At 39.0% G+C, this 72,089-nt stretch overlaps 1 protein-coding gene across 6 annotated transcripts; it reads right to left on the bottom strand.

Annotated features, from left to right (window-relative positions):
• Positions 1 to 46,283: 46,283 nt before the first annotated feature.
• On the bottom strand, positions 46,284 to 55,545 carry LOC149218385 (cyclin-dependent kinase G-1-like). Of its 6 annotated transcripts, none has more exons than XR_016249158.1 (11): positions 53,864 to 55,545; positions 52,586 to 52,714; positions 52,168 to 52,303; positions 51,955 to 52,043; positions 51,565 to 51,676; positions 51,330 to 51,433; positions 51,065 to 51,132; positions 50,468 to 50,957; positions 47,710 to 47,819; positions 46,438 to 46,502; positions 46,284 to 46,352 (listed from the first exon to the last, which is right to left on the bottom strand). XR_016249158.1 is itself a non-coding variant. In XM_089383932.1 (7 exons), the coding sequence occupies exons 1-6, from the start codon at positions 55,390 to 55,392 to the stop codon at positions 51,335 to 51,337; spliced, it is 2,094 nt and encodes a 697-aa protein (XP_089240058.1). In that variant the 5' UTR covers positions 55,393 to 55,545; the 3' UTR covers positions 50,885 to 51,132; positions 51,330 to 51,334. The 6 variants fall into 6 exon arrangements, 1 of the variants encoding a protein (XP_089240058.1); XR_016249156.1 differs by having other exon boundaries at positions 46,284 to 46,502; positions 50,468 to 50,609; positions 50,812 to 50,957; XR_016249157.1 differs by having other exon boundaries at positions 46,284 to 46,502; positions 50,468 to 50,546; positions 50,812 to 50,957.
• Positions 55,546 to 72,089: the final 16,544 nt, after the last annotated feature.

Raw genomic sequence — 72,089 nt, 5'->3', positions numbered from 1 at the left:
TTGTCAGGCCAAGAGGTAACTTCAAAATGTGAATTGTATTTTGCATTAAGATTGCTCATGGATATATACATTTAGGGAGAGACTCTTGGGGTTCACCTCCTAATGTTTCTTCATATTCCTATTCTCCTTATTTATTATTTACACTATTTTACATATATTCACCCAATCCCAATGATTAGGTGTCAACATTCCCCCCAATAATCTAAAGCGATGTTGGTGAGTCCAAGCATTGTTCTGAATCTTCCGAACTTTTCTCTTCCAAGCGCTTGAGTGAAGATGTCTGCAATCTGCTCATTAGTGGAACAATGGTGTAGATGGATTTTCTTGGCCTCAACATGATGTCGAATCAGATTATATTTTGTATTGATGAGCTTCGTTTGATCATGGAACTTTGGGTTCTTGGCCAACTTTATTGCAGAGGTGTTGTCAATCATGACTGGAGTTGAATGCACTTGTTTCACCTACAAATCTTCCAGAATTTTCTTGAGCCACATAATTTCCTTTGTTGCTTCAGCTACTGCCACATATTCTACCTTTGTTGTGGAATCTGTTGGAACTGATTGTTTGTGTGATCTCCAGGAGACAGCTCCTGATCCAAGACTAACAACATAACTTAGACTAAATACCCCAGTTTCTTTGTCTCCATCGAAGTCTAAATCAGAGTATCCAGTCAAGCTGAAGTCAGCCACCTATGTATACTTGATTCCAAAGTCTTGAGTTCCCTTCAAGTACTTTAGAACCCTTTTTGCAGTAGACCAATGTCCCTAACAGGGCTTTTGCATAAACCTAGAGAAGATTTCAACAACAAATGAAATGTCTGGTCTACTAGTAGTGAAGTAGTTGAGACTTCCTACAAGTTGTCTAACTTTGTTGCATCCTCAAATTCTTTTCCTTCAATGGATGTGAGCTTCAAGTTTTGTTCCATTGGAGTAGTCAAAGGATTGCACTCAACCATGCCAAACCTGTTCAACAGATCTCCAATGTACTTCTTCTGAGAAAGGAGTATAAACTTCGGATGTTGAGTTACTTCAATACCAAGATAGTAGTGAACATAGCCCAAGTCAGTCATTTCAAAACCTTTCCTCAATTCCTTCTTTATGGATGTAATGCAGCTCTCATTAATCCCCGTCATCAAAAGATCATCTACATACACCACAAGATATTCAATTGTTTTTCCAACTTTCTTGACAAACAAAGTTGCATCATCAAGATCATAATGTTTGAAGTTGAGTTTCAAAAGATGCTCAATTAACTTCTCATACCAGGATTGCGGTACTTGGTTGAGGCCATACAAAAATTTCACAAGCTTGCATACTTTGTGTTCTTGGCCCTTCACAACAAATTCTTCTCGCTGGGACATAAAAACATTCTCTTTCAGATCTCCATTCAAGAAAGCAGTTTTTACATCCATTTGATGGACTTTCCAACCATTATGAGCTACCAAGACAAAGAGTGTCTGGATGGTAGCCTAGTTTGCTATGGGGGCAAAAGTCTCCTCATAATCGACCCCTTCCTTTTGTGCAAAACCTTTTGCCACAAGCCTGGCTTTGTGCTTGTCAAGCGAGACATGAGCTTTAAACTTGTTCTTGTAAACCCACTTGCAGCCAATTGGTTTGGTTCCCAATGGAGGATCAACCAGCTTCCAAGTGCCATTCTTTATCAAGGCATCATACTCCTTTTGCGTTGCTTCTTTCCATTCATCATGAGAAGCGACTTCTTTGAAGGAAGTTGGTTCAAAATCTGTAGACAAATTCAGTTCACAATCATAAGAAACATCCATATCAACAAGTAAATCATAACCATCTAGATCGCCTCCATTTTGCATGGTTGTACTTCGTGTTCCTGTCTTTCCAACCTCATCAGGACGAACACTTTCAAGTGTCTTTGTCAACCATTTTGGAGGACCTTTTTGAGATGGCCCAAGCTACTCAGTTGACGGAGTTGGGGCTAAGTCAAGATTTAGTCTCCCAATTCTGTCAATCACATCACTCAAAGTATCATTAGTGGTTGGAGTTTCATGTGGAGGAGAGAGTGTTTCAAAGAAGATTCCACAGATTGATCCAGTATAGGAATCCCCCCCTCAAGATGTGGAATCTGATATTAAAAATTCTTGAAATGATTTTGCATGTCTGAATCTATCCAAGCAATCAAGTTGTCGATCAACAACATTGTCATCTTTAGAAGTTTCAAAAAAGATTACATCTCTAGATACAACAAACTTCTTACATCATCATAGAGACGGTATGCTTTGGAGGTATTTGAATACCCCAAAAAGATACACTTACGACTCCTTGCACCAAGTTTGTTTCTTTGTTCCTTTGGTATCAAGGCATAACAGGTTGAACCAAAGACCCTGAGATGCTTACCAAAGGAACGTGGCCATAACACATTTCATAAGGATTCTTGCCTCTAGTAGCATTAGATGGACATCTATTCTTTACATACACAGCACATAGAACTACATTAGTGCAAAACATCATGGAACGTACCATATTTAAGATTGTCCAATTCATTCTTTCATCTACTCCGTTATGTTGGGGATTATAAGGCACAATTGTTTGATGTTTGATCCCATGATGGCGAAGATAGTTTTCAAATTCATTTGAAGTGTATTTTTTTCCATTATCAGGGCGAATAAAGCCAATATGAGATTATGCATTATTTTCAATCCATGCATGAAAGTTCTTGAATGTTTGAAAAGCATCAAATTTGTTCTTCAATAAATAAACCCAACACATTCTGGTGTAGTCATCAATAAATGTCATCATATATTTATTTCCATTTGCAGAAGGAACAGGTATTGGACCGCATAAATCTAAATGAATGAGTTCAAGTTTTCTATGTGCTCTAGAATGTGAATCATGAAAACATTGTTTGCTAGAATTTCCTAGAATACAAACATCACGTTGCTTAAGTTTCCTAGGAACCATTTTTCTCAATAAGCGAATGTTGTCATAGTTCAAGTGTCCAAATCTAGCATGCCATACAAGAATTGATGGAAATATACCTTCATCATAATGAGAACTGTATGAGAAGGTTTTTGCACGAGCAAAAGTATCTTGCAGCTTCAGAAGTCTTTCTTCTTCTACCCCCATCATGACAAGTGATTGATTGATGCTTTTCTAACCTCAACTTTGCCATTAAACATATGAATGGAGTGTCCTTGCTGGAGGATGTGGACCAAGGACAACAAGTTTCTCGTCAGCTCCGGGAGATATAAACATCTTGTAGAAGAAAGTCCGGAAGACCAAGCAGTTTGAGCCTAATTGTGCCAAGCCCTAATGGCTTGAGTTTTGATTTGTCTGCAAAGTATAATGCTCCATCAACATTGTCAGTAAATTCTTTAAAAAATCTCTTCTAAAAGTCATGTGGCAAGTTGCCCCTGAATCAAGCAACCAATCATATTTGCAAGAAGCAAGTGAAGCATACAAGTCACTCCAATATTACAATGTGCCACAACATAAAAAGTGGATTCAGGTGCTTTACCTTTCTCTTTTTCATTGGTTTTACCTTTGGCTTGATTTCTTTCCTGCTCAATTTTGCCCCAAGGCAACTTACATGTAGATGCATCATGTCCATCTCTATTGCAACATATGCAATGAAGATCAGACTTTCCTCCTTGAGAGTGTCTGCCCCCTTGCCTCTGAAATTTCTTCTTCCTCTTCCTCTTCGACCACCTCTTCCTCTGGAAGAATCTTGAGCATGATTCTTCTCTCAATGTGCAAAACACAGCTTTTTCAGGAGATTGAGGAGTAGTCTTCTTTCCAAAAGCCTTCTCTCTCTCAGCAAACTTCTTCTCAAGGGATTCAAAGGTAATTTCCTTGAGGTTTCCACTTGCTTGCAATGACTCAAGATAATTTGAGTAAGTGGGATATAGTGCCTTGACAAAAGCTATGAGAGGAATGTCTAGTTGAACACCAGTGGTTTTGATATCATGCATAATAGATCTTACTTCTGATGCTAAAGCAAGAGGATCATCATTTTTCAATTCAAGACTGAACAATTTAATCATCAATTGGACAACTTCAAGTTCAGAGTGTGAGTCATAGAGTTCCTTCAACTTCTGTAAGGCTTCAAAAGCATTTGAAAATGGTGAAATATGGTGACTCACCTCTTCATTTACAGATGTTGCAATCAAGGCATAGGCCTTGCTGTTCTTGTTTTCCCAAATGGCGATCTCCTTATCTGAGGTGGGCTTTGTCGGTTCATTATCTCCTTCTCCTACACAAACTCCTTTCCACAACTCATTGAAAATGAGAGTGTGTTTTATCTTCTGTGACCATTCTAGATAGTTCTCTTTCCCAGAGAGAACTACTCCAACTATAGAGATCAATGAATGCATTTTAAAATGTATACTACAAAAAAAAAAAAAATTGTACTTATGTTAGCCAAAAATGATGTTCTGGTGGCAAAAACTGCACTTCTGGTATAAAAATTGCACTTTGATATAAGCAACAGTGGTATTACTTGGGGGAGTTGTTATAAGGGGGAGTGGGTATGTGGGGTAGGAAGTATACGGGGGGGTAGTGAGCATAGACAGTGTGATACAGAGAGAGCGTAGACAACATAGACAGCGCATAGGGGACAACATAGATGTCTGCAATGGGCCAGCGTATATGACAGTGCAGAGCATGCCAAAGCTCTCGACACCGATTCTGTTCGATTATGCAAAATTCATGGTCGCGGTTTTGAGCTCGGCTAAGGTGAATTCCTCGGCTCTCTCAGCGTGCTTGTCACGAGTGGAGGATGTTGCACTTCATTATTTCATTATTGCTCTGGAGCTCTGGCATCTGAGAGAGCCAGAGTGGAGTTGGGAAATAGTGGGTGCAATTTGGGTGCCAGAGTATGGGAGCAGCGTAACTCTGTTGTCGGTGGGGAGGAGGAGGTTTGATGCCAGGGAGAAAGATATGAACTCTGCGGAACCGAGTATAAGTTGTGCGGAATCGGAGCGAAGGGACCGAGGTCGAGGGGAGAGGCCGAGGGTTCGAGCAATGTGGAGTTAGCATCGCTAAACGTAGTCGAAGTGTGGTAGAGAGGAGCGTTGATAGTGAGCGAGTGGACTGTGTAACACGGGTTGTTCGAGCGTTCAAGAACAGAGGCCAAGACAGTGGATTGTGTAACATAGACTGTCAAAAACCGCAGCTTAATATAACAAAACCCAACCAGAGCGTGCAACGCTGTGTAATGATAAAATTTAAAACTGGAGTGGCGTGATACCTGCAATGTATGGACTGAAGCAGTGGACTGTATTAATAGCTAGCGTATGGAGGGGCCGCGTGAGGACAGAGAGCATACTATTCACAAGACGCATACCATTTGTGCATTCAATAAAACTAATGCAAAAGACAGAGAGCCGAGCAGACTGCAGAAATGGCAGAAGGGAGTTATAAGGGCAGGAAAGCTAAAAATGGAGTTGGCTCTGATACCATGTTAGGCCAAGAGGTAACTCCATAATGTGAACTATATTTTGCATTAAGATTGTTCATGGATATATACATGGAGGAAGAGACTCTTGGGCTTCACCTTCCAATGTCTCTTCATATTCCTATTCTCCTTATTTATTATTTACATTATTTTACATATATTCACCCAATCCCAATGATTAGGTGTCAACAAGGACTATTCTTATCTTGGATTCCCAATCCTTAAAGAATATCGGTCCTCTTCAACTACTCTTATCTTGGATGCCCTACCACATCCTCAAAGAGTATCGGATGTCAGATGCTTACCCAATCCTCCATTCTTTCTTCACGGTTTGAAGACAAGAATCATGTGTCTACCTCTCTTCATGGCCTTCACTTAGACTTACGGTTGTTAGCCTTGGTCTAGTGCATGACACATGAGGTAGAGAATCATGTTTGTCAACCCCTCTTAACCAGGGAGGACCAACCCATTCCTACAAAAGGAACGTACCGAAGCTCCCTCTTAATCATGGACTTGTTTCCCACAAAAACCCTTTGGTGGAGATCATGGTACCTTCAGCTGCTAGTGGAGCTCCTCCTTTCGATATCATGAATTTCGTCTTCTTCATTATGGAGCCTTCATCTCTCGTAGGGCATATCAGCAATCCATCACTTTCACGAACCAAATTAGTCATGCCATCCTTCTTTTCATCTGAAAGTGAGCTTCTAGTCCACATATGGTTTTTCATCATATTGTTACCTTTTCCACGTCATGTTGAGGATCTTCCATCCAATCTCATGAGTGCTACTTGTAGGTGACATCTACAACTTTCTTTTCAGTAGCCATGTATCAACCCATCCAGATGTTGTTCAAAAATCAAAAATGAACATCAAATCAAAGTTACCTTTTGTGATGGTCTTTCCTCATGACATCTTGCTTGCTTGCAACATCAACATCCTGCACATTCATAAACACATCTCAAACTTCATATGTCAAGGGTCTCCTTTCTTTACAGACCTTATCAGGGTCTTCATACCTTCTTTATGGAGATGTCACAGCCAATTCTTCTAGTCATCGTATGTTGATTTCTTATCTTTTCTTTCATGACTCATCTTTCACGATCTCTTCTTTCTTCTCTTCACATATTGCTTCCCAGGAAATTCCATCCATAGTTCCTTCATCTTTATTAACTACCTCATATTCCATATGAGGACATATTATGTTGATTCCATCTTGCCAAATGTGTGAATCATGCATCTTTCCAAAGGTAGAGATCCCTTTTTCTTTGATCATCCTCGTGAGGTAGAGCATTTATCCATGCAACTATATGATGACATGACTTATTCTATCAAATATATACATACCTCTTTTCTCCTTTCATCGTCTAGACTTTCCTTCAGTAGCTTCCTTTTCTTGATTGAAGGTACTTCAACCATCTTGACATGTTGCACTCCTTTGTCACCATACCATCATCCTTCTAACCAATGTATCCCACACAGGGTGGAAACACTTGCTTCTTCCAAGAAGAGGTGGACCTTCTAATGAAGACTCCAATGGAGGATCTAGATTATCCTCATCTGGAAAATGCTCCTTTCTCATGATGATGATGTATGATGAATTCTTTCTATCATGCTAGATGACTTTCTTTCAACCATATGTACTATATATGCTTTCAATGACGTTACCAAGAGCTACTTCCTTTATATGATGACTGCTACATCCATGTAGACTTGTTTCTCTACTTGCAAAATGAAGTCGTTTTAACAGATCCAAACATATATATAAAGATACTTGTGAAGATACTCCTTGATGACAATATATTCAACATGGTGCCTTCTTGATTTTGATGATGATGTTGATAATAGAAGATGTCTTCCTCCAAAAGTGATCCTTGACTCAAAGACAGGGAGATCACCTTGATTCCCTGATGATGATGACAATGCCTCTTCTTGCTTCCTCAGATGATAGTGTAGAATGTGGTGGCCTTCCCAAGGTACTTCAAATGTAGGGTCTTTCTTTGGATGTCGGGTCCTTGAGGTCTTCTTTCCTTTGTGATGAATATTGTAAGCTTTCCAAGAATGCTTCAACTGAATAACCCTTCCCTGATTGAGCTAGGATTTTGAGGTCTTCTTTGACGCTCTTAATTACTTTCTTCAAGATGATGAGAGAGCTAGTCCTTCTTGATGATTGATGCTCTTGATGTTTCTCGGATGATCTTCTAGTGCTTCGGCCCTCGAGTATCCTTCTTTAAGTTGCATTTCCTTGATGTAGTCACCTTAGCTCTGATACCATGTTGAGAAAACTAGGGGCAGCAACATTAGGTGATTTCTCTTACTTTGATAACTACTTGTGATGTATTTTTACTTAACTTGATTAGCTTCTTCTTTTTCTTAATTATATTTAATGTTTTTTCATCAAACACCAACCAAACCATAAATAACAGTAAGACAAGAGTACGCAAGGTATAGGCGATCAGTGAGGACCAAAACCTCTCCAAATGAGAGGAAAACCCACAAGAATTCTTCTCTTCTTATAGACCTTCAATTAACGAATTCCAAGACCTATGACCCTTGACCAAGACCCCTCCAAGACCAAGTCTGTTAGCACCAAGTTTGTACCTTTCCCAAAGGTCCAAACGTTATAATTATCAGTTCATTGTGCAAGAGGTTATGTAATGGCCTCTAAAATTTTTTATGGAAGGATGTTAAAAAGCTTAGAAATATTTCAAAAGAGTTCTATCGAATCCGTACAGCTAGCACTTTGAAATTTTGAAAATATGAGTTTCCAAACTGTTTTTCAAGTACCCAAACCATTTTTCAAGAATATTTACCCTTATTAAACCCCGATATGACATTTGGAAGAGTTTTCAAGCCTAAGAGAGGGATTTTAAATTAGACCCTAAAACGGAAGTTTTCCCTAAAATGTCAATTTCCAACATTTTTCTTGTTTTAGCCACTATTGTCAAACACACATTTCAAACAAGTGGTGCTGAATTTCAAAATACCAAAAGAGGCTTTTTTGGGAATGGGATGATTTACAAAAACCACCTTCAGATTTTACCCAAACATCATGGTTTGGAAATTACAGAGGAATCTTTGAGGCTTATTTTTCCAGATTTTGTAATTTTGTTATTTTCCTGTTTTAGTCACTATTTTCAAATGCAGTTTCTGAACATATGGAGATGAATTTGTAAAAACCAAAAGAGGTTTTTGTTGGTAACATACCAATTTAAAGAAGCATCTCTCAGTTTTTACCCAACTAACATGTTTTGAAGGATATGAAGGAATATTTGCAGCCTATTTTTCAGGATTTAAATATTTAATTATTTCTTGTTTTAGTCATCCACTTTGGGCACGGTTTTCGAGAAGATGAAGATGGATTTTCCAAATCTGAAAGAGGTTTTTGTGGGAAATGAGCTGATTTAAAAAAACCATCTTTCAGTTTTTACACAACTATCACGGTTTGGGAGATCTGAATGCCTCTTTGAAGCCTATTTTTCAGAAATTTGCCAGATTTTTCGAAATTTTGTTTCCTATAAAAATGCCAAGTCAACAGTTGAAGGCCACCTCATCAAATTCGACTTGGGGATCAAAATAAATATGGGTGAAGAGGTTTTTTAGATCCATTACTTTTGGATCTTGATGGTTATTATAATTAATACTTTCCCACGCATTGTGGATCTCAGATTTATGTATTTTTCCTATATAATGAATGAAGGAAGAGAGGTTGGATTTTGGAAACAAAAATAGTCTTTTTTGTTGTGTGTGATCAATTTGTTGATTTTTAAGTACCAAGAGGACTAGGAGATTATGTTCATGATACAGAGATTCTTGTGATGGTATGCTCAGTCAGTTCTTCTACTGTGATAGTTTCCTTTTCTATGTGATATCATTTAGGTTCTATCTTTTGATGTTTGAATGAGATTATGTGACAGAATTCATTAGTAAATGCTCTGGTTCATATGGTTTAAGCATCTGCACTATTTCTCCTAAAGCTTGCAGGATTCATGTTTCATGCCCTGCATAGTGCATTGTTTTCTTTTTCTACTACCATTCATAAATTTCTTGACATGTTTACAGCTACCATCTACCCTGCCTTTGTCCCTCTTGATTCATACAGTCAAGATCTTGGTATCTACATCTGAAACCTAATTGGTTGACTCCATTGCCCAATAGATTACTTGTTTCATCCCAACCCTACTGAAGATCCAAAAACCCTATTAAAGATCTAGCCATTGTTTGAAGACATAACCAGTTGCTAACCTTAGTGATTAGGTTGTCAAAGAGAGACCTCTTTGGATTGAAGGGGCTAGCCTTCAATCTACAAGATTGGTTTGAAAAGGTTACCTTAAGGACTTCTCTGTTATAGGCAAAAAAACTTTCTGAGTGATAACAAAGTCAAAGCTTTCTTTGGTTAGTGTTCCTTCTAGCGACTTCGTCCTCAGCAACTTCTGCAATTTCGATCCCCAACAAATTCTTCTGCAACTTCAACCTGTTGGAAATACTGAGAGGGGGGGGTGAATCAGTGTTTCTTTCAATAATTTTTAATTGTTCTAGTGATTCCCAAAAGCATATATTATTTGTATATGTATACACAGACCACAGAAATCAACAGCTGGAATTAATGCTTTTATTAAAGTAACGCAAAAACAGTGCAATGAAATAAATACAGTATTAATATATATCTAATTGTGAACAATTGCCAAGCTCCAACTTGGACTTCAGTGAGGCTCCAACCTCAAGAGCACCAACTCTGTTTTGCCAAGACACCAATCTTGGACTTAGGAGCACCAACTCCCAAGGACTTCAATCCTGTTCAGTTCTGAGGCTCCAACCTCTTGGTATACACTAGTGTGTTGTTAGACTCTTTTCAGCTTCCACTGCTTCTGATGCCCCCTTTGCCTCTCCTGCTTCCACTATCTCATACTCAGGTTATACCATACATCAACAACAACATCAGTTCTCTGTTTTTGTTGCTTTTATACATTACATGCCTTTGTCCATTCGTTTCCTCTTACATGCTGGCTCTTTGGCTTCTTCCTCAGTGGCTATCGTTTCCTCTGACTCGCTTGGTCTTCTATGCTCGCTTGACACTTCAGCTTCCCAATCCATGGCTTCCTCTGTCTATCCGGGCGTTTCAATGTTCACAAGACACGTTCAAGGGAAAGAGAGGCCGCATACACACATTGACATGGCTTAACGAACAGCGACGTCCCAATAGTAATCGGAAGAGTTTTTAGGCATGAATCCTTTAAATCATAGACTTACTGTAGAATCGGAGCCACCCTTTTATCGGTCCTTTTATAACTATCGGAAGCCACCGCCCAACCGCGTTCACACATACACCCAACACAAGCATTACAATATATGCCTTAAGGCTTAAACCCGCAGCCACATATAATATATGAGAAACATTATAAAACCCCCTTTGAACCTTCGGTCACATATACATTAATACACGGGAACCCATGTAATCCCGCTCAAATGAACCTTTGCGGATTTCAAATCTTATCCGCCCGCCTTTATAATTATTGGCGGGTCTGGATTTCGGCAATCACAATAAATCCCTTAACTCTAGCCTCCGACACCCTCGCGGACCCGACATTACTTTATGCTCCCTTTTATAATGATTTCGGGTCCGCCTATCGGCGGTTCATCGTCGGCGGTTCTGTAATGTCATGGGTCTGCGGACCCGATGACCCATTAAGTTGTTCTCGATATTGTTTCGGGTCCGGTCAGTCGCTCTCCCACTTCGCAAGGTTGAAGGTTCATTCCGGACCCGAAATCGTTATATGCAGCAATTTATAATATTTCGGCTCCGATGCATCGGGGCTTAAAAGTTACAAAGACCCTCTCCGATGCGATATTGGTTTCGGACTCGATATGGCTCTGGAATAATCTTAATAATAATTCGCGTTCGATGCACTGTTGCTCCGTTCTCCGACTGTCAACTGCCCGATCGCCGATTAGATCGGGACCGTCGATCCGGATTAGTGATCGGACGGCTCACAGCTCATCGCACTATTCCCATGGCAATTGCTCCTTGGTTAGTTCCGATAACATCCAAGGTTCTCGCTGGTGCAACAAAGATTCTCTGCTCCTCTGCGACTTCATCTGGACCGTTAATCTGGAAGATCAAACGACTCTTGTGTATGCTCTCGTCGTTCTGATGGAAAGTCTGGGCTTTAAACATAGTTCTGCCATATTGCATATATATATTAGTAGTTCATTTGATTGCAATCACTCATGGGTTTTACAAGCCCGATGACATATATATATAAGTTCTGCTCCCGATGGCTCCCAATAGGCTCCCGATGGCTGTTTATGCTCCCGATATCTGTTATCTGTGGCATATATGGCTCTGTTTGTTGCATTTGCTCCTCCGATGGCTCCTCTTACTCCGATATGCTCCGATAGCTCCTCTTCTTTGGTATATATATGGCATATATATATGTGGCTCCTCCTATAGCTCCTCTTTGCTCCAATGTGGCTCCTCTGGCTTGGTCTGCTCCTCTTGAATATTGCCATATTGACATCAATGACAATCTGTATCCAACAATCTCCCCCTTTGTTATTGATGGCAATATTCTTCTGCTCTCTCCCACTTTGACATCAATGGCAAAGGAATGCATACGAACTCCCCCTGTCCTGCTGCGTCTTTATGAATGAACTTGAGTGATGATAAAGAAATAACCCCCATCTTTTGACGCAGATGTTCGAATGCTTCTCGAGGAAGTGGTTTTGTGAAAATATCAGCTATCTTCTCCTTAGTACTGATATATTCCAAAGCGATGTTTTGTTCAGCTACTTGCTCACGAAGGAAATGATACTTAATTGGTATGTGTTTGGTTCTTGAGTGCATCACTGGATTTTTGCTGAGACTGATAGCGCTTGTGTTGTCACAATAGACGGTAATCGGTTGATATGTACATATGTTGAGATCTTTTAGAGCTTCCTTCATCCATAGTATCTGAGAACAACAGTTTGCTGCAGCAATATACTCGGCTTCGGCTGTGGATAATGATATGGATGACTGCTTTTTGCTGAGCCAAGATACTAAACAGTCTCCTAGGAAGAATGCATTTCCACTAGTGCTCTTCCGATCATCTATACTTCCAGCCCAATCAGCATCGGTGTATGCAGTTACCGTCAGTGTTAAGTCCTTTGGGTACCAAAGACCAAAATCAGAAGTTCCCTTCAAATATCTGAGAATTCTTTTTACAACTAATAAATGAGATTGTTTGGGAGCAGATTGAAATCTTCCCACCATTCCTACTGCTTGCATTATGTTTGGTCGTGTAGTTGTTAAGTATAGAAGGGCTCCAATCATTGACCTGTAATGAGTTGCATCTACTAAAGGGGAGTCATCATCTTTGCTCAATTTGCAGTTTGTGGTCATAGGTGTACTCACTGGTGCACAGTCCTCCATTCCATATTTTTTGAGCATGTCTTTTAGATATTTGGCTTGAGATATACACAATCCTGCTCTGGTTTGAGATACTTGAAGTCCAAGGAAGTGGGACAGCTCTCCTATCATTGACATCTCAAACTCTTTTGCCCTACTTTGAGAAAATTCATGGCTCATTTCATCATTATTACTAGCAAAAATAAGATCATCGACATAAACAAGAGCAACTAGTAACTTACCTTGATCTGTCTTTATGTATAGATTGCTTCCAGCCACTCCCTTTTTGAAGCCTTGTTGTTGGAGATAGTTATCCAGTCTTGCATACCAAGCTCTAGGAGCTTGTTTCAATCCATACAAAGCCTTTTTCAACTTACAGACTAGGTCCTTTCCTGCTGTCAGATCAAAACCTTCTGGCTGCTCCATGTAGACTTCCTCCTTGAGTTCCCCATTTAGAAATGTTGATTTCACGTCCATTTGATAGATCTTGAATCCTTTTGAGCAAGCAAATGCCAAGAACATCCTGATAGCTTCCATACGGGCCACGGGTGCAAATGTCTCTTCAAAGTCAACTCCTTCAATTTGTGAATAGCCTTTGCAGACAAGTCTTGCCTTGTTTCTGATAACCTGTCCTTCCTCATTCATTTTATTTTTGAACACCCATTTGGTTCCTATTATGTTTTTGTCCTTTGGACGAGGTACCAGCTCCCATGTCTTGTTCTTCTCAATTTGGGACATTTCTTCTTCCATTGCTTTTACCCAGTGAGGATCCTTGCTTCTACAAATGTTTCTGGTTCTATCATAGATAGGAGGGCAATGACTTTTCTCTTGGGTGTAATTGATATCCTTCTTCAGGTCTGCACACCTTCATCTTTATCGCCAATGATCTGCTCTTCTGGATGATATCTTTCAATATACTTCATCTTTGAAGGGGTATCAGGTGGTTCTCTTTTCTCTTCTTCTTCATCATCTATCTTTTCTTCTTTAGGTTCTTCTTCTTCAAGGAGAAAGTCATCTTCATGTTCTTCAATTTCTTTTAGTAGAAGATCTTCATCAACCTTTACATCAATGCTTTCCACTATTTTCTTCAGCCGAAAATTGTAGCACTTGTAAGCCTTGCTCTGTGGAGAGTATCCAAGAAATATCCCCTCATCAACCCGAGAATCAAACTTTCCAGGTGAGCCATCATTTATTTTTATGAAGCACTTGCTTCCAAATATCTTGAAGTACTTCACTGAAGCAGGTCTTCCTTTCCATAGCTCATAAGGAGTTTTGTCACAATTTGGTCTTAATTGAGTCTGATTCAGTGTATAGACTGTTGTCCCTACTGCTTCCCTCCAGAATTTAGGTTGTAGGTCTGCTGCTAATAGCATGGTTCTTGCCATCTCTTGGACCGTTAGGTTTCGTCTTTCAACTACCCCATTTTGCTGAGTTGTTCTGGCAGCCGAGAATTCCCTTTTAATTCCATGAATATTACAGAACTTGCTGAACTCGTTTGATGTGAATTCTCCTCCTCTGTCTGTTTTGAGACACTTAATTTTTGAATCTTTTTCATTTTCTACAAGGGCTTTTAGATTCTTAAAACACTCAAAGGTTTCAGATTTATACTTTATGAAATATATCCACATCATTCTAGTATAATCATCAACAAATAACACAAAGTACCTTTCTCCTTGGAGTGCTTGATTTCTAGTTGGCCCACACACATCAGCATGGATGATCTCCAAGGGCTTTGATGTACAGTGTTCCTTTGTCTTGTGGCTGGTTCTGGTCTGCTTTCCATGTTGACATGGACCACACACTGCTTGATTTGGTTTGAACAGCCTTGGGATGTCTTGTACAGCTTTGATCTTGCTGATATTGATCAGATTTTCGAAGCTGGTATGTCCAAGTCGCTTGTGCCACAGCCAACTCTCATCTGTCTGACTCAAGTAGCATTTATTTTCCTGAATCTTGTTCAGAACGTAAATATTGTCTGGTGTTTTCACCCCTTTTGCCACAAGTTTCCCTGACGCAGAGTTCCTTATTTCACAGTCTTTGGTGTTGAAAACAACCTTATGTCCTTGATCACAAATTTGGCTGACACTCAGAAGGTTGTGTTTGAGTCCGTCAACCAGCAGAGCATCTTGAGCTTTTCCTCTTCCATTGATCAAAGTAACTATTCCTCTTCCTGCAATTTTGCCAGTTCCGCTTCCAAAGGACAAATTCCCTTCCTTTTTGCTCAGTGAGATAAATTTCCTTCTGTCTCTTGTCATGTGTCTGGAGCACCCACTATCCACAAACAACTGGTTTCCATTATTTTGCGCAAATAGAGCCAGGCCGCATTTTTCCATGTCAGAGTTCTTGCTACTCGTCTTTCTTCCTTTGAGTGGGCAGTCTTGTTCATAGTGTCCATTATTGTAGCAAAAAGAGCAAGTCAGATCAAATTTAGTCAAGGGATCAAATGAATTGAAGGTTTTGATTTGTCCCTGTCTTTTGGGGGCATATGAGTTGATTACTCAGTCCTTTTTCGTTGTCTTTTCACTTCTGCGAGCCATACAGTGTCTAGCTTGGTGACCGGAGTTTTTACAGTGAAAACAGTGTCCAAGAAAGATGGTTTTGAAGCAACCACGATTTAAGTCGATTTCCTTCCTGGGAATTACTCCTCCCTCGTCCTTTGGATTTTTGATGGGCCCTTGGTTGAGTACAGGTTTGTATTTGCTGTAGTGTCCATGATCCGACTCCACATTCTTCTTTGGAGTAATTCTTTCTTCATTCTTGGAATCTGGGATGCACTTTTGATAACATACTTTTTCATCTTTTGGGTTGCAGGAAAGTGCATCAGCATAGCTTTTCGCACTATTCTTAGTGCTTGAGGATTCTCCTTTGAAACCTATTCCAGACTTATCATGTTGAGGTTTTTGATTTTTCAGAATAGTCTCAAGTATTTGAGAGCTTTTACAACCCTTTTTAATTTGCTCCAACTCCTTTTTCAGAGATACTACTTCGGCCTCACGTTCTTCACAAGTCTCTTCTTTTTCTTTAAGCTTTGCTTCCAAGAGATCTTCTCTCCTTCTTATTTCCTCGTTTTCCACTTTGAGAGAAATGATTTTGTTCCGTAGTTTCTCGTTTTCTTCAATAGCGCTTATTAACAGTTCATCTACATTCCCTTCTAGGCCCGAGTCATCATCATCTGTGAGTGCCATGAATAATGCTTCTTGGCTTTCATCATGATCACTTTCCCCATCTGATTTCCTTTTGATGTGTTAAATTGGCAACTAGGGCCAAACTCCATGTGGGTCAGCTTATTTATGGCAGCTGACATTTTTATTGGATCCCTTTCGTCGAGAGGTGTAGGATTGATCCAAAGATCATCCGATTCCGATAAGTATTTATGGAGATGTGAATTTATTTTGTTTATGTAATTATTATCAAGCCGACCAGCACTTATGTAGGCTCTAGAAGCCCAAACGTCATGTCTATTCAACCTCTAAGTTTTTAGTATAAATATAAGAGAACTTGAAGACATTTTACACACATCTCTTGTGATCTCTTTCCACGTGTTTGGGTTTTGTGGACAGAGAGATCTAGAGGAGAATACGTTGTTCTAAAGGCTGATCTAGCCTTACCCTAGCTGCAGTCAAAGAAGGCATAATCGCAGTGTGATTGGAGCTCAAGTGCCCTAGCCGCAGTTCATCAGCAGCCCTAATCTACGCAGTCAAGGAGGATTCCATAATGTAGTAAAGGGAGGCTTAAACGCTGTTAAAGGAAACCCTAAAAGAGATCTAGCCGCAGTCAAAAAGGTTATTTAAGCCGCAGTTGGAAAGGCATGAACCAGCAGTATGTGAAGGCCTAAATCCGCAGTTCTAAAGGTCCCTTATACGTTGTCCCAAGAGGCCCTTACACGCTAAGCAGAGGTGCCCTAAATCTGCAGTATATTGGGCCCTAAATCTCTACTTTATTGGGTGCAGGTAAGGGCATTTCGAGTGAAGGAAGAAGGGACGTTTAGGTCACTCCTATGACTGTTTTGGAGTGAAAATTAACCAGCAGATCCACAACCATTGAGGAGACCCTAATACGCAGCAAAAGAAGACCTAGCCACAGATCTAAGGGGCTCTAATCCATAGCCAGAGGGAGGCTCTAATTCCGCAGCAAATAGACCCTAATACGCATAGCAAGCAAAGGATAGGACAGCGAGGAATGGAACGTTGTTTCAGGCAGGCCAAGGTGTTGTCTTGCGGGTTGTAGTCTTGATCTTGAAGGCCGAGAATGAAAGGACTGTCTCAAAGCATTGTTGAAGGGTGAACAGTTCTGTTAAGAGAATGCCGCAGTCATTTTTGGGGCAAAAGGTTTGTGCATTGGGCCTAAAACTGCCCTTAAAGAGTAGCGTGGAGGGCAGCACCCTATTGGAGGACAGCCACAGTAAGAAGAAGCAATTCTGGGTTAGTTTAAGGGTTGTTAGGGACTATGGTTGGGTGCCCTAACCAGTCCAGAATTGTAGTAGCCTAATTACCCTCAAACAGTGAGCTAATGCGCATATTCTAAAGTGTATCTTGTATGTGTTGAGACAGCTTGATGGGCAACTTATAGGAGTCCTTAGGACAGCTAGTTTGCTGTGATAAAAGAAGGTACTTATCACATGCCTTAAGCACTGTTGGATAAGCCTCAGTTATACAGTAAAAGAAAGCATTGAAGTCTGCTCCTAAATGTTGTTGCATTAATAATGTTTATGTAACTATTAAAGCATAGACAGCAGCAAGTACAGTGCAACAAGGACATTGGGACAGCAGTAAGCATGGTGCAGCAGTGGCACCATGTACATCAGTGATGAATGGAGATAATATATGGAAGAGATATTTGTTCCTATGACAATAATGTTTGGGCAGCGACTTTAGTGATATTTGGACAATGTGTCTTGATGTGCTATGAAATGTTGAAAAGAATATCTCAGTATCCTACAACATGATGAATGAGATCATGTGCATAATGATCAAGGGCAACATGATGATGAACCAGATCATGCTCATGGACAGCATCATGATGAATGTAATAATAAGCATGGGCAGCTTGATGATAAATGAGATCATGGACATAAAGGGCAGCATGAGATCATGGACATATAGGACAGCATGATGATGATGAATAGGCAACATTATATGATCATGAACATGAAGGGCAGCAGCATGATAAGATCATGGACATGGGCAGCATGATGACAATCACAACTATTGCAACATGACATCATATGCAGTAATGCAGCAAGTGGACTTCTGTTGTAGATCTAGACAAGTCAAAGTGTTGACTTCTGTTGTAATTGTACTCTCTCTCTCTCTCTCTCTCTCTCTTTCTCTGTTGAACTTTGAAGATAAAAGAAGATTTGATCAAAGGGTTTCCCCACACATTGTGGGGTTTTTCCCTGGCTTGCGCCATATCTTGTGTCCTCTTGTCTTGGCTTGTCTTCTGCATATTATATTTATGTTCTATCTGCAGTTTATTGTAACGCTGATGTGATTGCTAACTGTGAAAATTTAAATAAATTGCTCTAGCATAGAACATACCAAAAATTAACATGATGACCATAAACTCATCCTCATCAGACTCATCTTGCTTGGAGAACAAGTTTTTCTTAATGAACCCTTTCTTTTTATGTGTCATTCTTTTAGAATTTCCTTCATCATCACTATCATGTTTATGAGAACATTTTGTTGCATAATGACCTATTTTACCACATTTAAAACAGATAAGAGGATACTTGCCTTTAAGCTTAGATCCTCTCTTCAGCTTTCGTACATATTGAGCTAATTCAGATTCCACATCTGACTCATCACTACAGTCATTTCTTTCTTTCCCTTCCTTTGACTTTGAGGCCTTGAATGCTGCATATTTGGAGCTAGGACCACCTTTCCTCATTTCATAGGCAGTGAGAATTCCATGGAGTTCATCCATTTTGAGGGTGTCAAGATCCTTTGATTCTTCTATAGCACTTATTTTGGAGTCAAATCTGTCTGCAAGAGACCTTAATACCTTTTGAACAATGGTACTTTCTTCAACTTTTTCGTCCAATCCTTTCAGGGAATTTACCACTTCAGCTACTCGGAGGAGGTATGCTGCAATGTCTTCTTCATCTTCCATCTTCAAACTTTCAAATTGTCTTCTGTGAATTTGAAGCTTTGCCTTTTTGACTTTTGAGTCTCCATCGTACAAGCCAACTAGCTTCTCCCACATTTCTTTCGCAGAGTTACAGTGCATGATTTTTGTAAACTCGGAATCAGTGATTCCACTAGTGATAGAGTTCATGGCTTTTGCATTTGCAATGTAGGATTTCCTCTCGTCTTGGTCTGTTGGAAGAGTGGAAGTCGCTTGGTATTCTGTTTGACAAAAATGCCAGACTTCAGGTCCAAGGGACATTAAATAGTAAGTCATTCTTTTCTTCCAAAAACCAAAGTTAGTGCCATCGAACAGAGGAGGTTTTCCTGATGCTTCATGATTTCTCATCATGGCTGTTGATCCTTCTTCAAGCTATTAGGCTAGTATGAAGAAGCCTGCTCTGAAACCAATTGTTGGAAATACTGGGGGGGGTGAATCAGTGTTTCTTTCAATAATTTTTAATTGTTCTAGTGATTCCCAAAAGCATATATGTATTTGTATATGTATACACAGACCACAGAAATCAACAGCTGGAATTAATGCTTTTATTAAAGTAACGCAAAAACAGTGCAATGAAATAAATACAGTATTAATATATATCTAATTATGAATAATTGCGAAGCTCCAACTTGGACTTCAGTGAGGCTCCAACCTCAAGAGCACCAACTCTGTTTTGCCAAGACACCAATCTTGGACTTAGGAGCACCAACTCCCAAGGACTTCAATCCTGTTCAATTTTGAGGCTCCAACCTCTTTGGTATACACTGGTGTGCTAATGTACTCTTTTCAGCTTCCACTGCTTCTGCTGCCCCCTTTGCCTCTCCTGCTTCCACTATCTCATACTCAGGTTATACCATACACCAACAACAACATCAGTTCTCTGTTTTTGCTGCTTTTATACATTACATGCCTCTGTCCATTCGTTTCCTCTTACACGCTGGCTCTTTGGCTTCTTCCTCAGTGGCTATCGTTTCCTCTGACTCGCTTGGTCTTCTATGCTCGCTTGACACTTCAGCTTCCCAATCCATGGCTTCCTCTGTCTATCCGAGCGTTTCAATGTTCACAAGACACGTTCAATGTAAAGAGAGGCCGCATACACACATTGACATGGCTTAACGAACAGCCACGTCCCAATCGTAATCGAAAGCGTTTTTAGGCATGAAGCCTTTAAATCATAGACTTACTGTAGAATCGGAGCCACCCTTTTATCGGTCCTTTTATAACTATCGGAAGCCACCGCCCAACCGCGTTCACACTTACACCCAACACAAGCATTACATATAGGCCTTAAGGCTTAAACCCGCAGCCACATATAATATATGAGAAAACATTATAAAACCCCCTTTGAACCTTCGATCACATATACATTAATACACGGGAACCCATGTAATCCCGCTCAAATGAACCTTTGCGGATTTCAAATCTTATCCGCCCGCCTTTATAATTATCGGCGGGTCCGGATTTCGGCGATCACAATAAATCCCTTAACTCCAGCCTCTGACGCCCTCGCGGACCCGACATTACTTTATGCTCCCTTTTATAATGATTTCAGGTCCGTCTATCAGCGGTTCTGTAATGTCATGGGTCTGCGGACCCGACGACCCATTAAGCTGTTCTCGATATTGTTTCGGCTCCGGTCAGTCGCTCTCCCACTTCGCAAGGTTGAAGGTTCATTCCGGACCCGAAACCGTTATATGCGGCAATTTATAATATTTCGGCTCCGATGTATCGGGGCTTAAACATTCCGCAGTTACAAAGACCCTCTCCGATGCGATATTGGTTTCGGACCCGATATGGGTCTGGACCAATCTTAATAATATTTCGCGTCCGCTGCACTGTTGCTCCGTTCTCCGACTGTCGACTGCCCGATCGTCGATTAGATCGGGACCGTCGATCCGGATTAGTGATCGGACGGCTCACAGCTCATCGCACTATTCCCATGGCAATTGCTCCTTGGTTAGTTCCGATAACATCCAAGGTTCTCGCTGGTGCAACAAAGATTCTCCGCTCCTCTGCGACTTCATCTGGACCGTTGATCTGGAAGATCAAACGGCTCCTGTGTATGCTCTCGTCGTTCTGATGGAAAGTCTGGGCTTTAAACACAGTTCTGCCATATTGCATATATATATTAGTAGTTCATTTGATCGCCATCACTCATGGGTTTTACAAGCCCAATGACATATCTATATAAGTTCTGCTCCAGATGGCTCCCGATAGGCTCCCGATATCTGTTATCTGTGGCATATATGGCTCTGTTTGCTGCATTTGCTCCTCCAATGGCTTCTCTTGCTCCGATAGCTCCGATAGCTCCTCTTCTTTGGTATATATATGGCATATATATATGTGGCTCCTCCTATAGCTCCTCTTTGCTCCAATGTGGCTCCTCTGGCTTGGTCTGCTCCTCTTGAATATTGCCATATTGACATCAATGATAATCTGTGTCCAACACAACCTCCAAGCAGATTCTTCTATAACTTCGACCCAACAATTTCTTTTGGAACTTCGACCCAGCGATTTCTTCTGGAACTTTGACCCATCAGTTTCTTTTGGAACTTCGACCCAACAATTTCTTCGACTTGCCCAGCAATTGTAGAAACCCTAACACAAGAGAGAGGGAGAAGCCCAAAACTTCAATCTTTCTCTTCTTCTTCTTTTTCGTCCTTTTCCAGCTTCTATCTTGAGGAAATTGAACTTGCTTGAGTGTGTGTCCAAATGAGGTCGAGTTTCTTCTTTTATATAGGCTTTTGAGGGGTACAAATTATCTTTAGGCCAACTTGTCCCTTCATGTAGGAGACATGATCTTTGCAACTTGACGAGGTCTTGGAGGGTCTTTTGACTCTATTTTGACTCAAATAAATTCTTTTTACAATATGTAACATGCCCAAAAAGGGTCTTTCATACATGACAACGACTTTCTTGACTTGTAGACTTAATGACAAGCCCTAGAAGCTCTCAATGGGAGCTTGACCTATAAAATAAATTTCCTTGGGCATGAAATCCATTCCTTAAGAATAACACTAATAAATTTATTTATTTTTCATTACATCAAATTCATAAAATCATGATTACATATGTCATTATGAAGACCAAACCTCGTTACATATTTCAACACTTTTTGAGGTGGTTTTGCAAGAAATTAGGACTTGTTTCCCTACCAAAACAACCTCCCTTGGCTATAAAACCAACCCTCTCCCCTCTTAAACCTTAAACCTAAATAAAAAAACCTAACTAAACCCTAATAATGTTGGAAATCAATGGTAATGTTAAATTATCGAAAGTAAAAGTCGACATTTCCTATTTCCTTTCTCTTTCGTTTCTAAAAGTTGACATTTCATTTCTCTCCTTATTAAAAGTTTCGTACAACCTAGCCCTAATTTACTGATTTTGACCCTAACTGACCAATCAAATCTCAAACACACAATGTGAGTCCGGGACCCACCATGTTGATTTTTGAGGTAGTTTTGGAGGAAAGCATGGGTTGTTTCCCTCCTAAAATAGCCCCCCAATCCTTCCCCTCCTAAATGTTAGTTTTTGTAGCATTGGATGTGTTCTAACCATGAAATTTGGTGGAGAGGCTAAAATACATGAGATCTCCAAAACCCAGAAATTGTTTATGGAAATTCCACCTAGAAGTGTCTCAATTAGAATATTAACCTTTTTTTAATATTTCCTAAATCTAAACTTAAGCAATATGGTTAATTAATCAATATTAATTGAGATAGGGTGAAAATCATCTAGAAACTCACACAGATCGATCCAGAAATGATCTGAACCGTCGATTAAGATTTAATCTTGGTCGTTGGGGTAACAACAGGAAACTATAAGAAGGGTTCGATGTGGTGATGGAGAATACACCAATGCAGATACTCAGTTGCCCAAACAATTTGATTTTCTCAGTGGCAGAGATTCAACAGAGAAGATAGAGCCAGAGGGTGAGTAGCAGATGGTAGACAAGGTTAGCAGCATTCCAAGAGGAAATATTCCAGTCTCGGGAAGAGACAGTGAGAGGAAGGCCGAAATGCCCAGAGGTTCTGCGCAAGCACTACGCAAAGGGTGACACAGAAGGTTCAGTGTGTGGCTAGGGAGGCAATTTTGGTGGTAGAAATTTACTGTGCAGTGAGAGAAAAATCTCACAATAATTTTGCTAGTCTTTTCCTCAAATTAGATTGCCAGTAGAGCATCTAAATTATTGTACTTAGAATTGTTGCTGAAGAATAATAATAAAACCCTCATCTGCTACACTGGTTTTCCCACATTGGGTTTTTCCGAGAACAATTGTCCAAAAATAACTGTGTCAAAATTCTTATGCGTGTGCTAGAATTTCTCAATTTCCAGTATTTTATTTTCCGCAGTATTTTTATGGTGAAAATTGCAGTTGTGGTTTTATTCATTCTTTGTCGTAGCAAATAAACTACATAATTTAATCTACAGCTAGGAGAATAATTTCCAGTTGCTACAATAGATGAAATTTTCACATGGTATTAGAGCTAGTTTAGCAGATTGGTAGCTCAGATCGAAGAAGTAGGAATTTCGTTGTTCAGAGGGAGCAGCAGTAGAAAATTCGCAGAGATTGCACAGATTACCTAGTCAATCAATACGAATTGCTTGGGAAATTCAATTTTCAATTGCATGTGGTAGAAAAAGATCGATTTCCAGAGATTAATAATGCCAGCAGGTAGAGGGAGCAGCAACAGAGTTATTTTCGAGAGTAGATTATTGATTTGTGGCACAGAGGGTTTTCCAGAAGTTTGCAGTAGCAGAATCAATGCCGAGGGAAAGAGGAATAGCACACACTATGGCCATGGATCGATTTGATATTTAGGGAGCTTCAAAGTTTTCTTCCATATTGGAGGGTGAATTTGTTTGCTTATGAGCCTCAGCTTCACAGGGTGTCTGGTATATAGGCAATGGAGCGTCAGCTCATATGACGGGGGTTAGAGAATATTTCTCTAGCGACAAGGAGGAGCAGATGGACTTCTAGATTATGCTGGGAAACAGAGCTAAGTGTACTCCAGTAGGGAGAGGTACCATCGATTTTCAGAGCACACAGTATGGCCATTGATTGATTTGATATTCAGGGAGCTTCAAATTTTTCTTCTAGAATGGAGGATGAATTTGCTTGCTTATGAGCCTCAGCTTCACAAGGTGTCTGGTATATAGGCAATGGAGCGTCAGCTCATATGATAGGGGTTAGAGAATATTTCTTTAGCTACAAGGAGGAGCAGATGGACTTCTAGATTACGATGGGAAACAAAACTAACTGTACTCGAGTAGGGAGAGGTACCATCGATTTTCAGAGGGAATCGAGAGCAAGCACTAGCGCTATAGATGTACTGCATGTGTGAAGATTGGGTATGAACCTGATTTCAGTATCCAAGTTACAAGATAAGGGATATGATATCCACTTCGTAGGGAAGAGAGTGTTTATTAAACACTCAAGCTGGAAGAAGGTAAGATAGATTGGAGTCTAAAGCAATAGATTGTACAGGTTGCAGCTCGACTCTCCAATGGCACTGATAGGCAGTGACAATAGCGGTGGGAAGGATCTGAATGAGTTATGGCATAGGAGAATGGGACATCTACACCATGGAGCACTCAAGATGCTCAAGGAAATAGTAATAGGGGTTCCAAAACTTGGCACAAAACACAATGATGTGTGCAAAGGATGCGTACTTGGGAAGAATGTTAAGGCAACATTCCCAATAAGTGACGACAAAGCAGATGGCGTGTTAGGACTTATACATTCAGATATTTGTGGCCTGATGTCCACTAGAGCTCTCAATGGTGCCGAATACTTCGTCACCTTTATTGATGACCATTCCAGGAAAACCTGGATCTACTTCTTGAAGACCAAAGATGAGGTCTTCAATAGTTTTGAAGAGTTTAAGACTCTCGTGGAGAATGCGACAGGGAAGAAGATCAAGGTGTTTCGCTCAGATAATGGTGGAGAATATATTGATAAGGACTTCATTGGTTTTTGTGCAAAGGAAGGCATCAGAAGAGCATGGACAACCCCGTATAATCCACAGTGGAATGGAGTAGCAAAACGGATAAACAAAACCATAGTTGGGACTACAAAGGCTATGTTATATGACCAGGATTTGCCCAGGCTTCTATGGGCAGAGGCATGTAACACGGTAGTGTATATTTAGAATAGGACTCCTCATAGAGCATAGGGAAGAAAATGTCGAAAGGGTTCTTCACAGGGAAGAAGCCAGAAGTTAGTCACTCCAGCATCTTTGGCAACATTGCTTATTGCCATGTGCTAGATGAAAGCGTACCAAATTGGATCAGACTATAGAGAAGGGGTTTCTCTTTGGGAATAGAGAAACCTCAAAGGCATACACGATCTACATTCCTAGCAGTATAGGAAGATTGTGGTTAGACAAGACGTGAAGTTCATGGAGGACCGAGCTTTCAGAAAATCTCATGAGATGCCTGCAAGTGATCAGAATCAGTCAACAGAAGCTCCTTTGGTCCAACAGCAGGGGCAGCCAGTGGAACCGGCAGGAGAACAGTCACAGGGATCGAATACAGTGACTAGTACCAGCATTTCCTCAGGTGCAGGAGATCCGGAAAGTTCTCACAAGACGGAGCAGTAGAGTCATGATGAAGAGGAGTTGGTTGAACCTACCACCACTAGTGGTCGAGCCAACAAAGAGGTCCGTCAGACATTGAGAGATGCAAGGGAGTTTATTGGAACTCCTAGAATGAACAAAAGAATGCGCAGACAGCATGATAGTTACCAAGCATTGGTGGCTCATGTTGTAGAACCTCCCAACTTTCAGGAGGTCGCACAACATCAAGTGTGGGTAGACACCATGGTAGAAAAGTATAGCTCTATCATGACGAATGATGTTTGAGAGGTGGTGCCAAGGCCTGAAGACAGGTCAGTTGTAGGTTCTAGATGGATCTACAAGATCAAGTATGTTGCAGATGGCAGTGTGGAAAAGTACAAGTCTAGGTTTGTGGCAAAGGGGTATGCACAGAAAGAAGGGATAGATTATGAGGAGACCTTCGCTCCAATTGCCAAATACACCTCTATCCAGTTATTTATATCCCTAGCAACTCAAATGGGATGGCAAATTCACCAGATGGACGTCAAGACAACGTTCTTGAATGGGGTGATAGAGGAAGAATTGTACATAGAACAACCAAAGGGCTTCAAGACTCATGAGAGGCGCACTCATGTGTGCATACTAAAGAAAGCTCTATACAAACTCAAGCAAGCTCCCAAGGCAAGGTATGGTCGAATTGACAGCTACTTGCACAGATGGGATTCGTCAATATTGACGCAAATCCCAACCTTTACTATTTCATGGTAGAGAGCGAGCCACTCATCCTAGTTTTGTATTTGGAAGATCTTTTTTTGACAAGATCATTAGAGCTCATAGAGGACTACAAAAGGAACCTAGCAGCAGAGTTTGATATAAGGATTTGGGGTTGATGCACTATTTCCTAGGATTGGAAGTGTGGCAGAAGGATGGGGAGATCTTCCTTGGGCAAGGAAGATACACTACAAATATTTTGAAGAGGTTCAGAATACAGGATTGTAGATCCATGTCTACGCCCATGATCACCAATTGGAAGAAGATAGATGCATCAGATGACTAGGATGTTGACTCCACCTTGTATAGATAGCTTATTGGGTATCTCGTGTATATGGACAACACTAGGCCGGATATTTGCTTCGCAGTCAATATTCTCAGTCCATGGTAAAGCCGAAGAGGGTACATTAGGCAACAGCGAGGCATATTCTGAGGTATGTGTGCAACACAATCGAGTTTGGGTTGAGCTATACCCGAGGGGATGACGCCAGACTATGTGGGTTCACAAAAGCAGATTGGCCAAGCAGTTCAATAGACAGGAAAAGTACCTACAGGTACTGCTTCAAAGTTGGATCAAGGATGGTTTCCTGATGCAGCAAGAAGTAAAAGTCGATAACTCTAAGCTTTGCAGAAGCATAATACATGGCAGCAAGCACAGCTACGTGTGAAGCTATATGGCTTCAGAAGCTGCTAGTAAACTTGTTCAGACAGAGAATGGAGGCGACTACCGTCTACTGTGATAATCAAAGTTGCATCAAACTCTCTGAGAATCCAGTGTTTCATGACAAGTCGAAACACATAGATATTCAATGTCATTTCATCAGAGATTGTGTATAGCATGGGGCGGTCCAGCTACAGTATGTTCCCACAGAAGAGCAAGTTGCAGACATACTCACAAAATCTCTAGGGAGAGCTAAGCTCGTTTATTTCTGAGAATAGATGGGTATGGTGGAGAACCCATTCCAGTAGCAGGGAAAGATTTTCAGTTGTAGATGTTGCAGTTGCAGCAGCAACAGATGAGAGGCAGTTGCAGTGTTGGTAGCAGTATGGGAGTGTCAGCAGCAGCACAGATACAGCATCAGAGTTGCGCAGTAATTGGTGGGCAGCAACAGCCAAACATCAGCAGTGCGATAGGAGATAATACAAAAAACAGTGTTGTGATAGGGTGTGTAGCGCTTAAACACATTCCTCGCAAAGAGGGAGCGTTAGTTTTTGTAGCATCATATGTGTTCTAGCCACGAAATTTGGTGGAGAGGCTAGAATGAATGATATATCCAAAACTTAGGAATCGTTTCTAGAAATTCCACCTAGAAGTGTCTCAATTATATTATTAACCATTTTTTTAATATTTCCTAAGTCTAAACTTAGGGAATATGGTTAATTAATCAGTGTTAATTGAGATAAGGTGAGAATCATCTAGAAACTCACAGAGATCGATCCAGAAATGATCTGAACCATACATTAAGATTTTATCTTGACCGTTGGAGTCCCTGTTGATTTGGGGTAGCATCGAATGTGCTCTAGGCCTCAAGATTTGCAGAAAATCTTAGACATGTGCATTCTCCAATACCCAGAAATCGTTTTGGGAAATTCCACCCTGAGACAGTTTTATTAAAATAATTAATTAATTTTAATGGGACCGTAAGTCTAAACTTAAAAAATTAAAATAATTAATGTGTATTAATCTAGATTGTGGGTGAAACTTTGAGAAGAAGGCAGAGATCAAGTCAAATGATCCTAGCCATTGATTAGAATCTAATATGGGTCGTTGATTGATCAACGAGAAGATTATAAGAGGAGGCTTGATGGGCACTTGGAGAAGACACCAGAGGAATATACTCAATTACCTGGGTAAGATCGATTTTCTCACTGGTCGAAGTTCGACAAGAGAAAATCGAATCAGAGAGAGAGTTGCACGTGAGAAAGGAAGAGAGGGCATCAGCATCTTCAGAGAGTGCAAGGCAGCAAGATTCAGAGCAAGAACAGGGTGACGCCAAAAGAGGCAGCATAGAGGCAGATTGACGCAGAGCCTACGTGGGCAGCGCAGAGGCAGATTGATGCAGAGCCTGTGTGGGCAGCTTTACGCTTAGCCAGTGTGAGAAGTTTGACGCAGAAGGATTCCGGGGAAGAGGAAGTACTTCACATGGATCATAAATTTGTTAGGAAGCGTCTGTAAAAAATTTCACTCCTATTTTGTTGGTTGTAATTTGTACACGAGAATTTGTTGAAGAATAATAAAACCCTCATCTACTGCACTGGTTTTCCCACATTGAGTTTTTCCGAGGACGATTGTCCAAAAATAACTGCGTCATTGCGATTGTATTTGTGCCAGTATTTTCCTTACATTTAATTCTTGCAATATTTTAATTGTGAAAGCTGTAGTAGAATATATTTCGATATTTATTGTAAGAACACTATGAATAACTTATTTCTGAGATAATAAGTAGAAGAAATAATATTAATCATTGCAGTAAGACTTCTATTTAGAAATTTTCACATGGTATCAGAGTTAAGGGAAAGCAGAAGGAAGAAGTCGTAAGAACCAGCGTTGAAAGGAGAAAGGAATTTGAAATTCCTACAGGGGCAGTGATTCGAATCTCCAAGGGACTTGCGTAGTTCAAAGCCAAAAGGATTGAATTTCGTGGGAAAACTCTCTCTAAGTGAGTCGATAGAGAGGTGAGTCTTTCTAATCGAAATTTGTCAGTGGTAGAAGGGAGAGGACAGCATAAAATTCAGTAAGAAGGGTTGTCTCAAGTGGGACACATTTTTACCTGCAGTAGTTGCTGGGACAGGTTAGCATCAGAAATTGGCACAATTTGGATACTCAAAATGTCTCAGATTTATCTACCAGACTAGATGAAGAATTCGCATGCCTAGCAAATTCAGCGTCAGCAGATGTTTGGTACATTGATAGCGGGGCTTCAGCTCATATGACTGGAGTACGAGAACATTTCTCGAGCTATCAAGAAGAACAAATGGACTTCCAAATTACTATGGGAAACAGAACGAAATGTACTCTAGAAGGGAGAGGCACCATAGCATTTCAGACGGAAGCAGGGACCAGCGTCCGAGCCACCAATGTTTTGCATGTACTAGGATTAGAAATGAGCTTGATTTCAGTGTCCCAGTTACAAGACAAGGGATACGATGCATACTTCATGGGGAAGAAAGTATACGTCAAGCGTCCAGGCTGGAAGAAGAAAAGGAAAATTGAGATTCAAAGCAACAAGTTGTATATATTGCAGCTTGAGTCACCAATGGCACTGATAGGCAGCAACTATAATGGTGAGAAGGAGCAAAATGAATCATGGCACAGGCGAATGGGGCATTTACGCCATGGAGCACTAAGGATGCTCAGAGACACTGTTACAGGAGTATCAGTCCTTAGTAGTGAACATGATGACTTATGCAGAAGATGTGTACTAGGGAAGTACGCTAAAGCAGCATTTTTCATAAGTAACAATAGAGCAGAATCTGTATTAGGATTAATACACTCAAATATTTGTGGTCCTACGTCCACAAGAGCTCTTAATGGTGGCGAATACTTCGTTATCTTTATCGATGATCACTCCAAAAAAACCTAGATCTATTTCTTAAAGACCAAGGATGAGGTCTTTGTTCGTTTCCGAAAGTTTAAAGCTCTTGTTGAAAATATGACAGGGAAAAAAATAAATGTATTGCGTTCAGATAATGGTGGAGAATACATGGACAAAGACTTCACAGATTGCTGTGCAAAGGAGGGCATCAAAAGAGAGTGGATATCTCCATATAATCCGAAGCAGAATGGAGTAGCAAAACGGAAAAATAGAACTATTGTTGGGGCAGCCAAAGCTATGTTGTATGATCTAGATCTACCTAGGTATCTATGGGCATAAGCTTGCAACACAGCAATGTCTATCGAGAATAGAACACCTCATAGAGCATTGGGGAAGAAAACGCCTGAAGGGGTCTTCACAGGGAAGAAGTTGGAAGTCAGTCATCTCAGGATATTCAGAAGTGTGGCTTATTGTCACATTCCAGACGAGAAGCGCAATAAACTGGATCAAACTGCAGAAAATGGGTATCTCGTGGGATACAGTGAGACCTCAAATGCATACAGAATCTACATTCCTAACAGCAGGAAGATTGTAGTGAGACGAGATGCAAAGTTCATGGAGGACAGAGCTTTCAGGAAATATCGTGAGATGCCTGCAGAAGATCAGTCAGGAGATGTTCCATTAATCTAAGAGCAGCAGGGGTAGCAAGGAGGATAGACACCTGGATCAAGTATAGTGACTAGTACTAGTATCTCCTCAGAAGGAGGAAATGTAGATAGTTCTCAGCAGATGGAACGACAGGATCAGGGGGAGTTGGTTGAGCCTCCCACCACCAATGGTAGAACCAATAAAGAAGTACAATAGACATTGAGGAACGCAGAGGAGTTTGTTGGAGCTCTTAGAACCGAGAAAAGGTTGCGTAGACAACCTAATAGATACCAAGCATTGGTAGCTCAGGTTGAAGAACCCTCTAGCTTTCAGGAAGTTGTTCAACACCAAGTATGGGTGGGATGCCATGGTAGAAGAATACAACTCCATCATGACGAATGATGTATGGGAAGTAGTACCTAGACCAAAAGATAGATTAGTTGTAGCATCACAATGGATCTACAGGATCAAGTATGTTGCAGATGGTAGTATAGAGAGGTACAAGGCAAGGTTCGTGGCAAAGGGGCATGCTCAGAAAGAAGGAATAGACTATGAAGAGACCTTCGCCCTAGTTTCTCGATACACCTCTATTAGATTCGTTATATCCCTAGCAGCTCAAATGGGATGGAAGATTCACCAGATGGATGTCAAGACAACGTTCTTGAACGGGGTGATAGAAGAAGAGGTGTATATAAAACAACTTGAAGGCTTCGAAACTCATGAGAAGAGAACTCATGTTTGCGGATAAAAGAAAGCCCTGTATGGGCTCAAGCAGGAACCCAGAGCATGGTATGATCGGATTGATAATTACTTGCAGCAGTTGGGATTTTTCAAGAGCTAGATAACCGGATTCGCCCTAGAGGCCCTTGAATCCTGAATCCAGCGAATCCGACACGATTCGGTCCGGATTCGTGTCCAAATCATGACACGTCGTGTCCTTTTCTGACTCGTCGAATCCGAGGTCGTGTCACGATTTTCAAAAGCGTGTCGCAATTTTGGGAATCGTGTCCTGTTTCCAGGACTCGCTAATCTCAGCGCAGGTATGAAAAGGGCGTGTTTGCTCATTAATATTTTCTTTTGGCAAGTGATTTGTGCTATTGGAAAGTGATTTGTGCTGTTGGAGCAGGGAGTATAGCATTCAGCAAGGAGAATCAACCACCAGTCCACCAGGTATGTGCATTTGCAGCGTTTCTGAACTCACTATTCAGTGTTTGTATCAATGACTGAACAATGACTTGACTTGGTAAAAGTTTAAAACCCGGTGTTCATATCCATTCAAACTACACATTGCCAAGAAGTGCGCTCATTATGTTTGATACCAAACTTCAGATAACTAACCTCTGAACTCATTGTTCAGTGTTTGTATCAATGACTGAAGAATGACTTGACTTGGTAAAAGTTTAAAACCCGGTGTTCATATCCATTCAAACTACACATTGCCAAGAAGTGCGCTCATTATGTTTGATACCAGACTTCAGATAACTAACCTATGCGGCTATGCCTGAATTTTGAAAGTGAAAGGTTAATCCGATGCCATGCTTTTGAAAGTTAACCTGCATAAAACATGCCAGACTGTTCTAAACCTGAATAGCTACCAATTTACAATAGTATGGACCCTGCAGTTGTTAGGAATGGGGTCGATTTGTAGTGAAATTCAAATAACTTTATATATGAACAGTGGAATCTATTTAATTATGTGTATTCAAAAGACAAATCTGAAATCATTCATGAGGAAAAGAAATTGAAAAAAAAAAGGGAAGAGCAAAGTTGAAGCTATGGATTTGTATGATAATAAGAGCCTTGAATTTAAATTAGGCAATAAGTTTTAACTTTTGGCTTGCCTCTTCATAACCAATGCTTGGACTCTTAACAGTGAATACTAATAGTAATAAGTAATAAACCAAATTAAAGCACAGCCAACAGAAAATATATGAAGTAACCAATTTTTTCCAAATGTGGGAGTATTGTGCGACAACGAGTGATAATGGGGAACCCAGGTCCCAGCCATCAAATATACATAAAGAAATTAAGAATGTTTGGAACTGGCAGCCAATTCAAAAGTTATTTCACTAAATTTTTCAAAATCTTTTCATGGAACAGATCAGCAACATCAGTGTATTAAGGCCAACAAATCACAAATATAAGTTACAGAAAAGATCCATAAACGTAATGATTATTCATGATGAAATCTCTCATTCTTTTGATGGAACTAACAGGAATTATGATGCATTTGTCTTCCAGCATTATCAGCCAGCATCTAAAAGAAAAAAATAAAGAAATCTCTTGACAGATAATGGTCTACTAAAGCTATTGAATAGATTAACTGAGTACAACATTGGTTGGTCTTTGGTAAGAAATATCTAATTTTTAATATATATATATATAATAAAATAACATATAACAAATCCTAACGTGTCTGTTCCGGGGGGTCAGCGTGTCCAAATCCGACACCACGAATCTCGAATCCTACGTGTCCCGAATCCCCGTGTCAGGTGACTTAGGTCAAGAGTGATGTCGACCCCAATCTCTACTATTTGATGGTAGAGAATGAGCCACTTATTATGGTATTATATGTAGATGACCTATTCCTAACTAGGTCATCCAGGCTCATCCAGGATTGCAAGAAGAATCTTGAAGTTGAATTCGACATGAAGGACATGGGGTTGATGTATTATTTTCTAGGGTTGGAAGTTTGGCAGAAGAATGGGGAGATCTTCCTTGGACAAGGAAGATACACTACAGAAATTCTGAAGAGATTCAGAATGCAGGATTGTCGACCCATGGCTACTCCCATGATCACCAATTGGAAGAAAATACATGCATCAGGAGACAAGGAAGTAGAATCCACCTTGTACAGGCAACCCACTGGGTCGCTCATGTATCTGGTCAACGCTAGGCTAGACATTTGCTTTGTTGTCAACACTCTTAGTCAATTCATGGTGGAACCAAAAAGGGTGCATTGGACAGCAGCTAGGCACATTCTTAGGTATGTGCGAGGAACAGTCTGATATGGGTTGCTATATTTAGATAGATAATTAGAAAATGATGGCGTTGAATCCATGTTGCCTATAAAGGTAAAACATTTTTATGGATATGCAATCATACTTTGAATTTGTTTGTTTTGTTTCTATCGTTGAATGAATGAATACATAATGTATATATATGCGTAGAAGATTTAGATCTTCCTTGAGGCTATTAGGTGATCCACAAAGATATTTTTAACAAGTGTAAGGTTAAATTGGATTGCACAAAGTACATAACAATAGTTGGTTCTTCATTCTAATGGCTTGTTTGATAATTACTTTAATACCAGCATAGATCCATCTTAAATACAGATCTAACATGAGCCTAGAGGGATCCAATTTCTTCACGTGCAAATTATTTTGAGTTGACATTATTTAAATGTTTTGTATAGTTATTGATTTATCTTTTATTTTTAGATTTTTATTGTTTATTTTTATTTTGAGAGAGATGAGAAAATTTTCAACTTTGATGACGGAGGAACTAGGCTGTAGAATGAGCATGGATGTAGAATGAGCCTCTATGCTCAATAATATATGTAATATATTCTCTTAATTTATGTGGAATAATGTGCTATAGAAATAAAGCTTTGATAGATCTAGGATGGTATTTTTAGAAATAAATAAGCTTAACTATTAAAGTGAGCTAGGGTGAAGAGAGGAGCTCGGAGAAATATTAAGAAAATGTAATTATTGCATTTTAAATCTCTCGAGGTGCAAACCTTTCTTCAAGTTTTGCACTCAACAAAGAGGTTTGCACCTCAAGAAATTTAGTCCCTCTGGGCGCTTGATAGATTGGAGCTAAAATGGATCTTGGGTGGTACATACTAATAATTAGATTGATTTTTAAATAGGGCCGATATTAGATTAAAAATGTTAAATGTTAAACATTATGTTTACATTTACATTTACATGTTTATGTTTTTATGTGAGATCTACCCCATACTCGGTTGTTTACATTTACATTTACATTTACATGTTTAACTTTTTATGTGAGATTTACCCCATACTGTGTTGTTTACATTTACATTTACATTTTTAAGTGAGATCTCCCCTATATTTGACCCAATATTTCCCTCAACTCGTCCACTTTTTATGTAATTTTTTTTTATATGTGAAGTTTAAAAGTAACAAGCTCAACTATAAAATTAGCAGGGGTGGGTGGAACATCAGGTTGAATGGGTTCACAATGCAGATTGGGCAGGTAGTTCAGTAGACCCAAAAAGTACCTCGAGGTACTATTTTAGTGTTGGATCAGGGATGATATCTTGGTGCAGCAGGAAGCAGAAATTGGTAGCTTTGAGCTCAACAGAAGCAGAATATATGGCAGCCAGCGCAGCTACATGCAAAGCCATATGGCTCAGAAAATTACTTGTGAGCTTGTTCATAAAAAGGATGGAAGCGATCAAGGTTTACTATGATAATCAGAGTTGTATCAAACTCTCTAAGAATCCAATATTTCATGATCAGTAGAAACACACAGATCGTTGTCACTTTATTAGAGACTGTGTTCAGCGTGGGATAGTACAGCGACAATATGTCCCCACAAGAGAGCAGGTAGCCGATATACTCACAAAGGCTCTCGGAAGAGCTAAGTTAACTAAGTTCAAAGAGCAAATGGGTATCATAGAAAATCCATTTCAGTAGCACCAATAGTTTGCAATGTAGGGACAGTTGGCAGTGGCAGTGCTAGCAGTAGCACAAATGTAGAAAATCAAATGGAGTTGCAATACGGATGCAGTGTTGACAATGGCAGGTTCAGCACAGTGTGTCAGACATCAGCATCACAAGGGCCGATGTTTCAAAGTCAAAGCAGTATGCAATAGCGTATATTGCTAGAGCACATTCCTCGCTCAGACGGAGTGTTGATTTGGGGTAGCATCGGATGTACTCTAGGCCTCAAAATTTGTAGGAAGGCTTAGACACATGCATTCTCCAATACCCAGAAATCATTTTAAGAAATTCCACCCGGAGACGGTTTTATTAAAATAATTAATTATTTTTAATGGGACCCTAAGTCTAAACTTAGGAAATTAAAATAATTAATGGGTATTAATCTAAACTGTGGATGAAACTTCTAGAAGAATGTGGAGATCAAGTCAAATGATCCTAGCCATTGATTAGAATCTAATCTGGGTCGTTGATTGATCAACGAGAGGATTATAAGAGGAGGCTTGATTGGCACTTGGAGAACACACCAAAGGAGGATACTCAGTTACCCAAGTAAGATCGATTTTCTAACTAGTCAAAGTTTGACAAGAGAAAATCGAATTTGAGGGAGAGTTGCAGGTGAGAAAGGAAAAGAGATCATCAGCGTCTTTAGAGAGTGCAAGGCAGCAAGACGCAGAGTAGGAATAAGGTGACGCGTAAATAGGCAGCGCAAAGGCAGATTGATGCATAGCCTGCGTGGGCAGCGTGACGCTGGGCCAGTGTGAGAAGTTTGACGCAGAGGGATGCAGAGGGATTTCGAGGAAGAGGAAGTACTTCACTTGGATCAAAAATTTGTCAGGAAGCATCTGTAAAATTTCTCACTTATGTTTTGTTGGTTGCAATTTGTACATGAGAATTTGCTGAAGAATAATAAAACCCTCATCTGTTGCACCGGTTTTCCCACATTGGGTTTTTCCGGGGACGATTGTCCAAAAATAATTGTCATTGTGATTGTATTTGCGCCAGTATTTTCCTTCCATTTACTTTCTACAATATTTTAATGTGAAGGTTGCAGTAGAATATATTTCGATATTTGTTGTAAGAATACTGTGTATAACTCATTTCTGAGATAATAAGTAGAGGAAATAATATTAATCACTACAATAGGACTTCTATTTAGAAATTTTCACAATCCCAACGGAAAGATATAAGAAATGATCGATGTGGTGATGGAGAATACACCAGTGCAAATACTCAGTGTCCCAGGCAATTTGATTTTCTCATTGCCAAAGATTCAGCAGAGAAAATAGAGCCAGAGGGTGAGTAGTAGGTGATAGAGGAGGTTAGCAGCATTCCAGAAGGAAATATTCCAGTCCCAAAAAGAGGCAGTGAGAGGAAGGCCGAAATCCCCAGAGGTTCTGCACAAGCACTACGCAAAGGGTGACACAAAAGGTTCAGCGTGTGGCTAGGGAGGCAATTTCGATGGCAAAAATTTGTTGTGGGCTGAGAAAATTCTCACAATAATTTTGCCAATATTTTCCTCAAATTAGATTGCCAGTTGAGCATCTAAATTATTGTACTCATAATTGTTGTTGAAGAATAATAATAAAACCCTCATCTGCTGCACCAGTTTTCCCACATTGGGTTTTTCCAAGGACAATTGTCCAAAAATAATTGTGTCAAAATTCTTATGTGTGTGCTAGAATTTCTCAGTTTCCAATATTTTATTTTCCATAGTATTTTTATGGTGAAAATTGCAGTTGTGATTTTATTCATTGTTTGTCATAGCAAATAAACTGCATAATTTAATTTACAGTTAGGAGAATAATTTCCAGTTGCTGCAATAGATGAAATTTTCACACTAAAACCTAAACCTAAACAAAAAACCTAATTCGATCCTAGCAATGTTGGAAATCAATGGTAATGTTAAATTCTTAAGGTAAAAGCATAAAAAGGAAAGATAAATGAAATTTCAACTTTTAAAAAGGAAAGATAAAGGAAATAAGAATTGTTAACTTAAAAGGATAAAAAGGAATGATAAATGAAATGTCCACTTTTAAAAAGGAAAGATAAAGGAAATAGGGAGAGTCAACTTCCACATAAATTTTTAACATTACCATTACTTGTTTCGGGATGTTTCAAAAATGGTTCCAACCTTACCAGATTTCATGTGGAGAAAATAGAATTTAGTATTCCACTCAAAATTCAATAGCCTTAATAGTTGGCAAGATTTTAGGATTGGTGGGATTGAAACATTTTTATTGAATTCTATCATTTAAGAGGCCATGACCCATGGGATTGGCATTTAATTAAGAGCACAAAGGCCTTTATGTACCTTGATGTTGGTGGTATTGATTATTGAGATCCTCTAGCATTGGTTGTATTGATTGTTGGAGACCTCTACCATGACCTTAACAAAAATTTACCCTTCACCCAAATAAAAATAATTGGTTAAATATTTTCTACCATTTAAGAGGCCATGACCCATGGGATTGGCATTCAATTAAGAGCACAAAGGCCTTTATGTACCTTGATGTTGGTGGTATTGATTGTTGAAATCCTCTAGCATTGGTTGTATTGATTGTTGGAGACCTCTACCATGACCTTAACAAAATTTACCCTTCACCCAAATAAAAATAATTGGTTAAGCTTTTTCTACCATATTATAAGGTCGAGAAGACAAACCCTTCACTCAAACCAAAATTATTGGTTAGACATGTTAAGATTTTTCAATTTCTACCATATTAAAAGGCTAAGGAATCCAATTCCTTAAAAGAGTCTGAATGATCCAGGTGGATATTGGTGGCCACCTGCCTATTCCACCTAGAACTCTAGTCGGTTTCATCATTTTCCTTGTTTATAGCAACATTTACTATTTTTCGCAATTTTTCGGGTCATGAACTTCCAGAGCAGTTTTGACCCCCCAAACAACGTTATTTTGAGGTCTGCAACAAGTCTGCAGCAGGCCCGTAGCCGTGGGCAGGAGGCTGCAGCAAATCCTGTAGTACTCAAAGAGATCTTTCGAACGACATATCGTATGCGCCAAACGAAGGTAATATGACCAAGTTACAACCCTGAGAAGTTGGTTGCCCAACTAACCCCAACGGGGCCCACAAACTCTTGGTGTTCCATCTCGTGGGGTTAGGATTTTGGTTGTTTAAAGTTTTCCCTTGTTCAATAATAAAAAGGCCCTTGAGCCTCATTGTAACACAGTTCAGAGGCATGTAGTTGCCACATCTCTTCTCAAAGATAAGTTACCATCACTCGAGCTAGTTTATTTCTATTTCTCTATGTAGGCATATTTCAGTTCTTTGATATTAATGAAATGAAGTTTTATTTATGCTACGTCTTTGTGTTTATGTGTATATCTGTATTTTGTTGCATTCTTGCGTAAGTCTGGATCAGTGGTATCAGAGCGGTCAGTTTTGTCTATGTTTTTCTTTGCATGACCCCAATGAGGTCAGGGTATAAGGAGTTAGGGCTCAAATCGGTTGAACCTTTGCAAGACTAGTCTCGCAAACCCCGAAGGCCTCCCATGGCGGAAGAAAAGAAAGATGAGGGGGCAGGAGATCCTTTCAAAATATTGCTCAAGGAAGCCCTCGAGCAACAAAGAAAAACGATGATGGATAACTTTGCCCAAACCCTTCGTCATCTGCCCACAAGTGACGCATCTTCATCCAGCAACAACTTTGGAGGCGCCACTCCTTTTAAGGTACAGGTTATCTTTGACATTCTCATATTTGAAGGCCAGATAGATGCAGACATCATAAATAGATAGTTAAACCTGTTGGAAGGATATTTTTTAGTTCATGACTTTTTCAATCGGGAAAGGATTACTTTCGCACTCCTCAAAGTCGCCCCACATGTCAAGGACTAGTGGGAAACCTATTGTGAACAAAAGGATGAGGGAATCCTCATTGTTTTCAGCCACACCCACTTGGAATTCTTTTCAAATCGCCATCAAGGAACAATATTACCCTACCAGGAGCTATGAAGATAAATACATAGAGTGTACCACACTGCGGCAGGGAAGGGACCAAAATGTGTCGAAGATCACAAATGTTTTCCATACCCTCCGCACGAAGTTGGATATCAAGGATTCTGAGCGGCATTTCGTACTCAGGTACCGCGATTGTCTACACAAGTACATCCATGATGAGATGGATTTCCTGGACATCTCTTCGTTTGGCGTTTCCTATCGATACGCTATCAAGATCGAGCAGAAATTTAAACGGAAGAAGCAAGACTTTGGGTCTGTGAATTCGAAGCAAGGGAAAGGCACCCCCAAACCGCAGAACAAAGGACAAAGCCAAGGCAAGGCAACCGGGACAACCCGCCGAAACCACAAGCAAAGAACAATAGGGAAATGGTGTGAGTTCCATAAGAGCCCCACTCACAACACAAGTGAGTGTCGAGTTAAGCAGTCACTGGTGGCCAAGCTAAAGGCTTCCGAATTAGATGCATGTTTTGACTCTGAGTCATAGACCAAGAAGGGGAATGACAAGGGAAGCAGATTATTGATGCAAACCCTAGTGCCATTATTGCCACCACCAAGATCCAGAAGGATGAGCTCGAAGATCTAGAGGAGGGGGAGCAGCGCTTCCACTCACAAATGTGGGTGAAGAGTTCTCCATTGCAATTCATTGTAGACAGCGGAAGCCAAAAGAACCTCATTTCAACAAAGGTCGTGAAGCGATTGGGTCTACCAACCACGCCACACCCGCAGCTGTACACCATCGAGTGGCTTCACCAAGGGCAAGATCTTCGCGTCAGCCAACAATGTTGCCCTCCCTACAGCATCAAGCCCTTCACAGATGAGGTACTGTGTGATGTTGCTTCTCTTGAAGTTTGTGATGTATTATTAGGCCAACCATACTTGTGAAAGCGGCATGTTGTGTATGAGTCTAGGCCTCGCACTGTTATTATTACTTTAGGCAATAAGTTGTACAGCATACCGGAGGTAGCACCGCCTACCACCATTTATTTGATCGCTGGGAAGCAATGCAGTAAGATCATTTCCCAGATTGGGAAATTTGTTTTCTTTATGATTCGCCCTCAGGGCAAGAAGAAAATTGTGGCCATGGCCTCCAGATAATGCTCCTCGATACAGCAGCAGCAGATGGACAAGGTTGTGGAGGAGTACAGGGGCATCTTCACCTCACCCACAGGGGTACCTCTACACTGTCAGGTCAAATACTCCATCGCTCTGACCCCAGGCGCGTCGCTACCCAATGGACCAATATATCGACGCTCGGTTCTGGAGAACGATGAAATCAAGAGGCAAATTAAGGAGTTGTTGCAAAAAGGGCACATCAAGCCAAGTCCATCACCCTGTGGGAACCTGATTGTGTTAGTACAGAAGAAGCACAGAACCTAGAGACTTTGTATTGACTATCGGGCACTGAACCAGACCATTGTCCGAAATGGGTATCTAATCCCACGGATTGATGACCTTCTAGACCAACTCAAGGGGGCCAAATATTTCAGCAATATTGACTTGAAGTCTGGTTATCACCAGGGACTGATCGAACGCTCTGATGTGTGGAAGACTGCCTTCAAATCCAAGAAGGCTTTTTTGAATGGTTGGTCGTGCCTTTCGAGTTATGAATGCCCCCGCAACCTTCATGACGCTGATGGACGACATGTTGCAACCCTTCACCAACTCACTCGTGGTGGTGTATTTGGATGACATTCTTATCTTCAGCCAGAGTTGGAAAGAGCACCTCCATCATATTCGACAGGTCCTCCAAACCCTACGGCAACACAAGTTGTGTGTCAATTTGGAGAAATGCATTTTTAGTATGACCCAGGTTCAATATCTGGGGTACATCATTGATGAACGGGGTGTGCATGTCAACCCAGCCAAGAAACAAGTCATTCGGGATTGGCCAGCCCCAACCACTCTAATAGAACTCCGCAGCTTTCTGGGTCTTGCCAACTTCTACCGCAGGTTCTTGTTGTGTTCTCTGATATCACTTGGCCTTTGAGTCAAGTCACCAAGGGAGGAGCAAAAGCAAAGTTCTTTTGGCTTGAATCCCAACAGAAGGCATTTGCAGAGTTGAAGCATCGCCTCTACTCTGCACCAGTACTCACATTACCAGACCTACAGCAACCATTTTAGATCGAGACAGATGCCTTTGACTATGCTATTGGTGCAGTTCTTACTCAGCAGGGGCATCTAGTGGCATATCACAGTGAGACACTTTTAGACACAATCCGAAAGTATCCCACCTATGACAAAGATGTATTCCATTGTGCATTCTGGGGAAAAAACAGTCACCCACACAAACCATCGACCCCTGCAGTTCATACAAACACAGGGGAAGTTGCAGAATGATCGTCATCAGAAATGGTCCACATACATGCAACAGTTCCATTTGAACATTAAGTACAAGAAGGGCAGCTCCAACAATGTTGCAAACTGCCTCAGCCAACCGTCGTTCATGGCGCTAACCACTGTGCTTGACTCTTGGGTGGCCACATCTTTACAAGAGCGATCCAGAATTCGGCAACACATACCAGACGCTCTTGGAAGGCAAGCACGTTCCAAATTTTCACCTCCAGGATGCATTGTTATGCCACATGGGACACCTTTGTGTTTCTTCAAGCAAGCGTGCCAAGATGATTTGGGAAGCGCACTACAGTGGGCTGGATGGACATTTCGGGGTAGAGAAAACAATGGCAATGTTGCAAAAGTATTTTTATTGGCCGAACCTTTGACAAGATGTTGGAAAATACATCAAATCCTGCACTGCCTGCACCATTGCCAAACCAACCATCAAAAAGCAAGGCCTATAGACTCCTCTGCCTACTAGTCGACCTTAGGAATCCATCTCCATGGATTACATGTCAGACCTTCCTTCTACTAAGCATGGCAACGACTGTGTTTTCATGGTCGTCGATAGATTCTCTAAGATGGCCATTATGGTGGCTTGCAAGAAGAGTGTCACAGCTAAAGCCACTGCTAAGCTCTTCTTTGAACGAGTGTGGGTACACTTTGGGATACCACAGTCCATTATCTCAGATCGGGACAACAGGTTCCTAAGTACATTTTGGTCAAGTCTCTAGTCGATCTTGGATAACAAGCTCACTAAGTCCACGGCTTTCCACCCCCAGACTGATGGCCAAACAAAGGTCGTCAACAGGATTATCGTACACATTTTACACGTACAACTCTAAGCATCCACGCACATGGGATGAAAGCCTCCCTTGTGTCCAACACAGCTACAACAGATCTCTCCATAGCTCAACTGGCCACAGCCCCTTTTAGGTGGGATTGGGATTCCAGCCACTATGTCCCATTGATGTGGCCATACCATTTGCAGCGACTCAGGCATATTCGGCTCATGTCCAGTCCGAAGCTGACAAGGCTAACAGCTTCATTGAGCACATTCAGCACATCCGCCAGCAAGGCCATCACATATTGGACAGACCCAATGTTAAGTACAGCAGCGACATGATCAACATCAGGCACCACACAAGTTCTAGGTGGACAACAAAGTTTGGCTACATCTGCAAAAGGAACGCCTCGTTGGGCCCCATCGCAAGCTTCGCCCGCTTCGATATGGGTCATACACCATCACCAAGGTTGTATGGGACAATGCCTTCGAGCTCAGCATTCTACCGTTCCTTGGCCTGAACCCAGTATTCAATGTGGACCGCCTTCGACCATACTTTCCACCATTGTTGGACACATCTAACATTGCAGATAACTCACACCAACGGAGTTAAACCCAGACTACATGGAACAGGCCACAACTAATTGGATCAAGGACACACAGATCAAGAACACTCGCCAACAGAGAATCCAACTATATCGAGTTATCAAAGTGGGCCAACTGCTTCACCAAGGCAAGTGGTTCACTAGGGACCAGGTTCAATAGAAATTTCCTCACCTCATGGAGGCTCTGCACGCAATGGTGACCATTGCTTCCTAAGGAGGGAGGACTGATCCAGGTAGATATTGGTGGCCAGCGGCCTATTCCACATAGACATCTAGTCGATTTCATCAGTTTCCTTGTTTATAGCAACATTTACTATTTTTAGCAATTTTGGGGGTCCTAAACTTCTAGATCATTTTTTACCCCCTAAACGGCGCTATTTTAAGGTCCGCAGCAAGCCCATAACCTGTGGCAAATCCTGTAGTACTCAGAGGGATCTTTCCAACGAGGTATTGCACGCCAAACGGGGATAATATGACCAAGTTACGCCCCTAGGAAGTTGGTTGTCCAACTAACCCCAACAAAGCCCACAAACTCTTGGTGTTCCATCCCCTGGAGTTAGGAGTTTTGATTGTTTAGGGTTTTCCCTTGTTCAATAATAAAAAGGCCCTTGAGCCCCATTATAACACAGCTTAGAGGCATGTAGCCGCCACATCTCTTCTCAGAGATAAGCTACCATCACCCAAGCTAGTTTATTTCTATTTTTGTATGTAAGCATATTTCAGTTCTTTGATATTAATGAAATGAAGTTTAATTTTTTATGCATCTCTATGTTTATGTGTATATCTGTATTTTGTTGTGTTCCTGCATAAGTTCGGATCACTAAAGACTTTGAGCCAAATGATGTTTATGTAACTCCTATTGATGATCCCATTTCTAGCAATGGCAATGAGTTTGATCATGTTGATCAGTAGTTTGTAGTAGGCTAGTGGGCCAATAGGTTGTAACAAGGGTTTTGGGCTCTAAAGGCCATTTAAAGACTCATTTATTATGTATTTTGTTGATGATATGTATTGCACTTAGTGCCATTTTAATATACTTACCCTTACAAGGCATAGATGAGCAAACTTTGCATATTTTGTCTTTAACGGTTTGGAATCTTAAAATTATTGTTTTCATTAAAAATTAATTATTTTATGTATTTCTTTAAAAATTGGTTCATTGAATCCAATTCGATCCAATTTCGGTTCTGTTTCAAAACCTAATTTGATAGGACTAGGAGGTCGATTCAAAGCCCAATTCTAATTTTAAAAACTATGTGTATATCACATAGATAACAACCACAAGCCAATTGTCAATTGGGTTTATTTTGAGTGGTTGGGAGGAATGATTATTATCCTCCCCACCTAGGTTCAATTCCTGCAAGAGACATAATGAGCTCATATTGAGTATATTGTTATAATGGCTTTGGACCTTATTGTTAAATGGCCTTGAGCCCTAAAGAATATCCTAATCTTACCTACAAGTTGGAGGGTGGAGTACTTTATTACACGTATAATAAAAAGAAATAAATAAATAATTAAGCAAACCACAAAACAAAGATGACCCACAAGGAAACCAAAAAGATCAACAATGATAGTTCACTTAGATGAAAACCACAAGCCAAAGAGGGTCCACAACGCATTGCACGGAAAACATGAATGATTTAATCACCGATATGGAGGGAAGATGTTATCGCATAACCTTGAGGGATTGTGTTGAGTTTGTAGCCTGGAAGGTGGTTTTGCATGGATCAAGTGCCATGACATGCAGTGAACCACCTCAATTATCTTCTACGGCAATTATTTAATGAATTCCCTTGGTCGGGACTTTAGACAGCGATTTAATTTAATTGTTAGTTACCTTTTTCTAAAAAGGTGAAGTCAGTGATAGATTAAGTCATAGTTGTTGATCTCAATGAGTCAAGATCTAATCTCAACAGTTGAGATTAGGGTTTGAGCATTTTAAATAGGGAATTTGAGCCATAAAAGACATATATCAAGTGGCACGAGTTGGATAAGCAATGAAGCATAGTAAAATGGTCAGTGAGAGTGAGAAAGAGCTAGGTCAAGCTAGCAAGAAGCGAGATCAAAGCAAGTTCAAATAGAAGAGGGTCAATTTACTCTTGGGTCATGTAGGTTGAGTTCCTTGTGCACAGAAGAGCTTCTACTGGGCCGCACGTGTGGGTCATACAATGGTTAAATGAGGGTTGAGATCAATGTGATTTGCTATGTAAACTGCCAAAGAATTTTCTTGTAAGTCTATTGTAAAAAAATATTTCTCTTGAAATTGAATAAGAAGCCCAACGTTTGGTAGTTTTCCCTACACTGTGGTTTTCAGGGTAGGTTTGTGTCATTTCATTGCATGTGATTGGTTTCATGTGAGATTTTGCTTCCGCTATTTATTTGGTTAAATAACCTAGAATATTTGTTGTTACAAATCAAACTAGATAATATTGTTTGTTTCTATTATGTGAATATTTGTTGAACTACAAATGTGTAACTGGGTTATGAGAAATTAACATGTTGTACCACAAAGCCAACTTCCATGATGACAACGCTACAATGAAGTATATATGAATTCAACAAGTAAATACATATTATTCATAGATAAGTCATTAATTACTCAAATGGTCATGAGCCAAACATGAGATCTCTCCCCCCCAAGCTAAGGAGGTCATGAGTTTGCCTCTCTTGATCTCCTTGAAGTTAGGCTCCATTATTAGAGTGACCGTTTACCTTGTTTGCTCTCCATGGATCATGAGTTAGTACTCCAAGGATTTTCTAATAGATTTCCTTGGAAAATAAGTACATATTAATTCAACATATAGATATGTAACATTCTGACATTCAAAAAAAAAGTCTCCATTCAATTTGTTAATCTGTTTGCAACTAGTTCCAGCCTCATCGAAACAAGTCTTCATCCTTCGGAGACAATATTTTAGAGAGATGAACATGTAACATATCACGTATTACATATTTTCCTTGTGAGGAAAAAACATATCATGCATTACCAACTCAATAGTTAATCAAGAGTTGGATCTTAGCCCAAAGGGATCACTTCCTACCAGCTCAACCACGGAGCCTGACCCCAAGAGTGTCAACAAAATTGAACCCGTGACCTCTCAATAGCAAAGGTGTTTTAATGACAGAGACTCGACGCAAGATCCAATCAATGTTACTTAATTCCAATCAATGTCTCTAACCATTTTTAGATCCAACTTCAAGTTACCATTCCTATGAGTTTGGTTCTTTCATTACCTCGTGATTCCTTTTGCAGATCAATTACTATTGCAATAGATTTGCAAATGTTTCTTGACCCCCTTGTTATTAGAGCAAATTAATCTGTAAATTTTCATACAAATAGATATTTTCCTCAACAAGGATTTGAACCTTATTAGGTTGAGGGTATCATGAGTGAAATGTGGTAAGGAAACAATAAAACTTACTGGGCAGATATTTTCATAAATGAGCATGCTATTAGTGGAAGACGCAAGATCTTCAAGACCACCCTTCTTGTCTTATCACCAACCAATTTCTGCCATTACAAATATTTAGGGGTGAATCTTTCATTAAATAATTGCAAAGTATAGTAAAATAGGACGGGAGGGGTTTCAACTTGCATATTATTATGATCTTGACACAAGATCTTCAAGACCACCCTTCTTGTCTGATCACCGACCAATTTCTGCCATTACAAACATTTAGGGGTGAATCTTTCATTAAATAATTGCAAAGTATAGTAAAATAGGATGGAAGGGGTTTCAACTTGCATATTTTATGATCTTTTAAGTGTTTCTGATGTCCCAAATGAGTTCCTAATTCGTTATGTACAAACATATCTTGACTCAGATATAACAATTAGAAGTAAAATCTATTGAATTAAACATCCTACTTAAATCCAACAGCAGTCATTGAAATTTCTCAGATCTAACTTCCCATTAACTTACCATTCCAATGCGATTCCTTGTGCAAATCAATTACAATTGCACTATATTTGCAAACATTTTTTGACCCCTTGTTACTAGAGAAAATTAGTAAAAGAAACCATATACAAGAAACATATATTTCCCTCTAGGTAAAAGTTGAACCTTTATTGGATTAAGGCATCATGAGTGAATTCTGAAATATGGAAAGGAAGCGACTAAACTGACTAAACAGATATTTCCATAAATGAGCATCCTATCAGTGGAAGACACAAGATATTCAAAAACACTCTTTTGCTCTTATCACCTATCCATTTCTGTTATAACTAAATTTTGGGTGAACCTTTAATTCCAAAAACCTAATACATTCAAGCAAAACAGTCTCTTCTTCTCACGGCAGATTCAGTGTCAATATTCTATCACCCTAGTAGTTTTCCTTTCTCTATGATCCCCACCTTTTCATATGGGAGACTCTTATTTTCTAGTGCCAAAGGTGCCAAATCTAGTAAAATGGGGTGAGGAGAGTTTCAACTTACTTGCATATCATTATGATCTTTTAAATGTCACACCTATCCCAAATAAGTTATTAATTGCTCGATATTGGCAAGCTCTACAAACTGAAGTATGCATATAACTAGCTTTTAAGCATTTGTAGCTTGTAAAAGCTAAAATCGAGCAGTTTCTATTATCTTATTTTAATTTTTTTGTAATTTTCTGAAGGAAATATTTTTCAAAAATTAGAAAATAAATAGAAGGAACTGGAAGATAGGAGTATACCCCTCCCTAATGCAATTCCTTTGCGGGAGTAAACAGCAAAATCCTGTGGAAGTTTAAGCTTAATATATCTAGCTTGCAGAAACTAATATCAAGCGGCTTCTGTTATCTTATTTATGTTTCTCTGTGATTTTCTCAAGTAAATGTTCTATAAAAATAAGATAATAAAAAAACAATTGGAACATAAGAGTATACCTCTCTACACCATTCCTTTGATGGAGTAAACAGCTAAATTCTGTGGCAGTTTTATCAGCAACACCATAAATTCCACAAGTCTCTCTTCTCAAACCAGCTGGAACTAAATGCTGCAGATCAACATGTGCAGAAAATTTAATGTCGTGACCATAGTGAGTCTAATAGAATTCTAACCAATCTTATGACCAATATATATAAAAAATAACGATCACAAGGACTTCCAAATATAAACTGAATGAATGTCACACTATGCTTCAATATTTAACTCCGCTGAAGGATGCAATCATAACAAATACAAAAATTACTCTTCACAAGCAAAAGAGATCAATTACATACAGAAGCCATACTGCTATGTCTTTGAAATCAATATAAATCTGATCATCTTATACTCATTTCTATAATATTAGGCATGTTGCAGAATGCAATCACAAGGGCATCCGAATATGCATTTACTATTGGGCATATAGGGTCATCCTTCCAATGTATTGTGGGTACTTCAGTAAGCTTTGAATATGGTCCAGATATGGCACAATGATTACGAAGGAGGAAACCCTTACAAGAATCAGTGTCACAATCAGGGACGAGGAAAACCCTTACTGTAGAACCAAAAATAGTAAACTATGGTTCTTACACATATTTAACAACTGAGTAACTGAGAAGACTATGTATATTCCAGCAAATCAAAATCTGAGTTTCTCGGAGTTTTAACTAACTCAAAAAGGAACAAGGAAAGCAACTATCTACAAGCACAGTTATTAGCTTTACAGAAAGATTTCACTCAATTTTGAAAATATAAAATACATTTCAGAATATATAATCCAATCCCATAATGTAGGTCATTTGAGCATGCTAATTTCTAAAATAAGGTCAAGGCAGATAGTTTCCAAAACATCAGGATTAGAAGATCGCCTAATATTCAAAGTGTAGTCTGGACCTTCAAGCATGATTAAACGAAGGAACAAGTCCATCACTGCAAAAGGTTATATGTGCTCAACTATTGTACAGGCATAGAACTAAGATTCACTATCAGAAAATGTTGACAATTAGCTGAATACCTGTTGTATTAAACCAAGGTACAAGTCCATAACTGCAAAGAGCTTTTCAAATGTTCAGCTATTGTCTAGACATATACATAGTATTAATATTCACTATCAGAACATATAGAACAGAGCTGAATAGCACAACAACCACAGCCATTGCAAACTACATTGAAAGAAGTAGCAACATTAAAGTTTACCATCATGCAGCATCAACATTAACTTACAAAGCAAGGGCAGTAGAATCTAATATCATCATGACTCTATGAATCATATATCCAATTATGACAACTCTTAGAGACGAAATAAGTACTAATGTAAATGTATATAATGCTTTACATAGATAATGCTCCTTTACACAAGTCTGTGAAAAATCAAACCAGGTTATAAATAATCCTGATAAAATACTTTTAATGACCAGAAGTCTCAAACAACTTTAGAGTTAATCCTCATTGGCAAATTAAAACAATGTATTGTGTAAAGTAATACTACAAGGAACTGAACGAGAAAGCTGACTGTTAGCGGAAACTGGGAATTCAACTGGAGCCAGGTAAGCTGCTGTTGTTAGAACAATCTGAAGGAACCATTACTGAATCTAAACAAACTTTATAATTAGTTTTTTCCTTTACTTACTTTTTGTAAAAAATTTGAGATATGGCATTGTCCACATCTGGATAAAAACTGGAAGACTGATATCTAAGTTTATCCTGGAATTCAACTTTTCTGTCCTTTTGAAGATGAGAATTGACCTAATGTCAGACCACATTTTGAACTATAACAGGACTGTAAGTGGATCTGAAGACTGATACTACATCTTTTTATACTATGTGCCTTTGGTGCCTGAAAAATGGGCTCCATATTCTTCTTTGAATATGAAATGCATTTTTCTCCTTAGAAAAGAAAAAGTAATACTTTCACTAAAGCATTTATAGACCCCAACCAATGCTAATCAATGCTTTATACATTGCCCAAGGTTTATCAGATTGCAACCAGAACCTGCCATCTTGTAGATAACTGCACATGCTCAAACAGTCTTATTGTATTTACTGCCTAGAGTCTAAACCTATTGTAAATTGTCTCCCAGGATGGTGACACCGAAATTATTGAGCTTACCATATAACAATTTCAAGCATGTTACAATGTCATTTTAAAATCAGTTAAAATCCACCCCAAAGAAAGAAAGATCGCAAAAATACAGTCATCAAATATTTCATGCCTGAACCAACTTTAGATTACTCCTCATTGACAAATTATTAATTAAACAATTTTTTGCATAAAATAATACTTTCACAGTCCACTAAAAGCGTTTATAAATCACAACCAATGCTAGTCAATGCTTTACAAATTGCCCAGGGTTCATCATATTGCAACCAGAACCCCACTATCTTACAGATAACTGCAAATGCTCAAAGTCTTTGACGTATATTTACTGTCTAGAGATAGACAGTAATTCTAAATCGTCTCCCGGGATGGCTCAAACAATATTACTGAGCTCACAATATAACAATTTTACGCATGTCACGTTGTCATTTTGAGTATATAATAAAAACGAAAAAATACACTGCCAAGCAAGAGAGATCACACAAATACAGTCTTTCAATCTCTCATGCCTGGATTCCTCAACTTTTCCCAGCTGCCACCAACAGCTAACATTCCACTAATGATTACCATCAAAGAACTGGTATTAAGTAGAACCATAAATTTTAGATCAGAAAGATTACCTTTCATGCGGCTATGTGTTCTGAACCCTTTGCAGTGTGAAAAGTAAAGAACTTCATCTCCACTTTCACCAAGCGCTCTCTTGCACCAAAAACTCTCCAATTAAATATATGAAATGGTAGATAATTAAAAGATACAAACGACCTGACAACCCAAAATCTTTATTCATATTTTTTGCGCCAGCATAATAGGGCCAGTCCAAATCACATATTATGGTACAAATCACTATTTACACAAATTTTATAATTAAGATTATTCCAATGGAAGTAATTAGGCCAAAACTGCAGTTACTTCACGACAGCGTGTAATCTTTGAATATAGAACATATACAGGTGCATAAATTCACCTGGTGGCTAACACTCTCAACTGAAGACATGGTATAAGGGACTTGGTCAAGCAATGCATAAAATACTGGAGCATTCCAAGATGGTCCTTCCATTGCCAGTGTTGGTCCTCAAAATGCAGACTTGATGATTTCATCAAAAATGATGTCTATGGATACATCAAAAACAAACTCTTCCTTATGGTACAACCATTCCTCAAAATAGGATTCATTGGCAAGAAAAAACAACGAAACAAGCCACCAGTAGCAAGTTCACCTTGTGGTAATTCCCTTCTACGCTGGTCTATTAAAAGATCTGGGCTCTTCAAGAACGTCCTTGCTTACCTGAAAAATACATAACCATAAACGACTAAATTGCAAAACAATAATTCCAGAGATGTGAATACTAATGTATATACTACAACAGCAAATACTATGTTGGAAACGGATCCAACCAATAGTCAATGTTTCTTCCCAATTTACATAAATGAACTCGAATCCATCATAGATAAAAGGGAAAGCAGGTGCAGTCTTTAGCCTACCATGATCATTCAGAAGTGAAAGCATCCACGTAATGCTCCTTTGATTTTGGTAAAGGCAGCTCCCTAAACCATTCATGATTGAGAGCTTCCTCTGAACTTATCCGCTGCAATTTAAATACATAATTCTATGAGCATAGAAAACTATAACAAAATTGAAATAACACAATCTGGATCCCTAAACCATGCAAAATACATTCATTGCTAGCCGTAATTGAATAATTAATCAAGCAGTCACCTTGTCAGGATCATAGGTAAGAAGATGATTAATGAGGTCAAATCCAGCCTCCGATAAAGTTGGCCTCGCAGAAAAGGAGACCGCCGGAAACTTTTCACGGAGTTTATTGTACCTGTAATAATTCATGAACAATACATTTAAAGTGTACTTCAATGTTGTAAACAAACATAACTAAGGGGTTTCGATTATGAATATTACTTCCATGGTACTAGAATATAGCCCCGACAACAGTAAATGTACTTAACTGCTTTACAAATTAATAATTAACACACTTGAATTGAAAAAACCATTAGTGTAATTCATTATCCATACAAGTTGTTGTCACTTATTTAAAATTTGAAAAATGTGGTTGATTGATCAAATATAAGGTGGAAAATGTCAGTCACTTACGGTTGTTTCAAAAAGTTGCACTTCACTCCTGTCAAAGTAACAAAATCAAGCCATATCTTCTCATTTGGAGTCCCTAAGGTCCTGAATATCTGCAAGAACAACAGGCCACTGAACACTTTAATAAAGAAATACTGACCGGCAAATGAGTGGCATTCCAAGAAATAAACATGTTCAAAATTTAAATCTAAACCAACAGGATTTGTTGATGAATACTTTGTCTAGTTGATCTATTTCACTCTTTCCCCTAAACAGAGGCTCTTTTGCTAAAAGCTCTGCCATAATACAACCAACAGACCACATATCCACAGCAGTTGAGTATTTTTTTGCTCCCAAAAGAAGCTCAGGTGCTCTACAGAGATCCACATAAAGATGGAACAATCAGTTTTTACTCTGAATCTAGTAGGCACTGGAAAAATAGCTATGACAAAATTAGAACAATTTTACAAAGCACACAACAAAATAGCCCTTCGCTCATTTCAGAGAAACAGGAAATCAAAAATAATGTACACCAATTTTGAACTCTCTCCAGCCTATAAAGCACCAGCTAATTACTGCAGCCACTCACTAACAAATGGAAGATAATTACTACAATGCATGAACAACGTGAAAATTAGAAGTTTGACGACAATACCTGTACCATAACGTAACTACCATATGAGTATAAGTTTTCAATGGACTGCCATATTGACGAGCCATACCAAAGTCACACATCTTTAAATCCCCCTTATTGTTCAAGAGAAGATTCGATGTCTTCAGATCCCTGTCCAATAGCAAGTCAAAAAAATCTTAATTTTGAAATTACTCCAAATTCATAACATTAAGAGTTCATGTCAATTCCGAATTCAAAGAAATGAATAATCTGCCAAAGCTGCGTAATTCAAATTCCAATTTAATTCCCTCTAGTAAAATGTATTAAAAAATAGGAAATTATTGACAAATAAAATGTTGAAATGTAGCTTTAAAGGTTATTATGCATTGGTCAAGTGCCATGGCATGCAGTGAATCACCAAAATTCTCTCACAGCAGAATTAATTAAATATTTCCTAAGTTTGGACCTTAAGCATGGAAGCAATATTTAATTTTTTTATTTTGTTGGCCACTTTTTTATAAAGTTAAAGTTAAAAGGTCAACGAAAGATTATATGGTCACCGTTGATCTCAAGTGTGGAGGTGCAATCTCAGCCCTCCATCATTTTGGAGAATAGGTCAGAAAATTATAAAAGAGGGAAAGGGACTGTTGGAGAAATCAGTTCAATTTGGCACAAGAGTTGGACATTCAGCAGTGACAAGAGATCGAAGTGATAGCAGAGTTTGGATCAACGAAGAGGCTGAAAGAACGAAGAGGCTATCTTTCAGGGGCAGCAAATAGACTTGTGGAGACCGAGATATCAGGCCAACGGCCGTACAAGTCGATTTCATTGAGCAGAGATCAAGCCGATTTGGGCAATTAGTTTAAGCTGAAGAAGACTGAATTGTGCATTGATTAGCTGGGCCATACAGGCTGATTTGCATGTAAGCGTACAGCTATTCTCTTGTTGGGTCGAAATGCTGAAATTTCTTAGTAATTTGCTGCTGTAAAATTCATGAAAATGGTTATAATCAATCTTCTGAAGCTGAATCAAGAGCCCATGTTTGCTGGTTTTCACCACATTGGGGTTTACAGAGTAAAAACTGTGTCAAATAATTTATGTGCTTGGTTTTCTGTTTTATTTCTGGTGTGCATAACTGAGTTCTGAACCCAGAGTATTTTTTGTTATAAATTTTCAGATCAGAAGAAATTAGCTTTTATTTCTATTCTTGGAATCTAACATGAAATATGATAATCTGATCTGGGTTCAAGAAAACTAACATAAATTTAAAAATAATAATAATAAAAAATTTCAAAAAAAACTCATCAGGCAATACGTCACCTGTGCAAAACCCAATTGTCATGGAGGTAACTGACACCCTCTAGAAGTTGCAGCATCAGGCTTTTAATTTCACTCAAGCTGAAAGGCTGTTTCATTGACTCCATAAAACCCTTCAGGTCGTGCTCCATATACTCCATCACCATAAATATGTCATCTAAATCGTTGCTGCCTACAACTACTTCCTTTACATTAACAACACAGGGATGATGCAATGACAACAAAACATTTATTTCCCTCAAGGCAGACATTGGAAAACCATCTCTCTCTCTTTCCATTTTTACCTTTTTCAATGCAACAATCTCACCAGATTTAATATCCCTAGCTCGATATACTACACCATATGTTCCCTCGTTTATCCTGTTAAGTTTCATAAACTCGTCGACACTCCTGCAACCTTGCAACATATCAATCCTCCTACCTACCGGCACAGCCGATAGACATGGCGACACTGGGGTAGCAGGAGTCAGTATCACATGGGATTCCGATCCACAAAACTCATTTTCAAAAACATCTTCCTTATCCAAATCCAGAGACTGTCTGTGATCGAACTCGCAATCATTGCAGCGCTCAATTTTTCCTGCTCCACAACTGCCACCCGCCTGCCCTCCATCGCTGTCAGAACACAAAGAACTTACTTGCAATCCATCCAATTGACAAATGATCGATTCTTGAGAATCTGAAGACAGAGAATTACATCCACCTCCACTCAGAACAGAAGAAATCCTCACTCTGTCTTTCTCTTGGTTCTTGCAGGGGCTGTCAATGTCAACCCAGCGCGAAACCGCAATGTTTGGCCTAGTAGAGTCGTCTGTTTCATCTGGTCCACCCCGATCCGAGGAAAGCCTCGCTTTCTTCCTATATTGACCGTTGCATGGGCTGTCGACGTCAGCCCAGCGCGATGCTGCAATATTCGGCAACACAAACACGTCCTCTTTGTCAGAAGAATTGGGGGTTACAATGATCTCTCCTGCTTTACCCTCGACCACCGACAATGGACGATCATCTTCAGTGTTAGGAGAACATAAATTTTTCCTCTTTCTCGTTAAATCTCGTTTCCGCACCTCGCTGCAACCATTAGAAAGAGAATTGAAGGTGTAACCAACATCTTCAGCGCTACTTCCACTAGATATCTCCCCTAACTCCTTATCAACATCAACGGAGCGAGAATTAATCAGACTAGGTGAACGGCACCAGTCACGTTTGAACGATTCCCTGTCATCCTTAACCCTGGCCACTCCATTTTCTCTAGCCCCGATTGGGGAATTCACTCCATTTTCTCTGGCCCTAAATGGGGCATTCATTCCATTTCCTCTAACCCTACCTTGGGCATTCAATCCATTTTTACTTAACCTGCTATAGATATTTCCCATGGTTTTATATTCGGCATGCTTAGAGTCCCTTCGTTTGTAATTGTATTCGCCATCGCTAAAACAGAGTAACGAAGAGCGGTGAGAAGAAGTGTGGACCCTGGCGGATGCCATCGACTCTTTGCCCTCTTTGTTGAGTTTACGACCAGAAGAAAAATCCATGCAATTAATAAAATTCCAAGCAGGAAAAACTGTCAACTTACTTTGAACTTACGGATCTTGCCTGAATTGTTCGAAGGCAGGATAATCCTGGCGATCGCACAGTGTCCGTCCTGCTCAAGTCATTGCGTTACATTGTTCTATGCGATAGGCTATTCAATCGTGACATTGTTTAGTATTATTTATTATTAATTATTCAATCGTGACATTGTTTAATATTATTTATTATTAATTTTTACACCGGTCTAAGTGGGAGTATACTTTTTCTCGTTAATCTTTTTATTATTTATCAGTCATTATCCAGATCAAGATCGTAGAAATCGATTTATCCGTTTGAATTTTTATTATTTAAAACTTGATTGTAATTTTTTATTTAGTGTAATGTTTTAGGCTATTTAATTGTATAATATTATTACTAGCATTTGTACCAGAAGTTGCAAAGGACACGCCATAAGACATAAATTGAGGAACAATCCCGACATAGGAATGGGAAAATCTACATAAGATGCAGATATGTAGCATAAATGAAATTCTAAAGATCTATAAATTGAAGTTGATTTAGGGTGCCTAAGTCTATTTATTTTTTTTAATTATTGAATTAATATTGCATATAAATCTCATAAAAATCAACCAACATATAATTGAGGGCTCTGATCTCTAAGTTTTACTTTGGGTCATTAACATGGTAATGCCCTGTCTCAACCACTAAACCACATAACAACAAACAAAAGACTGCAAAATGTTACGATCATTACTATAGTAAACACAATGACTCTACACACAAGAATTTATTCTTTACTCGAAAAGAATATTGCTTAACCATATCCACAAAAATATTGCAAGGTGGAAAGCATTATGCAAAAAAGAATCTCTGTTATTATAACTTGTAAGTTGTAGCATTATTTCAACCAATAAAACTATCTTCACATTTTGGAAGATCAAATGGAAATAAGTTTTGAAGAATTCAATCAGAAAACATCCAAGATCATTGGATCACATGATTAATGGTACCATGTCCTATGAATATAATATTTTTATGCACTTACAATTAAGGGAGAAAACAAGGTCCAAACAATGTATACCACGGGGACCAATAAATAGTATATTTGATAATCCTTGCTAGGATCATAAAAAACAACATTACTTCTCCTTAAATCCTTCACAGTGAAATTATACAATTGTTGTGCAACACAAGGCCCATGCTGTTGTCAATCAAGAAATAGTTCTGATCGAGAATGCGACCAGATTCCTTCAATCTCATACAATGATTAATGCACCAATTATACAATTGTTGTACAACACAAGGCTCATGTTGTTGTCAATCAAGCAATAATTCTGATCGAGAATGTGCCAGATTCCTTCAATCTCATACAGTGATTAATGCACCAAACATAGGTGTACTAGTTGCAACGACTTATAAATCATTTTACTGATGTTGTCATGTCAAAATCAATGTGATACAATTAAGTCACCTTTAAGAAGAACCTCATTGCAATTTCCATACAAGGATGTCTGTCCTATCATTACTCATTCTAACTAAAATAACTTTAGTGCTCATTGTTAACACTTGGACCACAATATGTAAGTATGATGTAGTTTTGTAGAACAAATCTTCCACGATAGCCTCAAGAAAGGACGCAGATTGGTGTTGGACTGTTTTCTTGGATAAGCTTAAATTGGGCATACAAAATTCACTCATACCAAGGGATAGTTGAAAGCTTGGACATTGCCAAGTCACAGAAGTTGCCTCATATTTGTAAGTTCAGATCTTTGTATTTGTTTGCAACAAATCTTTGGACTTACCCTCAGAATTGTGCCAAGGTTTTAACCTTAAAAATGTGGCAAGAATTCTCACAAATCTACCTTCCAAATGTCCTTAAGAGGATTCAAAATAAACCCATCATTTGTGCCCTAGTGGGTGTCTCGTTAGGGCATCATTGTTCAACCTTAAATTCTTGGATTAGCTTGTTGTACAACACAAGGTTCATGCTGTTGTCAATCAAGCAATAGTTCTAATTGAGAATTCCACGAGATTCCTTCAATCTCATACAATGATTAATGCACCAAACATAGGTGTACCAGATGCAATGACTTATATCATTTTACTGATGTTGTCATGTTAAAATCAATGTGATACAATTAAGTCACCTTGAAGAAAAATATCATTGCAATTTCTATACTAGATATATGAGGATTTGATTTTTTTTATTCCTCAAGAGGCATCTATAAACGCTAGATTATAAGGAGTATTTGAATTGAATTTTTAAAACAAATTTTTGAATTTATGCAAAGAAAAGGTTATTTCAATCCCATTTAAAGTAGTAACACATGATATTAATCGAAATTCAACAATTGCATTCAGACTTATATTGTTTTTTATGTTGTTTTGAATGAAAATACGAAGTTTTCATGGTCATGGTTTCTTCATAAATCAGTATAATTTGTATAAATTCATGATTACTTTTTGTGTTACATGAAAGCTCAATCTATTTATTTTGAATTTGGAATCAAGAGACAAGTCGACGCTTCTCTAATACCAACTTCAATGGACGTGCACAAACTATGAAAGATGAAGAAAGCTATAACTTCCCAAGTGGGTGTTCTTGTCTCTGTGATGCAGTAGAAAAGGAGTTTATGGATCAATCCAGAAACCAAAAAAACTCAACAAAACTGCAACTGCTTGTGCCCAAATAAAAGGCTTCTCTACAACTTTTGTTTTCCCTTTTCCTCCATTTCTCTTCTCTAATCGCAGGGCGGTCACCGAACTGAACAGGGTAGCTATTGAGGTATGTGCCTTATCTTAAGTATGAGAAGACAAAGGTCCAAAGGTTCATCAATGGATTGCCTTTATCATTTAAACATCGGATTGAGTATGATGAGCCTCGATCATTGGAGGAAGTCATCAAGAAGTTGAAGAATTATTATGAGTAGTCTAAGCACAAGTTTGATCCTAAGCAAGATTGGAAAAGTAACGAGAAGATGAAAGGAAAGTGGGTTAAGAAGTGAGGAATACCTCATGATGCAGGTGATAAGGAGAATGTGGCACCTTATAAGAAGTTCAATGCAACTGACAGAGGACATGGGTCTTAGCTTGAGGAGCAGAACAAGGGTTATGGCAGGAAGCCTTTGCAGTGTTGGACTTATGGTGGAGAGCATCGCAGGAGAGATTTTCCATTGAATTAGGGTGGCAGACCTCAAATTTATAGTGCTCAAGAGGCACAGATAGTTGGAGATGTTGTGCATAGTATTCCTTAGATCTATGCAATAGTGGATAACATGCAGGTTGATCATCAAGCATCCATTATTGAGATGGAAGGTAAGCATTGTGATCAAGTTGTTTCCATTTTTATTGATATTGGATCTAACTATAGTTATATCAATCCTGACCTGGTGGATAAGTGTTGATTGAATAAAGAAGTTCATGCAAAATCTTGGTTGGTGCAGTTGGCTACAAGGACTAAGAGAAGGGTTCATCGTTGGGTGAGATCTTGTGCAATTGAGTTGAATGGTTTGCCTACATCAGCACATCTAAATGTGCTTCCTCTGGGATCATACAATATGCTTTTGGGTGTGGTTTGGTTGTTCATTCATAGGACTAAGGTAGATTGTTATGTCAAGGCCATTGAGTTCCTTGATGATGACGGGGAAAGAAGAAGATGACATCATTAAGAATGGTTACAACTATGAGGGAAAAGCACAGTTGAAAAAAGGGAAATGTATTGTTTGCAATTCATATTTTTAGTAACAAAGGGAAGGATATTGAGGATGATAAAGCCCCGAAGATGTATCCTATTTTGCAGCAGTTTTAGAATGTGTTTACTGTAGAGATTTCAGAGTTGCCTCCTCATAGGGAAGTGGAATTTTCTATTGAGTTGATGCCAAGAACAACACCAACATCTATGGCACTGTACATGATGGGCACTCCAGAGTTAGTGGAATTTAAGTTGTAGCTTAAGGAAATGCCTGAGAAAGGATACATAAGGCCAAGTGTGTCACCTTCGGTTGCACCAGTATTGTTTGTAAAGAAGAAGGATGATACTATCATATTGTGCATTGATTACATGCATTTGAATAAGGTGGCTATTAAGAACAAGTATCCATTCTTGAAGATTGATGATTTGTTTGATCAGTTGAAAGGAGCTGCAATGTTTTCGAAGATTGATTAGAGATCGAGATATCATTAGGTGCACATCAAGGAAGAATATATTTACAAGGTCCTATTCTGTACAAGGTATGGACATTATGAGTTTTTGGTGGTTCCATTTGGTCTTACTAATGCTCCAACCTATTTCATGTGTTTGATGAACAATGTGTTGCATCCTTATGTAGACAAGTTTGTGATAGTGTTTATTGATGATATATTGATATATTATAAGAATGAGGAAGAGAAGGCAGAGCACCTGGCATTAGTGTTGATATTGTTGAGAGAGCATCAATTATATGCCAAGCTTAGTAAGTGTAGTTTCTTTTAGATTGAAGTTTACTACTTGGGACATGTTGTTTCTAAGGAGGGGATATCAGTGGACCCAAAAAATATTAAAGCTATCATGCAGTGGCCAACTCCTAGGAATATGGATGAGGTCAGAACATTCACGGACTAGTAGGTTATTACAGGCGGTTCATCAGGAACTTATCACAGATTGGCTATCCTATTACATCTTTGTAGAGAAAGGGAAGAAGTTTGAATGGATAGAGGAGTGTGAAACTAACTTTTTGCAATTGAAGCATTTGCTTACAAATGCTTCAGTTTTTAATATTACAGATCTTGAGAAGGATTTTGTAGTCTGTACAAATGCTTGCAAGGAAGGACTTGGTGGGGTCCTGATGCAGGAAGGGCAGGTGGTATGCTATGAGTCAAGGAAGCTGAATGAGCATGAGAAGAACTATGTGACACATGATCTTGAGTTGGTAGCTATCATTCATGCATTGAAGATTTGGAGACATTATCTTCTTGGAAGGAGGTTTATTTTAATGAGTGATCATATTGGACTGAGGTACTTGTTTGACCAACCCAATCTGAATGCCAGGCAAGCTAGATAATTGGCTACCCTAAGTGGGTTTGACTTCAAGGTTAGGTACATCAAGGGCAAGGAGAACAAAGTTGCATACGCTCTTCGTAGGAGAGTGAAGGTGAATCAAATTTCAACTCTGAGTTCATATGAAACATGATTATAGGAGCAAATCTTGTATGCAGGGTAGCATGATGACATGTACCAGCAGCTGAAGCAAATATTGCAACAGTAGGGTGAAAGTGATAGGGATGAGGAGTATCACCTCACGACAGATGGCTTGGTGAGATTCAAGAACATGTTCTATGTGCCAAATAGCAATGAGCTCAAGAAGCTTATTTTGAGGGAGTTTCATATCAAGCCATGTTTAGGTCTCCTAAGATATCAAAAGACTTTGACAACAATCAAGAAGTTCTATCATTTGCAAAACTTAAAGAAAGAGGTGATTGAGTTTGTTGCGAGATGTTTGGATTTCCAACAGGTGAAAGCAGAATGTAAGCATCCATCTGGTATGTTGCAGCCTATTCCAATTCCATAATGGAAATGATCTGAAATGTTGGGAAAACTTGCTAATGTTATGCAAGCTCCCTCATCAGTATTGAAAATATGTGTTTAGGATCATCTCATATTAACCAAATTGTGAAGGATTATGTATCAAGTATCAAGTGTTTTTTATGAGCAATTCATGAGAATAATTAGTTGTTTAAAACACATATACGACAAGTAAATTGCAAAGAAATAAAACATAGCAAACTCATAACATAAAATTGATAAAGGAGTTCACCCCTCCTGGGCTACATCTCCTTGGACTTGCTTCAATGGTTAGGCCCTCTTTGGATTAATGGTCAATTCTCCGATTACATGCACCTACAGTGTTCCAATGGCTTTGACACCTACTCCATTGGATTTATAAGACCCAAAAACCCCAAAAATGACATTCCAAGCTCTACAATTGGACTTAAGATGATCTAGGCTTGACATCCTCTCCTACTGGTCCTAGGCTTCCTTAAACTTCAACATAGGAAAATCACGTACATAAGCACATTTTTGTAATGAAACCAGCTCAAAAAAAGATAGAAAAGATAGATCAATGCCTTAGAAATAAGCCTCTTCGAGGGGGCAACCTCTACATTACACAATGAACAATTCTTGGATGATTCAAATGACAAAACCTCCTTTCTATATATAGGAGTCTACAGGGTCACAATATAACCAAGCCGACCTAACAATAATAATATAAAGGCACAAAAATAACAATAGAGGGATTCTCTGGGGAGCACAATAATAACAATATGGGGACAATAGGGGCACAATAATAACAATAAGGGATACAACGACAATAGTAATGGGGGGACCACTAATATTATAGGGACCTAACATGCGCCTCTCCTTCAAAAAAGTGTTGTCCTCAACGCTTGAGTAGTTCTAGATGCTTCTGTATAAAATTCTCATCCTCCCATGTGGAATCTTCAACGGGTAAGTTCTTCCACTTGATGAGATACTCTGAAATTAATCGATTTCGTAGCTATCAAGTTCTTGTTTCTTTTACTGCTTTAGGTTCCAATATGATTTTTCCTTCCTCATCGAGTTCTGGAAATTTTGTCTAAACTGGAAGCTTGTCACCTATAACCTTCTTTAAGCATGAAACATGGAAAACTGGGTGCATTCGAGAAGTTGAAGGAAGCTCCAATTTGTATGCCATAGTACCTATCTTTTGCAACACCTTGTACGGACCATAATACTTTGGTGATAATTTGTTATCCTTCTTAGCTTGCTTGAGGGACATTTGTTTATATGGTTGTAGCCGTAGGAATATCAATTCACCTACATCAAAACTTCTTTCGCTGCGATGTTGATCTACCTGTTGTTTCATTCTATTATGTGCCATGGTGAGGTTATCTTTTAAGAGAGAACTTGTTGTTGATGCTCGATGTGATCTTCCACTGCTTGAACCTTAGAATTTTCTCTTAAATATGATGTGATGGATGGTGGATGATATCCATAAAGTGCCATAAATGGGGTCATTTTTGTTGCAGTATGGAAGGAAGTGTTATAGCACCATTCAGCCAAAGGCAACCATTTGACCCATTTTGTCTGTTTATTAGATACAAAGCAACGAAGATATCATTCCAAACATTTGTTTACTATCTCAGTTTTCCCATCAGATTGAGGATGATAAGATGAGCTATGAGCTAATTGAGTACCAAGACAAGAAAATAATTCTGTCCAAAAATTTCCAGTGAAAATGGGATCTCTGTCACTTACAATAATCTTTGGGTTTCCATGTAGCTTTTGAATTGTTTCCATAAATGCAGTAGAAATTGTACTCGCTTTAAATGGATGAGATAATGCACAAAAGTGTGCATACTTGGTAAGTCTGTCAATTACCACCATGATAACAATCTTTCCTTCGGACTTGGGTAAACCTGTGATAAAATCCATTGAAACCTTTTCCCAACATTGGCTTGGAATGGATAAAGGTTGTAATAGTCTTAGAGTCTTGATTGTTTCAACTTTATTTTGTTGGCAAACCAAACATTCCGCCACAAACTTTTGAATATCCGATTTAAGGCCATCCCAAAAAAATTCCTTCTTAACCTTGTGGTAGGTTTTTAGAAATCCTTAGTGCCCTCCTAAGGGAGAGGTGTGCAATTCCCTAAGAATCTTTTGTTTGGGTTGGGAATTCTTACATAGGTATAACCGATCCTTGTATCATAACGTATCATTTTTCTAGATAAATGTATCAGATGTACTAGGATCTTGTTGTATCTTTTGAATGAGTGCCCACAATTCCTCATCATTCTTCCATTCATCCCTTGCTTTGTTTATCCAATCTGATTGGATAATAGAAATGGCGCAAAGAAATGCTTCCACATCCTCATCCTTTCTTAAGAGTGAATCTGCCACAACATTTTGCTTCCCTTTTTTGTAGATGATTTCAAAGTCATAACCCAACATCTTTGTGACCCATTTTTGCTGCTCTTTTGAAGATAATCTTTGTTCTAAAAAGTATTTAAGACTATCATGATCTGTTTTTACCTTGAAGTGTATTCCCATTAGGTAGGGTCACCATTTCTTAAGTGCATGTAGTATTGCCAACATTTCCTTCTCATAAACAGCTTTCTGTAAATACCTTCCTTTGATTGAATGACTTTCGAAAGCAATGGGTCTTCCTTCTTGCATTAAAACAGCACCAATTCCATTTCCTGGGGCATCACATTCCACAATAAAGGTTTTTGTGAAGTCTGGTGTAGCTAAGACTGGTGCTTGGCACATTGCCTCTTTAAGATGTTCAAAGGCCTTCGTTGCTTCTGGAGTCCATGAAAATGCATCTTTCTTTAATAATGTTGTTAGAGGTGCTGCTATTCTCCCATAATTCTTAACAAACTTGCAATAATACCCTATCAACCTGAGAAATCCTCGTAGATGCTTTATGGATGTGGGGATTTTCCATTCCTTAATGGTTTTAATTTTGCTAGGATCTACCTTAACACCTTCATGAGATACAATATGACCCAGATATTCCACCTCTTGTACTCCAAAGAAACATTTGGAGATTTTTGCATATAATTGTTTCTTCTCCAATAGTTTGAGCACCATGTCAACATGTTGGACATGATCCTTCCAAGACTTGTTGTAGATTAGTATATCATCAAAAAATACTAACACAAATTTTCTAAGGAAGGGTTTGAAAATGGAATTCATCAAACCTTGAAATGTAGAAGGTGCATTAGTAAGGCCAAAAGGCATGACCAAAAATTCATAATGACCCTCATGAGTTCTAAATGTTGTTTTTGGAATGTCTTCAGTCTTCATTCTTATTTGATGATATCCTAAATGAAGATCCAACTTGGTGAAGTAAATTGATCCATGCAATTCATCCAATAATTCATCAATGATAGGAATGGGAAATTTATCTTTAATAGTGAGCTTGTTGACCTCCTTATAATCTGGACACATGCGCCATGATCCATCCTTCTTGTGAACTAATACTACTGGAGCAGAGAAAGAACTTTGAATAGGTTGAATTATACCAGCCTTTAGCATTTCTGCAACCATACGTTCAATTTCAGTCTTTTGGACATACGGATATCTGTAAGGCCTGATGTTTGGAGGAACATTTCCTAGAATCAAATTAATAGCATGATCATGATCACGAATAGGTGGAAGGCCCTTGGGAGTCTCAAATACCTTGGAATGATTGTCCAAGACTTTTTGGAGATCTGGAGAAATGGATGATTTCAATGTGGGAACCTCTAGTGAACATAATTGTGCAATTATGCCTCGTTGTTCTTTCTTTAGAAGCTTTGTCATTCCGTTAGAGCTGATTATCTTTCCCGGTTTCCCTGCGATACCCCTTAATTCAACTTCCTTTCCTTCTAAAGAGAATTTCATGAAAATTTATTGAAAATTAAAAGCTATTGTACCCAAGGATTGTAACCATTGGACTCCCTGTACAACATCAACACCACCCATTGGAATGGAAAGCATTGGGATATTCAATACATATTCTCCCATGGATAGCTTTATATTATGGTACTTTCCTAAGCAATTTATGGTTCCTCCACTTGCAACCATCACTTGACACTCTGGTGCTAGATACAGGAAGCAATTTAATTCCTTGGCTATCTTACAATGAATAAAATTATGGGTACTTCCCAAATCAATCAACACTATTACCATTTTCTTCTTGATATGCCCTTCTATCTTGATAGTTTGAGGAGTGGTAATCCAACCAATGCATTACAAGATATGGTCGGATTCATTTCTTCTTTTTCTAAGGTTTGTTCCTAGTGTATATCCTCTTCTTTTGACGTTTCTTATTCCTTTTCTTCCTCCTCTTCACAATCTATGTAAAATAATTTCTTCTCGGCACACTTATGACCTTTATTGTATTTGCTATCACAACTGTAACAAAGCCCTTATGCTCTTTTTTCTTCCAATTGTTGTGGTGCCAACCTTGTAGGTTGTGGATGGCTAGGGGCAGTAACACTTCCATTTTTATGATTGTGAGTGGTAGGTTTCCTTGTTGCCATAATTTTGCTTGCCAACCTGAATGCCTTCTCCAATGAATCTGGTTGCCAAAGGCGAACCTCATGTTGGATGTTATCTTTTAAAGTCCCTATGAACACATCAATCCTATGCTCCTCTGGAATATCCTTTACCCTTATATTCAATTTTTGGAAGTCCTCAATGTGCTACCATTTCATCCGTAAAAATAGCCCAAGTGACAATTTGTTTACGAGAGCTAAGCCATCGATACCATACAAACTAATTTGGTTCCAAATATAAAGCTGCAATCCGTACCTTTTGTGTGTTTTGCACATTATGGAGGTCGAAAAATTGCTCCATCTGTAGTATCCATGTTCTGGGATCCTTGCCATAAAACTTCCTCAAATCGATCTTTGGAACATAGTGGTTCTTCGATCCAACATTAGAGTCTATGAAATCATGATTAACATTTATTTTGTTCTCATCATGAGTTTCTTTTACTACCCTTTCGCCATTAGTAAGCATTCCTTGTAGAAACTTTGTCAAGTGTGTCTTCAAATTTGTCTGCAAATATTCCATGCCTTTCTTTAAATCATCCATCTTAGCTTCCACGCCATCCATCTTAGCTTCCATGCCGTCCATCCTAGCCTCCACGCCGTCCATCTTAGCTTCCAAGTCATTCATCTTAGCTTCTACGCCTTTCTTTAAACCATCCATCTTAGCTTCTACGTCTTTCTTTAAACCATCCATCCTATTTTCTGTTACCTTTTGTGCGAGTGAAATTTGTTGCACTTGGTTTCGTAATATTGATATATCATGTTGTATTTCTTCCTCTTCTTCATGAGTCAAGCTAGAGCTTTCAGGTTGCTTACTAGATGTTTGCATTTTCTTTCTCTAGGGCATCAATTACCGATAATAATGCTTCACTATGCCCTTTGAATTCCTTCAAACTAATTTTTCAAACCAAACTTATGCAAAAATTTAAAAAAAATACACACCTTTTTTCACTTTGTAGGAGCTCGATATTGAATCTGATGTACCTCTGTAATTTTGGATCTCCCAGTTCTGAAATCGTGACCTGCAGTATCCCTCTGCGTCCTCTTTCCAATGCCACCAGTCTGATCGAAATTGGATTCTCCAAGGAAGAGTTATGCCAAATCTCCCACGGTGACCTGATTATAGACTAGTTCAGTAGAGCAAACGTATACAACGTGCCATGTGTCACTGTTTCGACCTTAGTACATGAAACTGATACACAAAAAACTAGAGGCCGTCCTCTTTCTGAAAATTCTTACAATATTTTAATCTGATGCTCAAAACAAAAGTTATGATGATTTTCCCCATGTCACTTGTTTGGAATGTAATTTGGGAGTTTGCAAAAACTCTAACTTCCTTAGATCATATCGCCGCAAGAATAGTGAGAAAAGCTCTGAAATTTGGACCCGAAGTTCAGAACTATTTCGGCCCAAATGGGTTTTTTTTAGCTTCTGAAACGTCGCAGAAAAAAAAGTTATAGCGAAAATGGCACGATGACTTGTTTGGAGCAACAAAACCCTAGAATCCAAAGCTCTGATACCAAATGTTATGAAACCAGCTCACAAAAAGATAGAAAAGATAGATCAACGCCTTAGAAATAAGCCTCTTCGAGGGGACAACCTCCTTTACATTACATAAATGAACAATTCTTGGATGATTCAAATGACAAAACCTCCTTTCTATATATAGGAGTCAACGGGGTCACAATATAACCAAGCCGACCTAACAATAATAATATAAAGGCACAAAAATAACAATAGAGGGATTCTATGGGGCACAATAATAACAATATGGGGACAATACGGGCACAATAATAACAATAAGGGATACAACGACAATAGTAATGTGGGGATCACTAATATTATAGGTACCTAACCATTTCTACTTCTGCAACCTATTCCATTGTGTTTAGAGCATCCAAGTCATCTAGAAATGACTCTTTCTGAGGCAAAATTGGTCAAAAATTGCCAAAGTTATGGCTTCTTCAGTTTTTCTAGGAAATCTCCGCTAAATCTAGAAAAACTCCAGTTAACTCTGCCAAATTTGGAGTTAGCTCCAGATTTGTAAGCTCCACCAAAAATCTTCCAAACTAATCTCGCTTCATTAGTGATAATCTCGGATTAATTAATGCTAAACCCGCAGTTAGCGCTAAGTGCGCGATTAGCATAAGATGCTAGTGCTTAAATTTGCAGTGCTGGTCACATGCGACGGTCAATGTTAAGGTTACCTGGAGGTTAATGCTACTTGGCAGTTACATAATTGCTAGTGGTTAGTGTTAGCATGTTCACATGCGACAGTTACCGTTGGCGACCCACCTCCCAAACCGCCACATGTTACACATGAAATACAAAACACAACCATTGTTTATTAAGAAACATAGTTGTGGTATAGCAATAACGCGTATGGCTTGTGCGAGTGAGGTCACGAGTTCAACTCCGTCAGCCTCCATAAAAATTTTCCACAGTGCGTCGATGTCAGGTTTTTGGGGAGGGACATGTTGCGACCTCTAGGCTTGCCATATGTCACCTTCTCATTGGTCCTTCCCCAACCAATGTAAAAACACCAACTCACCAAACCGTCAACCAATCACAAAGCGCCACTTGCCATGATCTCACTGGATTTGATCCAAAATTTTGACCTGCACAGTCACCTGCCACGTTGGTAGTACGGACTTCTGACTGGGCAGTGACTGTACTTTTTTTTCTTCAAAATTCTTCTGTTTGGCAAAGCGGACAGAACAAGATATATTTCTCATATGAACTCCGTTTTGAGTGAAATGAGTTGCATTGGGATTGTATCGTCGAGACGGACGCATTCGTTAAGGTTTTTATAGATTTCGAGCACTTTGATTTTTGAGCAAATTTTTGCCCCTAATCCAAATTCCGATCACTCCTTCCCACTGACAAGCTTTTGGACCCACAAAAGTTGGTTATCTGATGAGAGCTGAATACTCTTCTCCTTCCCAAGTTCTATCAATTGATTCTACTTGGAAAAATCTCCATGACAACCACTTGGGTTCACTGACATGCCTTGCCTTGCAAATGGCTTGGCACTTCAACCAATGTTCTCCTTTTGTTGCTGACCCAATCCAACACTTACTGGTTGCTTGCTGATTAAACACCCTATTGTACCAAAGTGATCCCTCAGTGCTTGGAAAGCTGACTGATGGCCTTCCCATTGAGAATCATGTTCCTCCTTTGCAACACATGCATTCGATGCAAGCTTCTCCTTGGAAACCACTTTTCCAAGTTAAGCCCATCTGAGTGAACTACATCAATGAGTTCCAATATCAGTAATAACAAGAAAATAAATGACCATTCTTTTACCTCCACGGTTCCAAATTCCACATCTGGAAGAATGCATTCGCCATCTCTTTCACTTCTTGGCATCAACACATCAAATTGCATTGTAGACCATTTAATATTTTACAAGAGTCGCTTCTTGATTCCATCATCCTCCAGTATTAACATGTTGCTCATGTCATGATTTGAGAATGAAGGCTAATCATGAGCCTCTTGCTCAAGCGTGGACCTTTCAAAATCCTACGACATGTTGTCACAAGAAACACCATTAACCTTGAAAAACACTCATGCAAGAATATATTTTGACAACCTCTTCCTTTTGCTTCTTCAAAGCAACAAATGTCACATCATGTGAACATTTCCATGTACTCTCACATCTTGGTTTATAAACCATCTTGGTGTTTAGTGGATGGTTTACTAAACAAAAGTCGACAAAACATGCTTCTTCAAACAACTGAATTTCAAGTCAAGTAAAAACATGTACAATAACTTGACGATTTACAACAAGAATTCCACATTCTCATGAAACAATTTGTCACGTCTCCCTTTCATCTTTGGAGACAAAATCAACTCTTCCAAGTCGATATAACATACATGTAACGATCAATCCGACACTCATGCATGTGCAAATGATCAACATTCTCAAGTTGACTTATGCGTGTGCAAATGATAAACATTCTCAAGTTGACAACATACATGTTAACAAAGCAATCAACCAACAAAAGTCAATCACTCATGCATGTTCAAGCACAATGAAACTATTAAAAATTCCACTATTCACACACACAAACTCTCATGCATGTATAACAATTCTCAACTCTCTCACAAGTACAATCACAAGTACAAGAATCCCATTGGTATGTACAAGTACTTAAAGAGCTGAAATAACCAAATTTGCTACAATAAAGTGAGTCAACATACTCCACTTTCGAACACCTTCTTGGCGTAAACATGCAAGTTCAAGAATGCAACATGCATGCAAATTTGTAGTTGCAAATTGCCATCTTTGCTGCATCTAAGTGAGTCAACATAACTCTACTTTTCCAACATCTTGCTTCATGCAATATGCAACATACTTTCAGGAGAAAAGAAATGCATCCAAATAACAAGGAAATGCATCAATAAGGCAATATTTGCGTCAATTATCAAAAGAAATGTAAGGCCTTAATTGGTTAAGAAATCTAACCATCTCTTTGCAAACCATTTCAATGGCGCTTCTTTCAGCTGCACTTCATCATGTGTATCATCCTGACCCACATCAATTATAGAATCCTCTTTTCCATTCTTGTCAAAATCTCTCTCTACCTTCTTGAAATGTCATGGATGACTTGTTGGATGCAAAGTCTGACACTTGTCTACAAGATGACCTTGCTTACGGAAATGAGTGCAAAATAATCACATCTTATTTTCAACATGGTTTCCATTATCCAATGGACCTTTGGCTTTCTGTCTCTTTTGTTTCGAAAGTTTCCTATGTATGGCTATCCTCTTCCAGTACCTCGAAACATTATGGTTATTCAAAACACAAAAGGAACATGTAAATTTTCTCCAAATCTTATGTAAAGATTTACCATGTTTATTGTAATCAAAAGAAACTTGATTAAAGGCAGATTTATACCTTGCACATTCACCTTTGTCGCCTTCTTGAGGAGGTGAATTTGACGAGGTTTTGGCTCTATTCAAAATACCAACAATGGTCTCAATGACCTTAGAGATTTCAACATCCTCTTGTTTTCCATTTCCACTAGTTGCATGCTTATGAGCATCTTCTTGCAAAGTGGATATAAAACTTTTGCATTGCTCATGAACACAAACTTCAAAAGCTTGAGGTATTGAACATGTAATGAAAGTCCTTCTTGGAACACCTTCATGTGCCTCCTTGGATTTGGAGCATTCTCCATCATGTTGTCCATAACCAAGACCCAAATACCTAGGCCTTTCCTCGACAACAATTGGTTCAACTATGCCTTATGCATGTTTGCCTAACCCTTTACCTTCATAGCCCATCTTCATCAACAATATGGACCTTATTCCTCTAGTGTGTCTTTAAAAAGCACCAAAACATTCATTTTGAGAGGAAATTGAAGATAAAATTGAATTGCATACCTCATTTTCATGCACATACTTGGCTAGGGTTTCCTTGGCATCATGGAGTTGAATCTCTATCTCATGCATATTTTCAAGAAGATCTTGCTTCTCCTCCTTCATGGCCATCAACTGCTCTTGAAGTATAGCGTTCTCCTTCCTATCTTCATACAAATCTTGCACCGTATCTCTCGTGATGATAAGCTCTAGCAACATCTCTTCATCAAAGAGTCTTGCTAAGGAAGATGGATTAGAAACATCACTTGTTGAAGCTGCCATCACATAAACTTGCACACAATTAAATTCTCCTTACACAAATTCAAAACCAATAGCTAATTTCCTAGCTAACCTTTGCAAACCATCTCAGGGTTAAAATGAGCTAACAAGTGCTCTGATACCAACTTGATCTGAAATGTTGGAAAAACTTGTTAATGTTATGCAAGCTCCCTCATAAGTATTAAAAATATGTGTTTAGGATCGTCTCATATTAACCAAATTGTGAAGGATTATGTGTCAAGTATTGAGTGTCATTTATGAGCAATTCATGAGATTAATTAGCTATTTAAAACACATATACAACAAGTAAATTGCAGAGAAATAAAACACAACAAACTCATAACATAAAGTTGATAAAGGAGTTCACCCCTCTTGGGCTACATCTCCTTGGACCTACTTCAATGGCTAGGCCCTCTTTGGATTAATGGTCAATTCTATGATTACATGCACCTACAGTGCTCTAATGGCTTTGAAACCTACTCCATTGGATTCAAAAGACCCAAAAACCCCAAACATGACTTTCCAAACTCTGCAATTGGACTTCAGTTAATCTAGGCTTGACCTCCTCTCCTGGTGGCCCTGGGCTTCCTTAAACTTCAACGTAGAAAAATCACATACAAAAGTGTCTTTCTACCTCTGCAACCTGTCCCATTATGTTAAGAGCATCCAAATCATCTAGGAATGAGTCTTTTTGAGCCAAATTTGGTTGAAAACTACCAAAGTTATGGCTTCTTCAGTTTTTCCTCGGAAATCGCCACTAAATTTGGAAAAAATCCAATTAACTCCGCCAAATTTGGATTTAGCTCTGGATTTGTCAGCTCCACCAAAAATATGCCAAACTAATCCTGCTTAATTAGCGATAAGATTGGATTAATTAATGTTAAACCCGTAGTTAGAACTAAGCGCGTGGTTAGCATAAGATGCTAGTGGTTAAATTTGCAGTGTTGGTCACGTGTAGCGGTTAATGTTAAGGTTACCTGGCGGTTAATGCTACGTGGTA

This window comes from Pinus tabuliformis, chromosome Q (assembly GCF_031772625.1).
Source record: "Pinus tabuliformis cultivar Carrire ecotype Pingquan chromosome Q, CPIR1, whole genome shotgun sequence".
NCBI classification, from domain to species: domain Eukaryota; kingdom Viridiplantae; phylum Streptophyta; class Pinopsida; order Pinales; family Pinaceae; genus Pinus; species Pinus tabuliformis.
This window is presented reverse-complemented; position numbering and strand designations above follow the sequence as displayed.

What these genes read in the sequence shown, in the direction of transcription:
- LOC149218385 (XM_089383932.1), bottom strand. Translation starts at nt 55,392, where the DNA reads ATGGATTTTTCTTCTGGTCGTAAACTCAACAAAGAGGGCAAAGAGTCG. An exon ending in GACAATTGGGTTTTGCACAG is followed by an intron (nt 52,715 to 53,863) that starts GTGACGTATTGC and finishes GCTATTGGACAG; the next exon opens with GGATCTGAAGACATCGAATC. An exon ending in AAATAGATCAACTAGACAAA is followed by an intron (nt 52,044 to 52,167) that starts GTATTCATCAAC and finishes TTGTTCTTGCAG; the next exon opens with ATATTCAGGACCTTAGGGAC.